Source organism: Arachis hypogaea, chromosome 5 (assembly GCF_003086295.3).
Source record: "Arachis hypogaea cultivar Tifrunner chromosome 5, arahy.Tifrunner.gnm2.J5K5, whole genome shotgun sequence".
In the NCBI taxonomy this organism is placed as follows: Eukaryota; Viridiplantae; Streptophyta; class Magnoliopsida; order Fabales; family Fabaceae; genus Arachis; species Arachis hypogaea.
In genome coordinates, this window is record NC_092040.1 from 55,018,503 (window position 1) to 55,090,591 (window position 72,089).

The 72,089-nt window shown below is 35.6% G+C and overlaps 2 protein-coding genes and 1 non-coding gene across 5 annotated transcripts; all 3 read right to left on the reverse strand.

Moving 5' to 3' along the window:
- Positions 1-36,674: 36,674 nt before the first annotated feature.
- On the reverse strand, positions 36,675-41,544 carry LOC112801598 (uncharacterized). 3 transcript variants are annotated; one of them, XM_072237268.1, is made up of 5 exons: positions 41,256-41,527; positions 40,377-40,630; positions 39,117-39,558; positions 38,955-39,009; positions 36,675-38,686 (listed from the first exon to the last, which is right to left on the reverse strand). In XM_072237268.1, exons 4-5 carry the CDS (start codon positions 38,964-38,966, stop codon positions 36,878-36,880), a joined length of 1,821 nt encoding a protein of 606 aa, XP_072093369.1. In that variant the 5' UTR covers positions 38,967-39,009; positions 39,117-39,558; positions 40,377-40,630; positions 41,256-41,527; the 3' UTR covers positions 36,675-36,877. The 3 variants fall into 3 exon arrangements, with proteins under 3 accessions (XP_072093369.1, XP_072093368.1, XP_025700204.1); XM_072237267.1 differs by having other exon boundaries at positions 36,675-39,009; XM_025844419.3 differs by having other exon boundaries at positions 36,675-39,558; positions 41,256-41,544.
- A 13,300-nt stretch (positions 41,545-54,844) lies between these two features.
- LOC112804905 (small nucleolar RNA R71) lies at positions 54,845-54,948 on the reverse strand. The gene has a single exon (XR_003203522.1). It is a non-coding gene; the product is annotated as a small nucleolar RNA R71 (small nucleolar RNA).
- A 6,949-nt stretch (positions 54,949-61,897) lies between these two features.
- Positions 61,898-62,484, reverse strand: LOC112799701 (vacuolar-processing enzyme-like). Its single transcript, XM_025841749.3, has 3 exons — positions 62,428-62,484; positions 62,125-62,340; positions 61,898-62,041 (listed from the first exon to the last, which is right to left on the reverse strand). Exons 1-3 carry the CDS (start codon positions 62,482-62,484, stop codon positions 61,898-61,900), a joined length of 417 nt encoding a protein of 138 aa, XP_025697534.1.
- Positions 62,485-72,089: the final 9,605 nt, after the last annotated feature.

Consider the following 72,089-nt stretch of genomic DNA (forward strand, 5'->3'; position numbering starts at 1 on the left):
AAATGACAAGGCTATACATTAAGATGTCGTGGTATGTTAGTCACTCCGATATCAACCCAACCCCAAAAGATTTGATAACCTAGGTTCTGAGTTAAAAACCGAAAAAATAGAAAAAGGGTTAGGGAAATTCAAACTAAAATTCTAACTACGTGATCCCAACCAAATGATTTAATTGGAAGTGAAGACCTAGATAGTTAGAAAAGGAAGTTGCACGCTCTTGGAAATTATCTCGACAAGATTAGAATCGGGTTTTGAACATGTTCTTTTGGGCTATTATTATGTATATAAATGTATGCATCTGTTCTCCGGCCAACCTTAGCTTCGCAGGTTGAGTTAGGAGGTTGTTATTTCGTATTATTGACCCTCTACTTGTGTCATCTGTATATATTTGTTATTGACCTCTAGTTTTCTTCTCACGTAAGTAACCACATTTTCTGAAGGTTGCGTTTTTTTATTTTGCTCTTTTGTTTTACCTATTTTTCAAGGCTCTTAGTATACTATCTCATTTTCATCATCATCATCATCATCATCATCATCATCATCATCATCATCATCATCATCATCATCATCATCATTATTATTATTATTATTATTATTATTATTATTATTACTACTACTACTACTTTTAGAGGTCGTAATACCTTGCCACCTCATCTTTATGACTTAAGCATAAGACTTTATGTGGTAGGGTGTTACATAACACATTGGGATTTATCACTTATGATTTGCTAAGAGATTAATGATTGCATGATTGAAGAAGAGATGAAAAGCTATTTGATCCAGAGAATTCAATATCTATGTACCCTAATGATCTTCCCTTATTTTCTTATTCCCTATCTTTATTTTATTGCTTTCAATTAATGCTCATTTACATTGCTTTCTTTACATTCTTGCACTTACTTTTCTTGCAATCTACTTTCCGGTATTTACATTCTAGCAATATAAATTTCCAACGATTTACATTTGTGCTCTGTATTTTCAAGTCTTTTATTGCTTTCATTTACTTATTGCTTAAGTCATTTATATTTCATGTTTCTATTATCAGCTGTTCCTAATCAAATTATGAATTGCCTGACTAGAATATTCAATCAACCATTGCTTGCTTAATTCCTTAATCATCATGGGATCTACACTCATTTACTATGAGTTTATTAATTGGTACGACCCAGTGCACTTGCTGTTAGTTATACGAGATTGTAAAATCCCATATCAGAAATGTAAAAAACACAAAACCCTTGTCAATTCTTTAATTATATGAGGTTAGGTATTAAATTTGTGAATATATGTACAATGAAGTGAAATTAGGTGGTACACATGTGAATTGTAACCAAATTAATGAAGTTAGAGGCTTGAATTGAGTATTGGGAGCTAGAAATCTATTTGGTGGAGGCTTGGAGCTTGTGAATTGTAGATAATTGAGGTGTTCCAGGGTTAGGGAGGAATTGGCCAAGGTATGATTTTAGTTTCTCGTAGATAATGTGTAATGTAATGTGAAAATTTAGGCTAGTTGACCATAGGATAGGTTAAATTATGTGAACTTGTTAAGTTTAGTTATTTTGGTAAAAATGTTAAGTTTATTGGAGCTTCGGATAATGATTGATGTGGATGATGACTATGAGTTGTGATGTTGATATATTGTGGAATTGTGTTGTTTGATTATGGATTGTTTGGAATAAACTTGATAGAGTTGAGTATTGGTATGTTGTGCTTGAGATTGAATGGATATAGACATGTTTTGAGCATAATTGGTGTTGTGTTGGGTGTGAAACATTGGTTTGAATTAAGGTTTGTGGAAAAGATAGAGGTTTGGTACTTTCGATAAAACTTTCTTTTTGACCAACTTTCTTTTTAACTTGGCTTCCGGACCCTCAAATTTTGTCAAACTAGGTTGTTTCAAATAAAAATTAGGTATGTGAAGTTTATGCCATTTGAAGAACGGACTAAAAATGAGAGTTAACGAAAAATTTATGCACGTTCGAAGTTGGGTGTGAGAAATTGGTTTTTCTGACTTATCAGCTTTTTGCTACTTTTGCTAGGCACGCTGATAAACCACTATTTCATGGTTTATATTGTATTTAATTGAGTGGTTTTATCAAGCTTTTCACCCACTTATTCATAAGATTTGCATGATTTTACAATTCCTTCCTAGTTTAGTTCTATGATTGAAAACATGCTTCTTTGGTCTTAATTTAGCTAATCTTAATCCTCTCCTATTACCATTCGATGCCTTGATCTGTGTGTTAAGTGTTTCAGGCTTTATAGGGTAGGAATGACTTAGAGAATAAAGAGGAAGCGTGCAAAAATGGAAGGAACACAAGGAATTGAGGAGATGACAAGCGAGAAGTCACGCGGTCGCATGGCTCACGCGACCGCGCGAAATGGAAGAAATCAAAGTGACGCGTTCGCGTGCCTGACGCGACCACGGGATTGGAAGCTGCACGAACGACACGAAAGCGTGGATGACGCGCACGCATGGTACGAGAAATGCTAAGTGACGCGAACGCATGGACGACGTGGACGCGTGACGTGCGCGATCTGCAGAATTACAAAAGTCGCTGGCAGAGATTATGGGCCGCATTTCAACCCAGTTTTCGGCCCAAAAACACAGATTAAAGTCAGAGAACTTGCAGAGACTCGATATGCTTTCATAATTCACAACTTTTAGTTTAGATGTAGTTTTTAGAGAGAGAGGTTCTCTCTCTCTCTTAAGATTAGGATTAGGATTAGAATTTATTTTAGGATTAGAATTTCTTTTCACTTCAAGATTATTTCATCTTCATATCAGGTTCAATGTTCCTTTTATTTATTTCCTTAATTTAGTTAATGGATTCATATGTTTAACTCAACTTCATTATTTGGCTACAACTGCCCATGTTACTTTTGATATTTTTATTAATTCAATTTGAGGAATTTCATATCTAAGATTCTTATTTAGCTTTTTATGTTATTGGCTTTAATTGATTAACTGGAAGCTCTTGAGTTATCAACTATTCACGATTGATTGTTATGCCGGCTAATTAACTGGAATTCCACTAACTCTAGTCTTTCCTTAGGAGTTGGCTAGGACTTGGGAATTCTAACCAATTGGTTCACTGGACTTTCCCTTGCTTACGCAAGGGTTAACTAAGTGGGATTAACTTCCATTCTTATAGGAGTAACTAGGATAGGACTTCCGAAATTTCATATCTTGCCAAGAGTTTATTTTATAGTTATTTATTTATTTTAATTGTCATTTTAATTACTTGTCATACTTCTTCCTTATTTCCAAAACCCCCAATTTTACCTTTTTCATAGCCAATAATAAGAACATACCTCCCTGCAATTCCTTGAGAAGACGACCCGAGGATTAAATACTTCAGTTATCAATTTATTTAGGGGTTTGTTACTTATGACAACCAAAACGTTTGTAAGAAAGGTTGATTGCTTGGTTTAGTAACTATACTTACAATGAGAGTTTACTATAACTTCTAAACCATCAATCTTTAGTTCTTCAAAATGGCGCCATTGCCGGAGGAATTACAAATGTGTGCCTTGTTATTGGTTATTATAAATATTTTTCAAAAAAGATATTTTTCTTTTACTTGTTTATTTGTTTTCTCTCTTCCCTCTTATTTCTGATATCTATTATGAATTCTCACCCCTCTCGCTTTGAGTTTGGTTCTAATTTTGTTGCAAGGAATGGAAGCTATAACAGGACTATGCATCAAGGTCTAAGCAATCAAAGATGGATAGAGCCACGAGGATCTGATCACCCCTTTAGGCAACAACATCCTCCTAGATATCATGGACAAAGACCATTCTACAATGCATATCCAACTGATAAATTCGGTTGACCGCCTTGTAGCTACCAACAAGCCCCACCCTGTGCTCAGAGACCATCCTCTCGACATAACTTCAAACCACCACACTCACAAGCTTCTTTTCACCATTCACTACCACATGATCCTTATCCACCCCAAACCTCCATGGAAAGCAAACTTGCCTATATCACTAGTCTCATCTCCACTCTTCAAGCACTTATATCCCACTTGGGCCAACCCTCTACACCCAATATTCAACCCTCTACACCCAATATTCAACCCTCAAGCTCCACTGTACTTCCATCCCAACCACATAATGATCCACCCATCCCATCACCACCATCCATGGAAGAGCACCAACATCCATCAACCCAAGAGCAACATGATTCCAGTGATACTATTGACATGGAACAAGAGACAAAAGATCATCTTCGCAAATCTATACTTCATAAGGAGCTAGAGGAGGCACTAAAGGAAAAGGTAGTAGAGACCTTTGCAGATGAAAGAGTAGTTGAAGGGAGTTATCATAGAAAAGAAGCCATCAAGGAGGATTTTGTACTTGAAGGTGAAGAAATAGTTGAAAAGAAAATCATCGAGGATGAATACGATTACATACTTAAATACCTGGATCAAGCAAGAAATCGATTATCTTCCAGACGTTTAGACACTCAACAGACTCCCAAGGCTTCATGTGGAGAATCTAATGAAGAACGTAGTGCGAAGAAGACACTAGAAACTCCAGTGGACAGCATAGAGCATAACTTCGTGCTAGAACAAGTAGAGGACGCTGTCATTGTAGAAGAAGAAGAGTTTGTTGAAGATTTAGGAGATGCCAAACCGCCACCTGAATCTAGAATTGTGGAGAATTCCATCAAGAACGCTACAATTAATGCTAAGGAGGATAGTGCACAACCCCCAAGGCAGGTATCTTATGAGGAACTAGACGGAATTACCCAAGACACATGTTTCCTTGATGATGATGATCACGAGTCGAGTTCTCTTAGTAACAAACTTGCATCCGCAAGTGAATTCATTGAGATGCAAGATAATGTGTGGAAAACGATCCAACACAAAACTCACCGGCAAGTGTACCGGGTCGCATAAAGTAATAAAACTCACGAGAGTGAGGTCGATCCCACAGGGATTGAAGGATTGAGCAATTTTAGTTTAGTGGTTGATTTAGTCAAGCGAATCAAGTATTGGTTGAGTGGTTTATCATTAACAGAAACTAAATTGCTTGGAATGTAAAGGGAGATGGGAGAATTGTGTCAATCATGTTGCTTGTATGCGAAGTTTGTATTCGTAGGTTTTGATGAATGACAAACCAACAAACGACATGAAAGGCAAACCAACAAACAACTTGAATGAACAAGCATGTTGAAAGATCAACCAGCATTCAACATTGAGGAATGAAGAGTTGAAAGCAACACAACAACAACAAGAAACTCAAGTCCACAACATTTGAAGACAAGTATAGTGTCTTAGGACTTAGGTAACTTCTTGTTAAGAACCAATTGCTAAATCTCTCAACACACACTCACAAAATGTTTTGATTATCATATCATATGCACATCTTGCAATTCGATGCTAGCCAAATGGTTTAAAACTTGTTTTCAAAGGTACAAAAGCATAGGAATTGACTCCAACAAGTTTGAGATCAATCCTAAGTATTTTGAAGTGATTTTAAGCCATTCTTTAAGGTTTGCATCGATGCACACTCATCTTGCATCGATGCAAAGCATGCAACGACTTGTTGCATCGATGCAAAGATGTTTGCATCGATGCAACCTAGCTGAAAATTCAAATTTCAGCGTCAAAGACACATTTGCATCGATGCAAAGTGTTATGCATCGATGCAAATAATTCAAAAACATAAAAAACGGCTAGTTTTGACATAAAGGCTCCATCCCATTAATTCCCCAACGTTTCTAAGGTTTGGGGAATCTATAAATAGATGGATTGAAGCCTTATTTCACAGACTTGAATTTTTGAAAACTATCTTGTTCATATTCTTTCATTCTACACTTTTTTAAGGTGTTATAATACACAATTTGAGAGAGCAATATCAATTGGTTCAATAGTGCTAAACTTGTAATCATACACTCTTCTAGAGAGTACTCATTTCATCTCAACAATTCTTTGAGAATTGTTTTCTTGTACACCTTGTAAATTGGAGTGTGATCTCCAAGGTTGAGTCAAGAGTTATAAACACTATAGTCGGTGAGGATACCAAAGAGGTATACTAAGTACTTAAGGCAAATCTTAGAGAAGGTATCTCTAAGTGGAGTGGGTTAGTATACGAGTGGTGATCATATACCGTGAGGTGTTAGAAACTAAGAACTCGGATTGTAAAAGGTTTTGCGCGAGCACCTTGAAGCTTGGCAATAGTGGAACTTCTCAATTGCGATTGAGAAAGAAAGTGGACGTAGGACAAGGATTGTGCCGAACCACTCTAAATAGCGTTTGCATCTCTTCAAACTCATCTCTTCAATATTATTGTCTTTTACCTTTGAGCAAATAAATTGTGATCGAAAAGTAGCTTCGTAAGTACTTAAGGAGTAGCTTAAGTCTGATTGGTGAAAAGCTTGATCAATTTATTTGAGTTGGTGTCTATTGGAAAGTAAAAGCTCCTTATAAATGCTTAGCAATTGTGTTAAGCTCTTGGAAAAATACTAGTACAATAACACTTTTGTATATTGTCTTTAACTTTCGCAAAAAGATTCATTGTTGTTGCAATACTCAATTCACCCCCCCCCCTCTTGAGTAATTGTGCATAGGTTCTACAAGTGGTATCAGAGCTTAACCCTTTGAAAGACTTAACCGTTTAAGGGAAAAGATCATGGCAAGCACAGGCTTTAACAACAACAACACTAGTGAAGGTAACTCAACCGCTAGACCTCCTCTTTTTAGCGGAACAAATTACTCTTATTGGAAAAATAAGATGAGAATTTGGATCCGTTCTCAAGATGTGAGAATTTGGAAAGTGATTGAGAATGGAAATCACATTCCAACAAAGACAACAAGCGCTAAAGAAGGAGAAGTCTCCGTCTCAAAGCAAGTACCGAAAAGAGAAGATGAATATAGTGACGATGATTGGAAGAAAGTGGCAATGAATGATAAAGCCATCAACTTCATTCATTGTGCACTTAACGAGCATGATTATATGAAGATCTCTACATGTGAAACCGCTAAAGAGATTTGGGATAAACTCCAAATCACTTACGAAGGAACCGACCACGTTAAAGAATCAAAGGTATTTATGTTGGTTCATGAATGGGAAAATTTTAAAATGAAAGATGAAGAGAGCATTGAAGAAGCTCTTGAAAGACTCTCCAAGATCTTCAACAATCTAAGCATGCTTGGCACAAAATACAATGATAAACAAATTGTGACCAAGGTGTTTACAAGCCTTACACCAAAATGGAACTCCAAAGTGAACGCCATTGTGGAAGGAAGGCTCTATGATCAACTTACATTTGATCAACTACGAGGTAATCTTCTCACCTATGAAATGACTATGCTAAATAGACAAAAAGGTGAAGAAAGCAAGAAGAAAAGTCTCGCCCTTAAAACAACATCACTGCAAGAAGAGAGTGATGATAATGAAGAAGAAGGAGATGAAGAATTTGCACTCTTATTAAAAAGATTCAATAAGTTTGCAATGAAGAAAAACTTCAAGAGCAAAACAAAGGTACCAAAATGCTATGAGTGTGGAGAAGTTGGACACATCAAACCCAATTGTCCAAAACTTCAAAAGGAGGACAAAAACAAGAAATTTAAGAAGAAGGAGAAAGCCTACATATCATGGGAGAACGAGGATGAATCCGACTCCGATGACGACGAGGTTGCAAATCTTTGCTTAATGGCAAGCGAAGAAAAGGTTAGTGATGACAACTCCACTTTTTTTAATTTACAAGATGAATATGATGCCTTACTTGAGGTGTACACAAAACTTACCCAAGATTATTCTCTCCTAAAGAAAAAGAATATGGATCTTTTAAAACAAAATGAGATGTTGAAAAACGAGAATATCAATCTTGGAAAAGATAAGTGTAGCACAAGTAGTGATCCATACAAATCTTGCAAAATGCATGAAAATGAAATTACAAATCTTAAGAACACTTTAGCTAAGTTCAATGAATCTTCAAAGAACCTAGATAAAATGTTGAAAAACCAAAAACATGTTCATAATAAGGAAGGTTTAGGTTTTGAAAAAGGAAAATTTAAAAATGCTAAAACTCCTATTAGGCAACCGCAAGCTCAAAAGGCAAGCATGCCTAAAAGGAATGAAGCCTTCAAACATCTTCCTCAACATGCTTCATTTAGAAATTATAATCACAATGCATATAGATCAAAAGATGTTGCATTTACGAAACAACCTAGGCAACCATTTAGAAACATGCATAGGATGCATAATCCAAATGTCATATGTCATTATTGTAATAAAGTAGGTCATATAGCACCCGTATGCTTTACTAGAATTAAACATATAAACTTTCGTAGTCAAGATACGAGATGGGCACCTTATGGGCATTATGCTCATACTAACCATCAAGGACCCAAATTCACTTGGGTACCTAAATCCCAATTTTAATTATTTTGTAGGTACGTGTTGGAGCTAAGGATACAAATTGGTATGTTGATAGTGGATGCTCCAAACACATGACCGGCGATGAATCAAAGTTCACCGCAATAGAGCCTACAAACGGAGGAAACGTGATCTATGGAGACAACAACACCGGCAAAGTAATCGGCGTTGGAAAAGTTGGTAAAAATCCTTCTACCTCCATAGATAATGTTATACTTGTCAAAGGTCTCAAACATAATCTCATTAGTGTTAGCCAACTTTGTGACAAAGGAAACTTAGTCACCTTTGATTCAAAATGTTGTTTGATAAAAAGGCAAGACACTAATGAAATTGTGCTAATTGGGCACCGTGTTGACAATGTATACATGATAAATCTAAATGAAGTTTCCTCAAATGATGTGAAATGCCTTGTTAGTAAAAATGATGAAACTTGGTTATGGCATCGTAGAGTAGCTCATGCTAACATGGACCATCTTAACAAGTTGGTCTCTAAAGAGTTAGTAATTGGCTTACCAAAGCTACGTTTAGAAAAATACGTCCTTTGCGACGCATGTCAAAAGGGAAAACAAGTAAAGGCCTCTTTTAAATCCAAAAATATTGTTTCAACAACAAGGCCATTACAACTTTTGCACATGGATCTATTTGGTCCTTCTAGGACTATGAGCTTTGGTGGCAATTACTATGCTTTAGTTATTGTTGATGATTACTCTCGATTTACATGGACCTTGTTCCTAGCAAACAAGAGTGATGCATTTCGAGCATTCAAAAGATTAGCCAAAGTTATTCAAAATGAAAAGAATTTGCATATATCATCTATTAGAAGTGATCATGGTGGAGAATTTGAAAACAATCTTTTTGAAACTTTTTGTGAAGAAAATGGCATTGAGCATAATTTTTCCTCTCCTAGAACACCACAACAAAATGGTGTGGTTGAAAGGAAAAATCGTCATTTAGAAGAAATGGCGAGAACTATGCTCAATGAGGCTAATATTCCTAAGTACTTTTGGGCGGATGCGGTTAGTACCGCGTGTTATGTTATGAATAGGATTATCATTCGACCTATTCTTAAGAAAACATCGTACGAATTGTACAAAGGAAGAAAGCCAAATATTTCCCACCTTCACGTCTTTGGTTGTAAATGCTTTATTCTAAATAATGGAAAAGATAACTTAGGCAAATTTGATGCTAAAGCTGATGAAGGAATCTTCTTAGGCTACTCTTTAACTAGCAAAGCTTTTAGAGTATATAATAAACGCATCATGACTATGGAAGAAAGTATTCATGTCGCCTTTGATGAAACTAACCGTTGTTGTGCTAGAAAAGATTTTGATGAAAATGTAGAAAACTTTGATTCACTAAATTTGAATCGTGAAGACAAAGAAAAAGATTTAAATGAAGCCTCTACAAGCTCAACAAAGGATAGTGTTCAAGTTGAAGAAATTGAACCATCACAAGCACAAATAAATGCACTTCCAAAGGATTGGCGTACTTCAAAGAATCATCCTCTAGACAACGTCATTGGTGATATTTCGAAAGGGGTAACAACTCGATCCACTTTTAGAAATTTATTTGCATATAGTGCTTTTGTTTCTCAAATTGAACCATCTACCATTGAGTCCGCAATTGATGATGAACATTGGGCTATGGCAATGCAAGAGGAGCTTAACCAATTCAAACGAAATGACGTTTGGGAATTGGTGCCTAAACCAAGTAATCAAACAATTGTAGGAACAAAATGGGTTTTTAGAAATAAACTCGATGAAAATGGTACAATTGTTAGAAACAAAGCTAGATTAGTAGCTAAAGGTTATAATCAAGAGGAAGGCATTGATTATGACGAAACTTATGCTCCCGTAGCTAGATTAGAAGCAATTAGGATGTTACTTGCTTTTGAATCCTCTTATAACTTCAAACTTTATCAAATGGATGTTAAGAGTGCCTTTCTTAATGGTTTCATTAAAGAAGAAGTATATGTTGAACAACCTCCCGGTTTTGAGGATTATGAAAATCCTAATCATGTTTTTAAACTCAAGAAAGCTCTTTATGGTCTTAAACAAGCTCCAAGAGCTTGGTATGAACGTTTGAGCAAGTTTTTAATAGAAAAGGGTTTTAGAAGAGGGAAGGTTGATACAACTTTATTTATCTTGATTGAAAACAAAAATATCCTTTTGGTACAAGTTTATGTCGATGACATAATATTTGGTTCAACTAACGAATCACTTTGCAAGTTTTTCTCAAACCTCATGCAAAGTGAATTTGAAATGTCCATGATGGGCGAACTCAACTTCTTCCTTGGTCTGCAAATCAAACAAGGAAAAGAAGGAACTTTCGTTAGCCAAACCAAATATTGCAAGGAACTGCTCAAAAGATTTGGAATGGACAATGCTAAGGCAATGGACACACCAATGAGCACTACTTGCTACCTTGACAAAGATGAACAAGGTAAAAGCATAGATGTAAAGAAGTATAGAGGCATGATAGGATCATTACTTTATCTAACGGCAACTAGGCCGGATATCATGTTTAGTGTATGCATGTATGCGAGATACCAAGCTAATCCTAAGGAATCTCACTTAAGTGCGGTAAAAAGGATTATGAAGTATCTCATAGGAACATTAAATGTTGGATTGTGGTATCCGAAAGGATCCACTTGTGATTTGATTGGTTATTCCGATTCCGATTTTGCCGGTTGCAAATTGGATAGGAAAAGCACTAGCGGCACTTGTCACTTGCTAGGAAACTCTCTTGTTTCATGGCATAGTAAGAAACAAGTAAGTGTAGCCTTGTCTACCGCCGAAGCCGAGTATGTAGCCGCCGGTAGTTGTTGCGCCCAAATTTTATGGATGAAACAACAACTTATGGACTATGGACTCATGCTTGATCACATTCCTATCAAATGTGATAATACTAGTGCAATAAATTTAACCAATAATCCGGTTCAACATTCAAGAACCAAGCATATTGAGATTAGACATCACTTCATAAGAGACCATGTTGAAAAGGGTGATGTGGTTATTGAATTTGTCGAAACTAGTAAACAACTAGCGGACATCTTCACTAAACCTTTATGTAAAGAAAGTTTTTTTAACATCCGAAAAATGAACTTGGTATCTTGGATTCTAATCTAATATGATTTGTTTGAATTCATTGTATTTATATTGCTATTTTTGTATCTCTTACTAACTTAAGCATTGGAGATATCCAATTAGCCATTGTTTTGTAGGTTTATGAGTTGATGAATGAATGATTAATCTTGAGGTAGATTGAAGAATTTGAAGATTATAAACAATGGAGGATCAACAAATTGAAGTTTATAATGGTTTAAGTGAGTATATACATGATGGAACTCAAAGGATTGAAGAAAGAACCACCAAAGGATGAAAATTTGGTGACTTTGGGCAAAATGATGCATGTTGCATCGATGCAACCAATCTTTGCATCGATGCAAAGCACACGACGTGCTATGTGCATCGATGCAAAGCCTATTGCATCGATGCAAACACGACCAAATTGTACAAAAACACGTGAATTTGGCATTTTTGAGCCACAAAACCCCACTTTTTCATCATCTTCAACCTCACAACTCACTTTTTATTGCTTTATGTTTATTTGATTATATGAATTGTTAAACTAACTCCTAGTAAGCTAAAGATTTCTATTATGGTTTAAATACTTTGATATTTCCTTCATAATTTTGTTTAATGATTAATGCTTGTATGCTTATTTGGTGAATAACTCAAAATAGGCTTGGTACCCCTATTTTAAGTTATGTGCATGCTTTGATATATTTCACTTCTTTAGGGGGAATTATGCATGCTTATTATATATAAAAAGAGGAAATCAAATTCTTTTTGAAAGGGGGAATATCTCATCCTTGAGATTAATAGAGACATTGAACTTAAAAAAAAAAATTTATGCATGCTTCTATGACACATTTCAAACTCCCTTCTTTTTGATAATGTCAAAAGGGGGAAGAAAAGTTTGAGGATATTTGAAGTTTTGAGGATTTGAAAAAATAAGTTTGCGAAACAATGATTTCAAAAAGACTTCCGCTAAGCAAAAACCTTGATATCTAAATCGTTTTCTTTGATAAACGCCCTTTAAAGATTGATATGCACATATTTAGGGGGAACTCCTGCAAAAATCTTTTTAAAGTCTTCTCCAAAGCTTTCTATAAAACAAAGTGCATTATTGTTGCTTTCAAAATCATTTATAAATGCATATCCTCAAATTTGGTTTGTCATTATCAAAAAGGGGGAAATTGTAAATCATGTTGCTTGTATGCGAAGTTTGTATTCGTAGGTTTTGATGAATGACAAACCAACAAACGACATGAAAGACAAACCAACAAACAACTTGAATGAACAAGCATGTTGAAAGATCAACCAACATTCAACGTTGAGGAATGAAGAGTTGAAAGCAACACAACAACAACAAGAAACTCAAGTCCACAACATTTGAAGACAAGTATAGTGTCTTAGGACTTAGGTAACTTCTTGTTAAGAACCAATTGCTAAATCTCTCAACACACACTCACAAAATGTTTTGATTATCATATCATATGCACATCTTGCAATTCGATGCTAGCCAAATGGTTTAAAACTTGTTTTCAAAGGTACAAAAGCATAGGAATTGACTCCAACAAGTTTGAGATCAATCCTAAGTATTTTGAAGTGATTTTAAGCCATTCTTTAAGGTTTGCATCGATGCACACTCATCTTGCATCGATGCAAAGCATGCAACGACTTGTTGCATCGATGCAAAGATGTTTGCATCGATGCAACCTAGCTGAAAATTCAAATTTCAGCGTCAAAGACACATTTGCATCGATGCAAAGTGTTATGCATCGATGCAAATAATTCAAAAACATAAAAAACGGCTAGTTTTGACATAAAGGCTCCATCCCATTAATTCCCCAACGTTTCTAAGGTTTGGGGAATCTATAAATAGATGGATTGAAGCCTTATTTCACAGACTTGAATTTTTGAAAACTATCTTGTTCATATTCTTTCATTCTACACTTTTTTAAGGTGTTATAATACACAATTTGAGAGAGCAATATCAATTGGTTCAATAGTGCTAAACTTGTAATCATACACTCTTCTAGAGAGTACTCATTTCATCTCAACAATTCTTTGAGAATTGTTTTCTTGTACACCTTGTAAATTGGAGTGTGATCTCCAAGGTTGAGTCAAGAGTTATAAACACTATAGTCCGTGAGGATACCAAAGAGGTATACTAAGTACTCAAGGCAAATCTTAGAAAAGGTATCTCTAAGTGGAGTGGGTTAGTATACGAGTGGTGATCATATACCGTAAGGTGTTAGAAACTAAGAACTCGGATTGTAAAAGGTTTTGCGCGAGCACCTTGAAGCTTGGCAATAGTGGAACTTCTCAATTGCGATTGAGAAAGAAAGTGGACGTAGGACAAGGATTGTGCCGAACCACTCTAAATAGCGTTTGCATCTCTTCAAACTCATCTCTTCAATATTATTTTCTTTTACCTTTGAGCAAATAAATTGTGATCGAAAAGTAGCTTCGTAAGTACTTAAGGAGTAGCTTAAGTCCGATTGGTGAAAAGGTTGATCAATTTATTTGAGTTGGTGTCTATTGGAAAGTAAAAGCTCCTTATAAATGCTTAACAATTGAGTTAAGCTCTTGGAAAAATACTAGTACAATAACACTTTTGTATATTGTCTTTAACTTTCGCAAAAAGATTCATTGTTGTTGCAATACTCAATTCACCCCCCCTCTTGAGTAATTGTGCAAAGGTTCTACAAATTGCAGCAAATTAAAGAGCAGGAAAGTAAAAGATGCTGAATCTTAAAGAACAAGAAATTAAATGACTGAAACTTAAAGTGCAAGAAATGTAAATTGCAGTAACTTAAATTGCAAGAAATGTAAATTGCTTGAATGGAAAGGGGAGTTGAGGATTGAAAATTTAGAATTTCAGCAAGGAAGATTAAATTGCAACGATTAATACAGCAGAAGATGAGCTGAAAGCAACTAGAATTCAAACAGGAAATGAAATTAAATTGCAGTAGGGGTTCACAGAAGAACAAAAAGGAAAAATGAGATCTCAGGGCTCTAGAGACTAGATAGCAGAGTCTAGATCTCAATTCCCTTCCCAGATCCAAGTTCACAAAGCAATTTACAAGAAATTAAAGATGAAGCAGTAAAGGAAATGAAATTGAACTCAATTATGCAGAAGAGAAATTAAAGAGATCTTGAATGGAGATTGAGACAGAAATTCCTCAATTCTTCACACCCAAGACTCAAACAAGAAAAGTAAAAATGCTCAAGCAAGAACGAGGAAGAAGAGAGATCAATTCTCCTCCCCAATTCTCTGAAATCTTAGTGCCTAGCTCTCAGTGAAGTCTCCGAATTCAAAACTCAAAAGAAGGTTCCAAATCTCAAAGTAAAGTAGAAATTCAAAAGCTCAAAAGAAAGGTCCTAATTACATCAAACTATCTCCTATTTATACACTTTCTATTCTTGGATCTTGGGATTTGGATGGGCTTTTGATTTGGTGAAGAATTGAATTAAATTGGATTTTTAATCCAATTTTCAGCCCAAGAAAATTTGCTTCCAGGAGGCTGCCCTGCCCTTGTGGAGGGCAGGGCAGAAAATGGTGTGTGCGTCCTTGGTGCGTGCGTGTGGTGCGTGCTGGTGCTGCAGGATGCTGCCCTGCCCTTGTGGAGGGCAGGGCAGAAATTTTTGGTGCGCCAAATTCTGCCCGTGCGTGCGTGATGTTGCTGCCGAAGCTCCCTTGGTGCGCCAATCTGGTGCGCTGGCCGTGCACCACAAAATGCTGCCCTGCCCTCGCGGAGGGCAGGGCAGTGTTTCCAAAAGTGAAGCCCCGTGTTCGAAGCTCGTTGGAAGCACACGCTACTTCTTTTCCTTGGTTTTCTTGGCACCAAAATAAGGCCTAGTTCCTTGCTTCCTCATGGTGCCGTGTTCGATCCTTGTGGCAAGCATTGGTGAGCTTTTTCTTTGAATTTATTCCTTTGATGAGCCCGATATTGCCCTTGAGGAGGGCAGGGCAGAGTTTTTGCTATCCTTGATCCATGGCACCAATTTGTGCTCCGCCCTTGAGGAGAGCAGGGCAGTGTTGCCTCTCAAAGCTTGCTTCCTTATGTTGCCCTCCTAGAGGGCAGTGTGCCCTTGTGGAGGGCAATGTTTGCTTCCTCCCTTCCATGCGCCACGCTCTTTTTTCTCTTGAGCTACGCTTTCTTAAGCCACGCTTTTCCTCTTTTTTTTTTCTTTTCTTCACCTTCAAATAATCAAAACAACCACTCAAAGTATCACTAAATTCACAAGGCTTATAAATCAATTAAAAATCAATTAAATTTAGCTCAAACCTCATGAGTTAGCATCAATTTAATGGTAGTTGCTTGATTTAAAGAAGTTATGCATTTTCATTCCAAATCACTTACTTAGGATGCAAGAAAGTGCATAAAGACTAATAAAACAAGTGAAATTAGCTTGAAAAATGGGTATATGATGACTTGTCATCAGAAGAATCTTCCCCAAGTGAATATGAAGATGATGCAGAGGTCGACATTTCTCAACCTCCTGTTTATGACTCAAGTGACGAGGAAGATATCAATGACTTTAATCAAGACATGGATGAAGTTAAAGAAATTTGCAAAGAGGTAGAGGAATTCATTGAAGACCACAAGGGAGTAGAGCTTGCAGAACCACTAAAAACACTGATCCCAAGGCCACTACCAACCAACACAGAATTCAAGTGGGTAAAATCCTTGACTCTTATCTTTATTTTTCCACTTGAATACGGTTTACTTGAAACAGATGGCCAGCTTAGAGTTCTCTGCGGCTTTAAGAGTAAAAGAGAAATGACTCGCACTCAGAGATGGTATGCAAGATTCAATGAGGTTTCGCACTTCAATTTGAGGTGCAAGGATTGGTGTCAAGCTCAATTGAAAGGATCTCGAAAGCTGTTTGGTCACTGCAGTGACAATTCAGACTACTCACCACCCGGATGGAAAGATGTAGATCAAGACAAAGACGGGTGTAGAAGAAAAGTTTGGGATCCTGGAGTCTGTTCTAACATTCAACACCCCGGGAGCCTGGAACCCTGTTTGAAACTGCTCAATGGTTTTAAGTGCCTTATTTGGGACCCCGGAGGCTATTGGAATTCCAAACATTGGTAGAGATTCCTGGATCAGTACAAGCATAAGCCACCATGACAGGAAGCTCATCAAATGTCCAACTTAAGGACTTTAACAAAAAGTGCTAGGTGGGAGACAACCCACCATGGTATGATCGTTCTCTTTTTAGTTTTAATTTTAGTCTATTTTTGAATTTTTATTGAACCTGCAATTTTTGCATGACATTCATTGCATTTTTCATTCTGCATACTGCATAAAAAAAATAGCACGCATGCGACGCGGCAGCATCGCTGACGCGTCCGCATCACTAGTGCGTTTTGAAGAAAAAAGATTTGAACAGAGAGTCACGCGAGAGCGTGGCTGGAGGCGTGCCTTTGGCACAAACTGACCCACTCGACCGCGTCACTGACGCGTCCGCATCATGTGGGAAAAATTCCTCCCACGCGTCCGCATCACCCACGCGAACGCGTGCCCTCAAAATCGACGTAAAAAGGGGTGTATGGCCGAAAGTCGCGCTAAACCAGGGCTGGCGCCGTGCTAGAAGCACAAGCCCTACCACGCGAATGCGTGCCCCACGCGTCCGTGCCGTTTTCAAATTTAGGCCATCCACGCGATCGCGTCAACCACGCGACCGCGTCACCCTCAATTTTTGGCAACAATGCATTTAAACAAAGAGTTGTGCGTGCGCGAGGCTACTCTCGCGCCACTAGCACAATTTGAGTCACGCGTCCGCGTGCCCCACGCGTCCGCGTCACTTGAATTCATCACACCCCACGCGATCGCGTGCACCACGCGTCCGCGTCACCTGCGCCGCAAAACTTATCCAGATCAGCGCTAATTATCTTATTTTTTCTTCTCTAATCATAATCTCTTCTATCTCTTCTTCTTTCTTCCTCCTTTCTTACTTTCTTCTTCTTCATCTATTTCACTTCTCATCTCTCTTCACTTCCATTCTATTTCATTCAATTTATTTGCATACCCTCATTCATTGCATTATCTTCATTGGTGTTGGAAATTTATTTGGGTCATTGTGGATTGTTGCAAAATTGTTTGGCAATTATCTTTTAATTTTTAAAGGGTTGCTTGCATGTTCAATTTATTATTTTCATTAGATTATTTACCATGCATGCTAAGTGTTTGTGAAAACGCCCGTATGGCATTATGCACTGTTTTTCTGTATCTTTTATCCTACTACTCTGAATGCCTGCTTTTCACGAAACCCTTTTTCATATCATATTCATTATATATAATTGTCATTACAAACATGTTGTTAGTTTGAAAGACTTGGTAATCTACCTTGGACATTGAATGCTTGATCTATGCTACTCATGCATTTGCCAGCATGCCAATAAACATCTTGCATTTAATTGTTATTACATGCACTTGCTATATTTCCATTGATGAACTTTTCACATGTAGTCATGACCATGTGGTAACGTCATTCCTCTTTATTGTGCATTGATTACCACATTTTCCACTATCTTCCTTGCTCTAACCCTTAGCTTTCAAAGTTACTTTCTTTTTCCCTTTTCAGGATGGCCACCAAGAAGAGTAAAGAGAAAGCTACTTACAAACCACCGGCAAGGAAAGGAACCAAAAGAGCCCCAGCTGAGGAACCACAACCCCCATCCACCTGCACATCTCAGCATGCACCGAAGACGGTGCAATCTTTAAGTGTGGGGAGGTCGATACCGATCTCCACGGGTTAGTTAGTCCCTTCTCAACACCAATGTTAATTTGTTAATTATTGCATTTGCATGTTTGTTTGATTTATGCATTTAGCCACAACTTGGTTGAAGTAATATTTTCTTTTTCAAGAAATTTTTATAGTATTTCACTAATTTAAATTAAAAAAATTTGTGTTAAATTTGTTTGAAGTTGTATTTGGAACATGGTTTTTGAGCCAAAGAATACACAACCTGTGAGATTTTGAGCTTAATTGCATGGTTACATTATTTAACCATAATATTTTATTCTTGTGCGTTTTCTTCTCTATAATTGCAATCTTTACTTTGTTCCATTCTATATGTCCATTATTTAGTATATTTACATGCTTGCATATGATTGAGGCCATTGTTTGATTATAGCTCACCATTCCCAAATTAGCCTACCTTTTACATCACCCTTGTTAGCCCCCTTGAGCCTTTAAATCCCCTCTTGTTTTATAACCACATTACTAGCCTTAAGCAGAAAAACAAAATAAAAATCCCAAGTTGAATCCTTGGTTAGCTTAAGATAGAAATTGTGTAATTGTTTAAGTGTGGAGAAACTTTATGGGAACACAGATGATAGAAACAAGGTAGAAAGTTAAAAAGAATAAAGATATTTCAAAATAAAAAATTTTTTGGGAAGCATGCTCATGTGAAATCAAAGTAATTAAATTACCATGTGCATATAAAAAAAATTCAGTATTTAAATAAAGGGGATACAAAAGAATTCCCCAAATGCAAAATAAAGCAATGCACATGGGACAAAATTCAAAAATAAGTTTGATACATGAGCATGTAATACAAAAGTGGGAAAATTTGGGTAGCTACGTAAAGAATTTTAAATTTTATAAAGTATGCATATGTTAGGTGAGATCTTAGACTAATCAAGGATTCACTCTGTTAGCTCACTTAGCCTTATATATACATCCCCACCTTTACCTCAGCCCCATTACAACCTTGAAAAGACCTCATGATGTTTGCAATAGTATACTAAATATTTGTTAATTGGTTAGCTGAAGAACAAAGTTTAGAAAGTATGATTAGAGAAGATTAGAGTAAAGAACCCTATACACTTGAGAGATTAGAGTTATATACACTACCAGTGAGGGTTCAATGCTTGATTCTCTGTTCCCTGCTTTTATGTGCTATCTTCTTACAAGTTTACTTATTTTCACTGTATGATTTGAATTAGTGAAATCCAGTTCATATTTATTTTTGAAGGATTTATTTACTTTTTTTACCAAGTAGAAACATTTTGCATGTAGTTGCATTCACATTCATAGGCTGCATTGCATGAGTCTTGCCTTTCCCTATTCATTTATTTGGCCTCCTTGAGTTTAGCATGAGGACATGCTAATGATTAAGTGTGGGGAGGTTGATAAACCATTATTTCATGGTTTATATTGTATTTAATTGAGTGGTTTTATCAAGCTTTTCACCCACTTATTCATAAGATTTGCATGATTTTACAATTCCTTCCTAGTTTAGTTTTATGATTGAAAACATGCTTCTTTGGTATTAATTTAGCTAATCTTAATCCTCTCCTATTACCATTCGATGCCTTGATCTATGTGTTAAGTGTTTCAGGCTTCATAGGGCAGGAATGGCTTATAGAATAAAGAGGAAGCGTGCAAAAATGAAAGGAACACAAGGAATTGAGGAGATGACCAGTGAGAAGTCACGCGGTCGCATGGCTCATGCAACAGCGCGAAATAGAAGAAATCAGAGTGACATGTTCGCGTGCCTGACGCGACCGCGCGGATTGGAAGCTGCACGAACGACGCGAAAGCGTGGACGACGCGCACGCGTGGTACGAGAAATGCTAAGTGACGCGGATGCATGACGTGCGCGATCTGCAGAATTACAAAAGTTGCTGGCAGAGATTCTGGGCCGCATTTCAACCCAGTTTTTGGCCTAGAAACACAGATTAAAGTCAGGGAACTTGCAGAGACTCAATATGCTTTCATAATTCACAACTTTTAGTTTAGATGTAGTTTTTAGAGAGAGAGGTTCTCTCCTCTCTCTTAGGATTAGGATTAGGATTAGAATTTATTTTAGGATTAGGATTTCTTTTCACTTCAAGATTATTTCATCTTCATATCAGGTTCAATGTTCCTTTTATTTATTTCCTCAATTTAGTTTATGGATTCCTATGTTTAACTCAACTTCTTTATTTTGTTACAACTGCCCATGTTACTTTTGATATTTTTATTAATTCAATTTGAGGTATTTCAGATCTAAGATTCTTATTTAGCTTTTTATGTTATTGGCTTTAATTGATTAATTGGAAGCTCTTGAGTTATCAACTATTCACGATTGATTGTTATGCTGGCTAATTAACTGGAATTCCACTAACTCTAGTCTTTCCTTAGAAGTTGGCTAGGACTTGGGAATTCTAACCAATTGGTTCACTGGACTTTCCCTTGCTTACGCAAGGGTTAACTAAGTGGGATTAACTTTCATTCTTATAGGAATAACTAGGATAGGACTTCCGAAATTTCATATCTTGCCAAGAGTTTATTTTATAGTTATTTATTTATTTTATTATCATTTGAATTACTTGTCATACTTCTTCCTTATTTCTAAAACCCCGAATTTTACCTTTTTCATAGCTAATAATAAGAACATACCTCCCTGCAATTCTTTGAGAAGACGACCCGAGGTTTAAATACTTCGGTTATCAATTTATTTAGGGGTTTGTTACTTATGACAACCAAAACGTTTGTAAGAAAGGTTGATTGCTTGGTTTAGTAATTATACTAACAACGAGAGTTTACTATAACTTCTAAACCGTCAATCTTCAATTCTTCACATTCGTACGCGAACACACACGTGACATGGACCCTAGGTTCTGCCCAGATGTCATGTGTTCGAGGGTGTGTGCATGCGTACGCGAAATGGTAAGATTTACAGGCTTGTATACGCGAGTAGTACCACGCGACGCGAGAAAGCTTCCTTGTCCAAGGGGCTCACATATACCAACAAGGGTCGCGTACGCGAGATGGCCAAATTCACACCTCCGCGTACACAAAACTTGGCATGCGTACACGAAACCCCTGTGTTTGGAGAAGTTGTATTTTTGTGAATTAAACATATTTTCTAGGTTTTAAACCTCTATATTTACCTCCTAAACTCCTATATCTAGTTCCTAATCATAAGGAGAGCGGTGAACCTAAAAAAGGAGTTAACATGGCAGTGAAGGAAGATTTTGAAGTGATGATTTATGTTTGAGGAGTGCGGATATACTGAATATGTGATGAATGAAGGCTATAATGATAATGATTAATTGAATTTGAATGATTATGGCATATGCACTTCTATTTATCTGAGATACGATTTTTCCTCAGTAGATGCAGTGGCTTGCTACCACTTGCTCTAGGTTGAGACTCGATACTCTATTAACCATACGTCGCATGATGTGGCCGGGCACTTTAACTCCCCGGAAATTCCCCCAATGAGATGAAAATTGAATGATTGAGATTATATGCATAGACTCTTGGGAATTCGTGCACGGAGGGATTGTCCAGGGTTAGCTACCAGACATGTTGGGTTTTGCTATATAACCAACAGATGAGACTCATCAGCCATAGGATAGAGATACATCATATGCATTTGTATGTTTTTTTTAGAGTGCATTACTTTGGTTTGCTTATTTGAGTTTCCATGCTTATTTGCTATTTGTTCTACTTGTTGTAATTGCATTCTATCTGTGTTTTCTTTGTTTTTGTCTTGTTTGTCCTGTTTGTCCTTGCAACTGAGAGATCCTTTGTCTTGCAGAGGTGTGACGAGGGTAGTTCCATTAATGTTTTGGAGGGTTGGAGGAGACAAATAGTGAAATGTAAGGTTAGAGTTAGACATACAACTTGAACACCTTAGATAATTCACCTAATTTCTAGTTTAGTTTACTTCTTTAAGTTTATTTCTGAGTGTCTAAGTTCCCTATGCCTCTCCCAGGGCCTTATCTATTACCTATGTTGGCACCATTACCATGTTGGAAAATCCCGGTTCTCATTCCATACATATATTATTGTTTTTCAGATGCAAGTCGAGAGCCACCTCACTGAGGATTCTAGAGGCCTTCTTGGAAGCGAAGAACTACATGTTTTGGGAGCTTTGTATTTTGATCCTATAAATATATGTATAAATATTCTCCTTTGTATATATACGTTTGTCCCTCTTAGAGGTGACTCGGAGAAACAGGTTGTTGGTTTTCTGTCTTAGGATACTTTGGGATTATATATATATGTATTTATATTTCGGCCGACCTTGGTTTCGCAGGTTGAGTCCGAAGCAAAATATTCTGTATATTTTGGCACTCTATTCTTTACGTGCATATGCTTTACCCTTCCTTTTCATCTGGTTATCCGTTTACGTGAGCATGGTGCTTTTCTTTTTATGGTTTTTGTTTAAGCTTTTCTTTAAGGCTCCTAGTTATGCATTTCTTTTAATTATTTATATGTATATATTTTATTTTAGAGTTCGTAATAACTTACCACCTCTGTTTTACAACTTAAGCGTAAAGCTCTGTGTGGTTGGGTGTTACAGTTTTCTACACCATAAGCAACTAAGCCTCTATTGTTAAGGTTAGGAGCTCTGTTTACTTGAATGGATTAATAAATATTTATTGTATATCCTTGATTAATGCATTTATTATTGTTTAAGTATTGGTTTCGTTCTTCATCCTAAGGATTAGTGATTGTTGGAAAATAACTCTAATTCTACTTGAATTCTATTTGAGTCTTGGAAAAGTTATATCATTAGAATTACAGCTTGAAATCAATTTCTCATAACTTCTAATTATCTAGACTTAATGTGATACATAACATATAACTGCATTATGCTTTCTGATTCTTAAGGTTGTGTGGCTTATAAATCGGAAATTGAACGTAACCCTCTAATGTAATTAAGTGATCAAGGAATTGACGGTCGGTTATATTAGAAGAGATTGGAATGCCTAGGAATAGGAATTTAATCACCTGGAGTTTGACATAAACATAATCATTGCATGATCAAGGTAGTTGACATTGAATATTAATCCAGACATTCAAACATCTCTGAAATCCTAACTCCATTCTCATCTTATTCTCTCAACCATTTACTCTTTGCTTTCTTTAGTTTATTGCTTCTTATGCTATTTGACAATCAAAACTCTTATTTCAACTTGTCTAACTAGAATATCTAATCAACCATTACTTGCTTAGTCTATTTAATCCTCTGAGGATCGACACTCACTCACCGTGAGTTATTACTTGGTACGACTCGGAGCACTTGTCGATAAGTTGTGGTGTGAATTTCCGCTACCACACATATCACATTAAATCCAGACAATTAAGATGCGTACGCATGAGGTCCCTTGTTGCGCCAGTGATGCATACACATGCATGATGCGTATGCATGAGTTCTCCTTTGCTTCTTTATGAATTTTTCACCAAATCTTCATCCGAATGCTACCTAAAATAAAAAAAGGACCATAAAAACTCAAAGTAGCATCCACTAGGGTATAATCCACTAAAATTATGTAACATATCAATAGAATACCATATAATTTATATAGAAAAGACACTAATGATACTCACGCATCACTAATCAAGCAAGTTCCAACATACTCATTCCAATTTCATAAGTTTTCTATCAATAATCACATTAACAATCCATTCACACAATCAAAACCTCATTATTCCCATCAACAATTCACTCATGGTAAATTCTTCACTTACTGTGACTTACCATATAGGGTATATCTCACCCTATCTCGGTTTCCGGCCTAAATTTCCATATCAATTACCAATATAGGCAATCATACCACACCAAATCAATTACACATATTCAATTTTATTCATACTATTGCATAGCACTCATCAAACACCCAATTCACATATCAACTAAATCACAATCCATCATCAACCTTTTCATTCAATGTTAACCTAGGGCAATTAACCTAGGTTTTCACATAGTTTTACACAATGCCTATCCGAAATTAAGGTCCATACCTTCGTTGATGGCGGTCTCAACCTCGAAAACTCTTCTTTGGAAATTTCCACCTTTACTGGCATAAACTCCACCAATTCCACACCAAATATTGTTGGGCTAGCTCCGTTTCACCCTAAAATCAATCCATACAAGCTCACTTCCAGGTAATCACAAGCTTTTCACATAATTTATACTAAGTTCATAACTCAAACTTGGAAAAAACAATGGAAAAAGGTTCCCTTACCTTATTTTTCGTAGCCTTAGATCAAAACTCTGGTAGAACTCAAGATTAAGCCTCCTCTAAACATTGAAAAATCAAATTTTCCTCAATACCCAAACCAAAATGCAAAATTGAAAGTGAAATGGAGAATGGGGCAAGAAATTTAAGTTCCTTACTACAATGGTTATATAGAATCAAAGAGTACAACGAGTGCGACGCACGACTACAAACGGGTCTTTGGCTACAATTTGGAAGTTATGGGCAAAGGAAGATGATGACGAATAGTATTTTTAGGGCATTTGTTCCCCTTCTCTTCGTCTATTTGTGGAGTTCAATGAACAAAAGGAGAATGCTGAATCTTTGCTAAGTTAGGGGAGTTAAGTATGTGGGCTTGGACCCAACATAGACCCGGTTCAATTATTTTAGCATGTTGGTCCAACTTTGGGCCAAAATTTCTCAATCTCTTCTCCCTTTAATTTCAAAATTTAAGTTAATGGATATTGAAGATTTTGGTATTTTGATATTTTAGGATTGAACTAGCTTGAGGAAATTGTTGGATTTTGTCAAATTAATCCGTGGATGAGGTAAGAAACTGTTGAACCCTCGTGAATCATTAAAATTTTGTAACCTTGTATTGATTATGTTAAAATTGTGTGGTATTAGATTAAACTGTATGAATTAGAATCAAATTGGTGGATGTTGGATACTTGATTTGAGCTTTGGAAGCTGAAAATTCAATTGGTGAGGAGTTGGAGGCTTGGGGGTTGTGGAAGGAGGGCATTTTGAGGTGTTCTGAGCTTATGGAGGAATCGGCCAAAGTATGGTTTTGGTTTCTCATAGTTAATATATAATGTAACGTGAAAACTTTAGGTTAATAAACTTTAAGATAGGAATGAACTAAATGAATTATTGGTTGAATTGTGTATATGGTATGTGAATTGGGAATGAGGATTTAATGAGTGTGCATGTGTTGGAGTATGATTTTGATGATTATAAAATGATGATTATTGTTGATTTTTAGTGAGGATTGATGAGAAGTGTTGTTTGATTTTGTATGGTGGATTTTGGAGTGGAAAGTGTTGAATAAATTGATTAAGGAATGTTTTTTGTATTGTTAAGGCTTGGTTGAGTTCTGTGAGAAGCTATGGCATGTGTGTGTGTGTGTGTGTGTGTGTGTGTGCGTGTGTGTGTGTGTATAGATAGAGAGAAAAGAAGAAGAAGAAGAAGAAGAAGAAAAAGGTTGTTGATTTGTTGTTGAATTTGGTGGAAAATTTATGATGAATTTGTTGAATGGATTGTATGGTTGTGAATGTTGGTATGTTGTAGAGTTAATGGAAGTATGTGATATTGTGTAGGTATATTTTATGTTGAATTGGTTAGGAATTTGGTTGGTTTTGGATTTGGAAAGTTTGGAAAACTTGAGATTTGAGTTTTTGGTAAAAACATGACTTTTGACCAACTTCGGCGGGCCATAACTTGACTTCCGGACCCCTAAATTTTGTGAAAATTATTTTGGGGTCGTGAAGTTTATTATGTTCAAAGAATAAACTAAAAATGATTTTTAACAAAAAATTTATGCGCTTTTGAAATTTGAGTTTAAAAACACAATTTTGCAGAAAACTATGATTTTTTATGTGCGTGTGTACACACACAACAAAGACCAGAGCATGGTGAGACTCGTGTGTACCACTACAAGAAAAATCACTTTTAGCAGCCATTTATTTTGCTTTTAGCGGCAATAAAAATAGTCGTTAATACATTTACCGGCAATTAAACATTAGCCGTCTTATGCGATGTCGCTAAAAGGTTTTAACGGCAATTATAACATTTGCCGGTAAAAGCCTTTTTAATGCCCGCAAAAAGTATATAACTTTTAGTGGCCATTTTCTTGGCAATTTATATGGCCACTAAAAGTAATTCTAAAAATGCAATGTTATTTATTTTTAGCGGCCATTACTATTGCTGCCAAAACTCATTTTACCGGCAATTTATATGGCCACTAAAAATAATTCTAAAATTGTAATGTTATACACTTTTATCAACCATTATTATTGCCGCTAAAATCTTAAGACTTTTTTTAATTATATTATACTCATTTTCTTAGAAATAACGAACTATTTGTTTTTTTTTTTTAAATCTCGATTATTTTTGCCAACAATTATTATTGTTATACATAATATAAATATACTGAAATTAATTACTACAAAATGAGATATTTTATTAAACTCAAAATATTGATACACAAATTTATCTTGAAAAGTAATAAATTATGTTACAAATCTAAACAACAAAAAATACTACAAGCCTATAACTATGTTACATCAATATAGCAATACAAGTGTTAGCAATGATCTAATTGTACCTTTAAAAGTAGCCTAATTTTCGTTTTTAGCGATTGATCTAAGAAAAACTATATATAGAGTTGCATCTTCAAACAACTCTGATCCTACAGTAGTCAATTTAAGTGTAGAGATCATAAGTGTTGGCATTGGTTTGGAATGTAACATGCCAACTCTATTCAAAAGATCTTTAACATATTTTTGTTAAGATACATGAAGTTCTGAATCAGATAACTTGTGTATTTTGATATTTTCAGTCCAAGAAAATAATGCAATGTGCCTATATCTTTCAAATTATTTTCTCAAAAAAATTTTTACAAGTTTAACAGTTCACTCAAATTTTGCCAATCATTGACCATAACAAAGCCAATCAAAAAGCAAATGCAGATTGTATCTTAATTATGCCAATCAAAAAGCAAATGTTTCATGGATGAAAGCTGTAAAGAGCACCTCTCCAAGGATTGTATCTTTCTTAAATCCACAGAAATGTTTCATGGATAAGAAAAGTATAATATGAAAAAGGTACAAATTTAGGGATCAAAGGTTATAAACAGGAGCTTATTTGGTGTTAAAAGAATGCTTGTGCAATTAGGATTGGTTACTACTTTGTAAAAAAAGAACAAAAAACTTGATTACATGTTCAATACATAATGATCCTTGTTAAATAAATCTTCAACGACCACTTACCCTCTTAATATATGAAATTGCTACAGGTGTATTTCTTTACCCACCCTTCAATGACTTTCAACTTTCTATGACAGCTCAAATGTAGTCAATGCGAATTTTCTGTAAATTCCTGTCCAATTCTAGTTTACAATGGAATTAACTTTATAGTAAAGACTATATTACAGAATTTTGTGAATCCATTATAATTAAGTGTCAAAATAAATATTTCTTTCATTTTCCCCTCTCACTTGATAGTACTCTTAGAAAATAGTTACATTAAAAGTAGAGATCAATTAGCCTAACTTGTATACTTAATAAGAGGTGTTTCATTTCAGTAATTGTGTTAATTGTTAACTCAAAAATTCATGAGCATATTCAAGTTAAGGCTACCTGTTGATGATGTGGCAAAGATTGTGTACAGAATCCACCACTGGTGATCTATGTGTCTTTGACAAAGCACGAGCCATATGATCAATCCTTACCTGCATTTTAATTATGATTGTAGGCCTTTGTATTAACTATTCTAGTAAGATTGAATAAAATTATATTAAATAAAATTCCTTATAAATAAATCTAATGTATAGCAATTTTGCACATCATTTAAGTCCTAATATACTCAAATTAATACATTGTATTATAAAGATTGATGATATACGAAACTTGCACTCATTCCATCTATTTACTTTTCTAAAGTGCTTTCACATTGTCTTTAGTATAAACCTATTTTATAATCTTCAATTGTCATAACTATAAATCGAAACCAATTTTTTCTCTTACAATATCAAATTCTTGTTTCTTCATGGGATCAGAAACTGCAGCCATATTTTTTTTAGAGGATGATTTCTCTTACAATGGAGTATTCAAATTGCATACAAATTCTCTAACTTCTGCATCTAGCATCACTATCGCTCTCCTGAAAGAAAATAAATAGTAAAAATAATTTTGCTTGAATTTTCACAACCTAAATTGTCAAGGTAGTCCTTTACGTAACAAATCACCTCTGCATCATCAAAGATGCCTCATGTTCCAATGGCAATTTCTAAATTCTAAATTATGCCAATCAAAAAGCAAATGCAAATTAAGGATGAAAGCATCATAAACTTTTCAGAATTAGAATGGTCGTTTGTTTCAAAATATTTATTTTAATTATCTAGCTCATGGAATACTTGGCTTCACTACACATCTCGTAATAACAATGAATAATAAAATTTATACAGTTGTGTCGCAGCTCCAGTACTTAAAATCTCATCTTAACAATAATAGTAATAACTAACTGATTAATGTTACTTCCACATTTGTATTTCATGTATGTTATCTCGGTTTCACATTTGTTAAAGAGGAATAGACGTATATGATCTATCATCAAAATTATAGTATATAGAGCACATATGAAGTCATTTGCCACAGAACATATGCATGCATCTGAATCAAAGGTCACTATAATAAACTTTTAACAGAACACAAATCACAAAACACATGCATTGTATGATACCAGTTGAAAAATCATAAAACCTGCTACTCTTCTCAAAGGTTTCAACAGCTATCCAAAAAAACCACAAGGTTGAAAAGCTATTATCCATCTACTCCTCATCTCTTTCCTTCTTTATACCCTTAACCAAGATAAATTAAGATATCATTCGTACCTTTTTGGTCGGAAATTTGTTGCTTGAGAATAGAATGAGAGTCCAAACCCAAATCTTGGCGGGAAATATCCCCTGGATCGAGTGTCAATTTTTGTGCTACTAAGGAATTGATGTTTGGACCTAAATTTTTCTTTAGCAATCTAAACAAGTCCTTGCCTATGATCTACAACAATTAATAGTATTATTTGGAAAAGCAATCAAGTGTAACAGACTAAGTAAGTATTAATAGTACCTCATTTTGGAAGCGGTAAGTAGTAGACTTAGTTGAATTTGGTTGAAATAGCTTCTTAACATTTGGTTGGTTATCTTCTCCACTAAAACTGTTTTTATGTTACAAAACCAAACACATAAATACATTTAGTAATATGAATGAATTATACATTGAAAGAGAGAATAATATATGTACTTTTGGCAAGGAAGTCAGTGGCTCCAGTGATGAGAAAAGTCTTATCCTCAACAAAGTGGAGTATTCTTCCCAACTCCATTATTGAAAAAAAACAGAGAGATAGTGAGAAAAATGTATAACATGGCATGAAATTATGACATTGTTTTCCTTGTTATATGCATTTATGTTTGATTAAACAGCTTTTAACCTCAAATTTAAACATGAAAATTAAAAATGCAGTTCATAATCTTCTACTAATTGAAAATGCAGTTCATAATTTGAATCCATCAATATATTCTTACCCAAGATAGTTAGTTGAGTAATTTAAAGACAATAAAACTAGCAGTGATGATATTCTAAAAACCACAAAATTAGAAAATGCAGCATCAACATCTCACTCTTTATCAACAATCATCACTGCAAATAGACACTCAAACATTTTTATATTTTGAGCAACAATGCAAATATAATCTTAATGAAACTCTGCAGAAAGCATTTCAAACACTTAAACCAAAATCCAAATAAGATTTATTACTAAAAAATACTTCGATTTCAACTTAATCTGCCAGATTCATTAGGATCAAGCAAACAAACAAAGCAAAAAGTAAGAACACACAGAGAGAATCTCAGGCTTCTGAATATTCAAACCAAAATCGAAAAATTATAGGGAGAAGACGTACCGGCGGTGACAATCTTGTGCATCTACGCGCAAGAACGACGGCGGTGCAAGCGGCGGAGGTGCGGATCTAAGGCTGGAAGACTTTGGCGACGTAGATCTGAGATGAACAAATGATGATAGCGATGCGGATCTGAGGCGGATCGGATGGAATACGAGGTCCAAAGAGTAGGATGATGGATGGCGGCTGTCGGCGAAGGCAACGGTTACAGCGGTGGTGATCGGCGATGGAGGGATTGCACGAATTAACCCAGTGGCTCTTTCTTTCTTTTTCATTTTTTCTCTCTCTTTCATTTTTAATTTGATTTAGGAGATAAAAATAAAAGAAAAAATTGATAATAAAAGTTTAGCAGCAATTATTGTAATGGCCACTATAATAAATTATAAAAAATAAAACTAAAAGCAAAAAAAGATAATAATTTTCTGGCAATAGTAATAATGGCCACTATAACATATAGTAATAATGGTAAATATATAATTGTCGCAAAAATATGAGTTAAATTAAAGAATTAGTAGCCATTAAACTATTGCCACTAAAAGTTTGTCGCTAAAATATATTTTTTTTGTAGTGGTACGCACACCCTGGGGATTTCGCAATTTGTGTGTACGCCCACTATGATGCGTACGCACACGAAGCAAAGTTCATCTGGTACGCGTGTACACACATTACCATGCGTACGCACGATGCCCTGTTTTGCACTAAAACTTTGTTTTTAACTGTTTGACCTTCCCGGCAAGCTTGTGACCCTCCGAAACCACTGTTTTGTTGAAAATTTACAATTTTTGGACTATCAACCATTCCTCTAATTTTTTCAAACTTCTGAAAACTCTGTTTAAGGTCCTTTAGCTAGGTGTTGATGGAGCTAGTTTTGGTATCAAAGGAGATTTAAAAAGTGAATAATTGAATTAATGAGATATTATAAATTATGAATGAGATATGATGAGAATGATTATGATATTATGAGATGATGATGAATGAGTTTGATTGAGATATGATGATGATGATGATGATGATGATGATGATGATGATGATGATGATGATGATGATGAGGATCAATTTTAATTATGATTTTTGAATGACTTGAAATGATATTGAGAATGAATTTTTGAATGAGATACCTGAGCAGTAATAGCAGTAGTGGTTCGTTTCACTTGCTCTGGGTTGAGTTCTAAACACCCACCTGGGTAGTAGCAGTAGTAGTGGTTTATTCCACTTGTTCTGGGTTAAACGGGAAGTAGCAAGGGGTTGTGGCTCAGACCCACTTGGTGTTTTTGTCCAAGGTTAGCTACCAGGACATGTCGAGTTTGAGCATCATTGGCCATAGGAAAGACATGCATCATATGCACTTGTATGCTTTGTTTGAGTATGCTTTATTTTGGCTTGCCTAATTGTTTATCTTTAATTAACTGCTATTTGACATATCTGTTGTACTTGCTATCCATATATGTGTTTTCCTTGATTGAATTATATGTGTTTTCATCTGAGAGAACCCTCATATAGTGGAGGCGTGAAGGTGATTCATAGGTTTGAAGGAGACAGGACGTGAAGAGTTAGTTTAGAAATGGGAATTCTTTGGGTAAATTACCAAACTTTATGGCTTAATATTAATTTCAAGTTCGAAATCTAAGTGTCGGAGTTCTAGGAATTCCTCGGACTTTCCCGAGATCTTATATATTAAATATGCGGGCACCTTTACCATGCTGAGAACCCCCGATTCTCATTCCATGCATATTCTGTTGTTTTCAAATGCAGGTCACGAGGCACCTCGCAGATCATACTAGAGGCTCTGCTGAAGCGAAGATCTTCTTTAGGCTTTGTGTTTTGTACCATGTATATGTGTACATAGATTATCCTCCTTGTATATTTGTATTTCGTCCCTCCTTGAGGTTGACTTGGAGATATAGGATTTATATTATGAAGTTTGGTAAACACTTTTTGTGTTATATGTATGTATATGTTTATACTCTGGCTGGCCTTAGCTTCACATGTCGAGTCTGGAGCTTGATATTTGTTTCTTTTGGATCTCTAATCTTTATATATATGTTTTTAACCGTCTTATCGATCTTTTTTATCCATTTCATGTTTATCCAAACGAGTGTGATACGATTTTCGGTTACGCTTTTGCTTAGCTTCTTCTTCAAAGCTTATAGCTACAATTTCCTTCAACTATATATATGTATATATATCTTTTTCTTTTAGAGGTCGTAGCACCTCGCCACCTCTGATTTACGTCCTACGCGTAAAGCTCTGTGTAGTAAGGTGTTACACATACAAAATGTTTTACTATCTGACACAACAACAAAAGTGATTAACATGACTAATTAGCATGACTCTACTAAGAACTTCCCCGTTCTTACCCCTTTTCTTCTCCTTCAGATGAAAGCAAGAGTACCCTTCTGTAATCTGTTGATGATCGTTCCGCAAAGAGGATTTCACTCTATGTAGTCTTTTGAGTCTAAGGTTTCGTTCTCTGTTTATATGTAAATACTGAGAGACCAGCCAACGTCTGTACCCCTTTTGAATACGAACTTTAGCCTAAATCCTTTGTATGAGACGCCTGTTTTGTGGCTACTTGATAGAGTACCAGTGAGACGCCCTATGACAACGTATGATCGTGCAAAGGAGTAGTAGATGATGTTCTTCCTTTTCATGACGTTTAATATGACCCGAGTTTTGAAGACCTAGAATGTACTTTCCCTCGCTTTTGTAGTTTAGAGGGATTAGGTAAGTATAGAGTCTAGGCTATCTTGGGTGCCAGCTTAGGGACTTTTTGAACAGGTCAGGGCCTGGGATGTTGTATGTATATATATGTATATAGTTAATATCTAGCTATTTCTAGGGGTGTTCTAACTAAGATCTATGCTCTAATAAAGGCTGGATTACTGAATGTTGTTAACTGCTTGAGATGTATATAAGTGTGGTTGTTTATAATTATTTTATCTGTTATTATTTGTGAATTGATTATGAATGATTCCGTTTATTAATCCAATTTTTTTCAAAAAAAAAAGTACCTCGCAAAATAACTACGCTTTTAACAACGAATCAAGCTTAAATAATAAATAATAGATAATAATTAGGAAGACAAGTTGGTAGCGCTCAACTTCTGGTATGATCTAGACATACTGAAAATTGGGTCATTACAGGGATTAGCTTGAAACTCATTCTCATAATTTTTGAAACTGACTAAGGATAGTATTCGGAAGGTTGTGCGACGTTACATCAGAATTGTACTTAACCTCTTTTTCGTAGTTAATTGACCAAGGAATTGCCGATTAAATAAGATAAAAAAAATTAAATTATCAAGGAATTGGAGTTTGATTATATATGATTTGTCGTGAACGTATCTTGCATGAATCAAAGTAAATAAACATGAACGTTTTCATTTCTGAAATTAAACATATCTAAAACTTTAACGTTTCCATTCATTGTTTATTTCCCTAATCATTCATAAGCATCCATTCACACTTACATTACTCTTTTAAGATCTCATCCACTATAAAAGTTCGTTAATCTAATTAGAGGTTTGATTAGAAGTTACTTGCTCAATCCTTTAATTATCGTGGAATGATATCCACTCACCATGGTATTACTTGACGCAATTTGGTGTACTTGCCAATTTAAGTACATCAAGTTTTTGGCTAGGTAAGGTATACTTGTATTTGGAGAGAAAAGATGATTTTGGAACACTTGAATTGGATTAATAGTGCTTGTGTTAGAATTGGTTTTCGAATGTGCAAGAAGCTGTGTTGAATGCTATACTGTTATAAGAGTTATCAACCACAAAATGAGATGCGGATGGAGGAGGGAAAAACCTGCCTGATGAAGAATCGAAGTTCTTAATTACTCTTCAGGCGAGGGGAAGTCCCTCCATCATGAAAATATGCAGGAGAAAGGAGTTTTTTTTTCTGGTCATGGAGAAGGGAGTTTGAAATAAAGTCTCTGAGTAGCGCTACTCACTCTTCGAAGGCTTGTAAGTTCAGTGGGGTGGGTTGGAACTGTTCGAACCCACGTTCAAATCCAAAAGAAAACATTGCAATAAGGAACAATCATAGTAAGATTATAATGCCATCCTTAACCTCAATTTACCAAATAAGATTAAATCAAAACCATGAGGAAACTAATACGCTCGTAAACCAAATTATCATATTCACAACCAAAAAAAATCCCAAAAAAATATTCAAATTGGACACTTTGTCTCCTGACAAATTTTTATTCGATAGATATTGTCGACAATTATTCTTATAAGATAAAATAGTTATTCCATCATTTTAAAAGAATAAGAATTTATTTAATTATCTTATAATGATATATTTTTTAACTAAAATATTGTCTTATTATAAAATTTATTAGGACTTATTTGTCTAATATATATATTAAAAATTTGATTAAAAATAACAAAAATCCAAGAAAATAGTGAATTTTTAAAGAATAAAAATTTGTTAAATACCAAACGATACGATCTAAAATTTGTTGAACCAATTTAAGTGTTTCCGAACCTATTGAAGTGTTTTCTCAATATTCACTACTACCAAACCTATTTGCAGCCACCATAAATTTCACACCACTTACATGGCTCTTAGATGATTCTGCATTTAATCCCGCCCTTACAAGATACATAGGATTATCACCAGTTCCAAAAGAGCACCAATTTTCATGCATTTCACAATTTCAATAAGCACCTCTACAACTATTAGATGGTATTGTCTTGTACGGAAAGAGCCAGCTGTCTCCATTCTTCGAAATTCGAATCCATCATATTTAATCTTTCTTTTAGACTTTCAGCTACTTCAATCCCAAGAATCACTGACAAATCTCACTTCCCAATCAGTGTCCACTTTTCCTTATAATGCCAGAAACACAGCTGAAAGAATGAACCTTAATTAGTGTTCACCCGTTTCGATCTCCTCCCACGTTTCTCAATCATTCCAGTGTTTTTTCCCTTCTTTGTTCTATTTTGAGTGGGAGGAGCCCCTAAAAAGGAAAAAGAAAGTTCTCAAAGCTTTAGATAAATTATTCTTGTAGAAAGGCCTCCATGTATTGATTTGAACAGTGCTTCCTATTCTTCCCTTTACTGCAAATAAAGCTTGTTTCAATACCAATTCTTTTGAAGACTCTCTTCCAAATTAATTGTCTATACAACTATACCCAAAGTAACTTTTAACAAAATGGAGCTAGATACTGTTAATTTTTGTGTTGGTTACTTCCCTATAAGTTGATTCACTATAGAAAACGGTGAAATATTGCATAAATAAGACTCAAAATACTTTACCTGAACAAAGACACTGCAACTGATGTGTTTGGTTGCTTCACTTGTCTAAGAACTCACATCATATTCACCGCCCTTTCTTTGGTCCAGTTATTTGGAATTTTGGATTTAGCTCTATAGGCTAATGTCCATCCTGATAACTGAACTCCGTGCTCTGAGTAGTCAAACATCACTTTCTCGTAAATCCATGCTATGCATAATCTATATGGAAGAAAATTGGAATCAACATATAATGAACATTTGATTTTAGAATTTCAATTCTAATGAAATTTGTTTCAATTTAAAAATGAAATTTGTTTCCAATTATAAAAGAGATAACATGAGTGACAAGGTATAATAAAACATGCAGCGAAAAAAATTGTTTGTGTTTACTCATTCTTTCCAGTATCAAATCAAACTGTAAAAGGGTAATCTACTCAATTCGGGCGCCAATGGAATTCAGCTGCTGGTGTTAAATATCACCGACAAACAAATTTACATCTCGTACATCTCTACCATGGAACAATCAGTAGATCTTCATGTTCTAACCAAAGGATTATTATCCAAGAAGAATTTTGATAGCATAAAAAGCAAGCTGTCAGTGAAGAATATCTTAAAATCAGCTTGAGGGAGAGTGTTGATTGGATGTCAAGAAAGACATCAAATCTAATTAAATTCCCTAATTTCTTTCATGAACCTTTTCTCTAAATACAAATAGGATTACTTGTGATATTCTTTCCTTGTTAGTTTAGCTAATTTTTAGAAAGTTCTATGATTAGAAATATTTCTTTTATTTTAGGCTAATATTTTTTATTTTCTAGTTGTTCGTATTTCTATAATCCCTCTATAGAGAGGATGATTTTCTGTAGATTTGACATAACACAATATCAGAACACTTCAAAGTTTAATAATAAATAAATAAATATAATAAATAATATAAAATAAAGCATCATCGTTTCATAACCAATGGCAATGGTAAAATTAATAGCAACAACAAAGCCTTATCCTTATCCAACTAGGTAGGATTGGCTATATAGACCAAATATCATTGAGACTGTTTACATGTACATTTCTTTTGACTAAAAAGGTAAGTTGTCTATAATCCATAAATGTAACTAAAATAACATTAAGATCACACCTGAATAGTGTAAAATTTTCCACTGATAATAGCTACTGAAAATTCTTTTTCCTAGAGTACTTAACTATCTGCAGAATATCTGGTCACCGATATTTTTATGCTGTGAGACCAACATAGAATTGCATGTAGTTCGTATTGGATATGAGAAGAAGGAAACCCATAATTAATTAGAAAGAATTACGATTTGTGTGAGAAAAATAAGCATTGAGATTGGAAAGTAAGTTGGTCCATGTTTCTTGGTCCAAATAAAAAAAAATAAAAAAGAGAACGGTGACCAATTTCCAATCATTCTACAACTTTCACACTAAAATCAATTAGTTTGAAACCCATTATTGCAATTTACATCCTCAACCCATTTTATGCAAGTCAAGCCCTGGCATGAGCATAGGATTTGTTGAGCTTTCCATTTACAAGAATATCATACGTTGTGTCATCAGGCATAAGACCTTTATCAAGCATCTCATTATGTAGTCGAAAGGCCTCTTGCGGATTCCCCTCCCTAAAGTATCCAGCAATTAAAGTGTTATAAATAAGAACAGTAGGAGTTATATTATTCCCATCCATTTCCTTTAGGATCTTGCTACCTTTCTCTAGTTGTCCTTGGTTACAAAGTCCACTTACCAGAACATTATACATGAAAGTATCAGGTATAATACCCTTGGAAAGCATCTCTGAGTAAAGATCTGAAGCAAAATTCAATTTACCCTCCTTTAAAAGCCCATTGATCAACGTTGTATATGTTTGCAAATCACATGGGACATTGTTTTCTACCATTTTCTTGTGAAAGTTAAGTGCAGCTTCCATATTATTCACATTTACAAAGCCACTAATCATGCTGTTGTACACGACTGAGTTTGGAACCAAACCAACCTCCAGAAGTTCAGAGAAGAATTTGCATGCACCTTCCATGTCTTGTACTTTGCAGAAACCATCGATGAGAACACTATATGCAGTAATATCCAACTCTAATCCCATGATTTTCATGTCATTATACATTCTCAAAGCAACATCAATCTTTCTGCTTCTGCAAAGTCCATTAATCAAACTAGTACAAGTGATAACATTTGGTGAAATTCCACTTTCACACATCTCCCTGTAAGTAGACTGTGCTAAATCAATTGCTCCCTGCTTGACAAATCCGTCAATGATGCTATTATATGTCACAGAAGAAGGAATAAAGCCCTGCTTCAGAAAATTGTTCAACATATCCTTTGTTTCCGACACCCGGCCAACTTTGCACAAGCCGCTTATAACAACATTAAATGTGAAGTCTGAAGGTGCAATATTTGCAGCCACCATTTGATCAAACATACCAAAGGCACGGTTAGCATCACCTTTTTTGAAAAAACCATCTATCAAAAGTGTGTATGTAAAAGCATTCGGTTTTAAACCGCTGTTAAGTATATCATTCTTCACACTACAGGCATCATCCATGCAGCCCCTTTTACAGTGACAAAGTATCATGTTGTTGTAAGAAATTAGTGAAGGTGTAATTCCCGTACTTATCATCTTGTCCCACAAATGACGGGCCTCATTAACCATTCCCTGCTCACCAAGCCAGCATAAAAGGATGTTATATGTAACAACAGTAGCAATACCATGTTCAATAGCCTCATCAAGCACCATATACGCACTTTCTAGAAAATGCTGTTTCCGAAATCCCTTTAACAGAGAATTTACAATATAAACATTTGGTTGAATGGCCATGAGTTTCATTTGGGAGTAAAGTTCAAATGCCTTCTCCACATTCCCAGTCTTAGAGCACCAATCTATCAAAACCGAGAAAGTAACCATATCAGGAGTAACACCAACCTTAACAGCCTCCTCAAACAATTGTAATGCACTATCAACATTCCCTTGCTCACAATGTCCTTTAATTAACTTTGTCACAACAATTATATTCAATGGAACACCACTACTCACCATCTCATCCTTAAGCCTCAATGCATCTACAAGATTTCCCTGTTTAGCACAAGCAGCAATCACAGAATTATATGTACCCTCAGATGGCACCCAACCCAATTTTTTCATCTCCTTCAACAGCTCACATGCTGAATTCGAGTTCGGCCTCCTACAAGTAGCCTGAATAACAATGCTGTAAGCAGCTGCATCGAGTTCTAACCCTCTACCCTTTGCCCGACTGAAATACATCTCAGCTTCCTCAATCTTCCCTTCCTTCAAACATGCACGCATTAGGACATGCAAAGTAAAGCAATTACCATACATTTTTCTTTGAACCATTTCATCATACAGGCTATATGCATCACTAATCATGTTCCTCCTGACTAATGCAGTTAAAAGGATGTTCATAAATGAAACCCAAGGAACCACATCATGTTTTAATATCAATCTAAAACACTCGACAGCATCTGTGATCTTATTAGCTCTAACATAAGCATTCAAAAGATAATTGAAAACCCGCGAATCAGATTCAAAATTGTACCTTACTGCACATGCTACCAACTCTTCCACAAGTACCCTAACAGTAGGACTAGAATCTGCAAAAACATAGTTGTTTAGCAAATTCCGTAGAACCCCATAAGTATCAGGGCTCGAAGCCAGAATATGCACCAACAAACACAAAACATCAACAGTTTTCACAAACCCTCGTCTTCTCTCCACTCCTTTGAAAAACTTCAGAGCCGATTTGGGGTCAAGCTTATGGCTCAAAAGGGTGTCCAAGACACCCTCTTTCGAAATAACCTCGAGGTGTGATTGAGCTTCAGCTGAAATTTTCATGGGAAAATCATCGATTTTCTTGGAGAAGTGGCTGCTAGGGCCATTTGCGGGATCCTGTGATTGAGAGTGTGGAAGGGGATCGGATGGAAGGAGTGTTTTTGTGCAGAGATGGTTAAATTGTGAGAGAAATCGAAGATTCTTCAGAGGGATCAATGAAAGGTTGTTGGAAAACATGGTTTGCATTGGTGGGAGAGAAGGAACAAAACTGAAATACTTTGGTCCCTCTTCTGTTTGGGGAAATGTTTGACACTCTCGTGGCTGCTCACAAAGCATACAACTCCATACTCCAATTTATGTCTTCAGGAACTCTGAGGAAACAAAATGAAAATGCAAACTTCACTGAACTGTTAAGTCTTATATAGTTTCTAATTGCCTTCTCAGCATGATAAATATATCACAATAGATATTTTATATTTGACAGCTCGAAATGACAACAGTCCATAGTTTGACAAATCTAAGTAAGATTCAAAAGGAAGCCAATTTTTCTCATATGTTAACTATCTTTCCCTAACAAAACCCTCAAACTTACTCCAGGCAGATCAGTCACAAAATAGTCTCAGGTGTCAAATACACCAAGTTACCAACAGCAAGTCAGCAACAATGTGCAAAGCTGGTATCAAGAATAATAAGTTTTTTCCATTACTGCAGGAAGCAGAGGCTAAAACATAGATGTCGTAAATCATTTGATTAATTTTCGAGTCATGAATCATAAATCGTTCCATATCTCATGATTCAATGAACATTAATAATAATAGTAAAGGACCAAATTAACAATATGACAAACTAAAGAAATTATTTAAACAGTTGCAGATAAATATTTATAAAAGATATAAAAAAATTATTTCACAACAAATAAAATTAGAAGACATAAAAAACTTTGTGGGTTTTGACATATACATGCAACGAGGAATAAAAAAATGATCTGCATGGTTTAATACTAGCACTCACCCCCCAAAAGTAAAATGGTAACACCCAACCCAAAACCACTTTCACTTTTCACTAACCTAAGCTAAAGGTGGTCCATCAGATTGAACAGGGATCAACCCAATTATAATAATATAAGATTATGATAATATAATAAATTAAGAATCTTAAATAACAGAAAATGTTGAAATATCAAAGTCACCTATTGAAATTGGTCACATTATAAGAAGCTCCCACATTTTGGAGTTAGATATACTGTTCCCTCTCAAGAATTTATATGTGATGTAACTCATTTCACTGCAGTGTTTTCTCAAATCCTGACAAATAACTTTTGCTCACTTCTCCCACTTTGGCATGTCCATTCTCTATCAACTTGGCAAACTACAATGTTTGGCATCATGAGAAATATGTATCTCAACCACATAATTCACGTCATCTTCTATTTCTTCAAGCAATCTGGTAAGAGTACATACAGATGATTAGGGCACAAATATGCTACTCAAAATTCAAAAATCATGTGTTGCAAAAGCTAAAAGCAAAAAATTTATTCCATGAACATCCCAGTTAAAAATACAAGTACAGTTATAAAACTATGTGCCTCTTACCTTCCACAATGAATAGATATATCTTTTGCTTATCTATCAAGAGAAGAATGAACTGCCTGTTCAGAAATCTTTTCATTCTTAGTGATAAATGGATATCACAAGAAGAACATCTCACGAAACATGATTCTCGAATACTAGATGGATCGAATTAAATTACAGCTATCTTTCTGATTTTAAGAGACAAAGCGACGGATTCCAATTATGATATATGTATACGCTACTTCACATGTGAATTATTTGGGGGAAAAAACCACAATAATTCTGGACCTAAGGAATGCAGCAGCAATAACAATTATAATATAGTTTATACAAGCAACAAACCAATACCACGTTGCAAAATTTCAGTTGCAGCAGCAACAATACACGTATATAGCAACAACACCACCACCACATTGATCAACAATAAAAATTAACAACTAAGTGCGAAAAAACAAAAGATTCAGAGGCAATTCGCAGAGAAGAGAGGCGGAACACACCAGTGAAGCAGAGTATAGCGGCCCAGGTAGCGGAACAAAGCAGCAAAGATGACTGGGGAGTTGCCACGAATGAGAATCAGAACAGCAGAAACAAAACCACAGGAGAGGCGTCGGTCACGACAACGACAGCGGAGCAGCCGCGCAGCTAGTAATTAGAGGTGAACGATCGGTCTTGTTTCACACTCAGGCTAGGTTTTCTTCATTATTACTGTACTTGGAGGTTTTTGTATTTTCTGTTTTAAGAAAAGAAAAAATAAATAAACTATGGTTCCGTCCAAAATGTTTGGATAATTATAATAATGGGAATTTCTTTGATAAAATTAGGTAAAAATTAAAATAAAAAATTTAACTAAATTTATAAAAAGATATGTCTCATCACAGAAATTATTTTTAATAGGTAGATGAAGATGGTGTTTTGGTTGAAGATGGATATTTAAAATGTATTATAATATTATGGATATATAAAAAAAGTATTTGAAATGTGTTTTGTTAAGATGATGATATTTGTTCAACACACACCCTGCGTATAGGATGTGGATATGTGTCCAACACGCATTCTGTGTGTTAATTTTTTATCAAAAATCTACCTACCTGTTACATCAAATAATCCTATTTTTAACAAAAACACTAATATTTTTTCATATAAAAAAATTTAACCTCATCATTATATTATTCATAATAATGAGAATTTTTATTTTGAGTAAACTACCAAAAATATATTTAAATTATTTTGTTATTAATAAAAATATTTTTATATTTTATTATCAACAAAAATATTCTTAAATTATTTAAAAATATAAAAAAAATATATATATACTTATGAACTAAGACATTCTACGTTAATAAAAAAAGAGAATTCTGGTAAAATAATTTTTTTATGTAGTTAGACTCTATCAATAACAAATGAGCTAAGTGCACACTTTTTTATTATAGGAATAGATCTCTCATTATAATAGAATAGTTTTTACACATTTTAAAATTATTTAAAAATAATTTTATCATTAATAAAATTTAAAAATATTTTTATTAATATCAAGATAATTTAAATATATTTTTTGTAATTTACTCTTTTATTTTTATTATTGCATTATTCATAATAACATATCAAAATGAATATGTCATTTTCGACATATCAATAATTAGTTGCCAAATTAGTTATTAAGTATTTATATAAGTGTGAATTCAACATAAAAGTGCAAATTCAATATAAATCATATCGATCACTTAATAAATCTTTCAAATGCCAAATATTAAGTAACTTGCCATTTCACGGTTTTCACTTTCAGATATGGACAGCGTTAGGGATTTCTGAATTGAAGAAGAGTCATGCAAATGAGGATTAGGAGTTTTGAGTTTCTATATGTATATATGTGTGCGCGCGCGCGTGCGTGCGTGCGTGTGTGTAAAATGACTAAAAAACATATATGAGAAATAAACTATTAAAGATAATTCGGTAAATTTATGAACTTCAGGGATTAGCGGGGATGGGACGGGGATCCCCGCTCGAGTCCCCGCACCTGCCTTGGGAGAATTTTGTCCCCCGTTCCCATCCCCACGGAGAAAATTCCCCAAAGTCGGATCTCCATTCGGGGTAGTCCCCGCAGGGATCCCCGCGTCTCGGGGAGTTTTGCCATCCCTAATAAACCCAACCAAATAAAAAAATAGACTACACTTGTTATATCATCTTTTCTTTCATCTCATCTTGTTTTTTTCTTTTCGCCACGTTTTACTCGATGATTCTTCTCCTTATCAACAGTGTGAGATATTTTCATCAATCTACTTAATTTTTTCTATTGCAATTCTCTTTTTCTTTTTTTTTTCCCAAAGGTAGAATATAATATTATTGATTGGAAGATTAAGCAACATATAGAATTTGTCCAACTTTGGACAGCACAACAAAAGAAAACCAAAATAGGGTACTCCCACTTAACTTACTTTAAAATAACCGAGACTAAGGTACTCCCACTTAATTTACTTTACTAAGGTACTCCCACTTAACTTACTTTAAAACAACCGAGATTAAGAACTCAATAGTTACTTCATTCATGTAATGTCCTTGTAGCAAATTTCTCTTCCATCTTATCTGCTATGGAGAAAACTTCAAAGGTGAGAAGTTTTTGTCTTCGAAGATCTTCATGTTACGCACTTTCCATATTTGCCAGAGGGTGAAAGCCATCTTTGCTATTTTTCTGTTTCCTCCATCTTTTTCCATCATCCTTCCACTCACATGCACCCACCATTTTTAGAATATGTCGTCGTCTCCAGCCATTTCAGATGGTTGGATCTTTGTCAAACACCATATCTGTCTTGAGTGAGAGCAAGAAGCCAAGCAGTGGGTCTCCGATTCTGAAGGATGTGGGCATCTATGGCATTGTGGCAAAACTGTTGGAAATCGGTGGTTCAAATTCCACCACACTAGAAGACCATTGTGAAGAGCACGCTAGAGGAAATTTTTTACTTTGGGAGGGCATTGGATCCTCCAAAGAGCTCGCCACATTTGTTTCTGCTGACAATTTTCAGGTAGTAGTTCCGGTGGATCGTGGAGCATTCTAAAGGCATAGGTGTAACCAGATTGAACAGTGTACTGTCCATTTCGCTCTGCTGGCCAGGTTAGCAAGTCTTCTCCTTCGTTTATTAGAGTTTGTAGAATAATCTGTGCAATATTTGGTTGAAATGTTGCTTCTATAATGTCTCTTCGCCATTGTTTGTTATGATCTATTAGCTTTGAGACCCATTCAATTTGGTTGTTGGCAGTAGTATTGTTGTGAATTGAGCTAGGATCCACTTGTTTTAACCATCTATCCTCAAAGACCCTGACTTTTTCACCTCGTCCTATCCTCCATAGACAGCCTTCTTCGAGAATTTTTCGCCCTTCCAAAATACTGCGCCAACCCCATGACAGATTGTAGCCTGTTTCTGCCCTTAGAAAGGAAGTGTATTTAAAGTATCTGCTTTTTAGAACTTTGCTCAATAGAGAGTGAGGTCGAGAAATGATTCTCCAGCCTTGTTCTCCTAACATAGCTAGATTAGAGGCTTTTAAATCCTTGAAATTCAATCCCCCTTGAGTATGAGGTCTACAGATTATATCCCAACCAATCCAGTGTTGTCTTCTTTCATTCTCCTGTTGTCCCCACCATAATCTCATTATCATACGCTGTATTTCCTCAATAAGAGTCTCAGGCAACTTGAAACACCCCAACGTATATATCAGAATGGCAGTGGCTACGGCTTTTATCAATGTTTCTCTGCCGCTGGCTGATAAGAGGGATTTTTTCCAATGCTGTAATTTATTCGCCACCTGATCCTTAATATAATTGAGGGTTGCTTTCTTTGATCTCTGTATCACTGAGGGCAGACCCAAATATTTATCTTGGTTCCCAACATGGGGAATGTTGAGAATATCAGATAAAGTCTTTCGAGTTTCAGGATTGGTATTTTTGTTGAAAAATAAGGATGACTTTTGTAGAATAACTACTTGTCCACTCACCTCACTATAAGATTGTAGGATCTTGGTTATGTTAACACATACTTGGGGTGTTGCCTTACCGAATATAATTGAGTCATCTGCAAAGAATAGATGAGTAATGTAAGGACATCTGTAGTTCAAACGAATTTCAGTGATCTCATTCCTCTGATTTTCTCTGTGGAGCAGATGGGAGAGTCCCTCTGCACAGAATAAGAATAGATAGGGGAAAGGGGGTTGCCTTGTCGCAATCCCCTACATGGCTTAAAATAACTATGAGGTTGTCCTTCCACAGCAACAGAGTAGGAAACGGTCGTTACACATTCCTTCATCCACTCCACCCACCTTCTACAAAAACCCAATTTCTCCATAATAGCCTAAATGAATTTCTATTCAACCTGGTCGTAGGCTTTGCTCATATCTACTTTCAACGCTAGTTGTTCATCCCCAAACCTCTTATTCTTCAAGAAGTGCATAAATTCGTGAGCAATCAATACATTATCACTAATGAGCCGACACTTTATAAACGCACTTTGATTATCGCTAATAATTCTATTCATAGTATGTTGTAATCTATGCACAAGAATTTTAGAGATAATTTTATAAAAAACATTACTAAGATTGATTGGCCTCACCTGGTTCATTTTGCTAATGTTGGGGTCTTTAGGAATTAAGCATATGTGTGTATGATTGAAGGCTCTGAGCATCTTCCCTCCCTCAAAGAAGCTATGAACAGCATTAAGAACATCCCTTTTCATAGTGTCCCAGAAAAACTGATAGAATTTTGCAGTAAATCCATCATCTCCAAGTGCTGCGAGAGGATTAATAGAGAAAACTGCATCTTTGATTTTTTTTATCCGAGACTGGTCTAGTTAGTCTTCGATTGGTATTGTTATCTACCCTTCTAGTCAACCCCTCCAGCTCCTCAATCGGTTTCTTTGGTTTAGAAGTAGTAAATAGGTTTTCAAAATATTATTGCATAATACTAGTTATTTGTTCTGGATTAGTACCAATCTCACCCGAATCACTTTCCAGCCTGTGCAACTTGTTTTTGCTGCTCCGCATACGGAATTTGGCATGAAAGAATTTTGTGTTCTTATCACCCCATTGCAACCACTGCACCTTGGCTTTTTCTTTCCAGAATCTTTCCTCCCTCTCATATTCATCTTCTAGTTTCTCCTTTAAGACCCGAATCATAGTAGTGTCAGCCTCTGCACCTTTATCCTTCTCTGCATTTAGCTTTGAGTTCAATTCAGCAATATTTTTCTTCGAGTTAGTAGACAAATTTTTCTGCCATGCCACCAAATTGTGTCTACATTGTTTAAGCTTGCTGAATAATACAAATATTGGAGATCCTGCAACCTCCATATGCCATGAATTTGCCACCACATGCCTAGCTTCTTCGCTATCACACCATCATTCCTGAAATCGAAACCTTCTCTTTGTTTTAAAACCTCCTCTATCCGAGAAAATCAGAAGCGGTCTATGGTCAGATCCTGTGTCATCTAAGTGCACCACCGAGCCATTTGGGTAATTCTATTTCCACTGCATAGAGGCCAAACATCTATCCAATCTTTCTCGAATAAGGTTAACTCCTACCTGTTTATTACTCCAAGTGAACATACTACCTTCATATCCAAGATCAACCAGACTGCCTCCATTAATAAAGTCTCAAAAAGCTTGAATAGAAGATATAGTTTTCATTATTCCTCCTTCTTTTTCACTAAAGGCTGAGATAGCATTAAAATCACCAGTAATCAAAATATTTTCTCCAGCTATATCCAATATACTTAAGATCTGATTATATTGAACGTTTCGTTGGGTCTCCTCATTATGCAAATGTACTCCAAAAATCTCCCAAATTATGTTCTGCACATTGTCTCTCCAGGTGAAATGAATAAAAAAATTATCATGTTGAATAATATTAATATTTTCACCTTCCTTCCATATTAATACTAGCCCTCCTGCTATTCCTCTTGGTTCAACACAATAGAACCTCTGAAAACCTACTTTTCTGCCTTGTTTCTCCACAAACGAAGTAGTATTTTTGGTCTCGCATAAAAATACTACTTCGGGGGAATGGGTTCTACATAACACTTTGATGCTGTGAATTGTTAGGGGTTTCTCCAAACCCCGACAATTCCACATGATCATCTTCATGAATCTTGGGGTGCCGCTTTTGGGATGGCACCCTGAAGCCCTTCAGAATAAAATTCAGTGGATGAAATAGAGTCTTCTCCGATCAAGGACTCATCTTGTTGCTCTGAATTCCGGTTAACACCAACAATCTTGCTCCCTACCTCCGTCACCTCCATATTTCTCGCCAAATGTTTGATTTTTGGTCGTTTACTACTTCTTTTAATACCTCTCTCCGTGCTGCCTACGTGAAACTCCCCTACTTCTTCTATCCATATTGAACCTTCCATACCTCCTGGCACTGGTTCTGTTCTAGTGTATGGAAACATGTTTTGGTTTTCCTGCGGATTTGAGATATGATACGGAGCTAATGGTTTTAGAATGTTGGTTTAATTTAGGTGTATTTGAGAATATAGTGGATTATGGATACGGTTGGGGTTATGGTCATTGAATGATAGGTTAGAAAGGTTTTTTAGAAGGCTTACTGGTATAGGTTTATTATGAGGTTGAGAGAATCCAGTTTTCTTTCCACGTGGGTTTGGGTGTGAGTTCTCCTTTTGCTCTTCCACTCTCCACCCGATCTGGTCTGCTTTCAACACTCTATTCCATCTCTCTTTAATCTTCTGCTGATTGGCAGACAATTCCAGGTACTCTTCGCAGTTTCTTGTTTCATGCCCGATGTGACCATAGAAACTACAATAGATCCCCAATTTTTCATACTTAAGCATAATTTCAAAAACTGTATTATCCGGACTAGCAACTTTTATTGATTGACATAGTGTCTTGGTCACATCCAAATTAACCCTTATTTTCATAATCCGGTCCTCCTTGTCTCTCATGGCAAATTTATCAGCCTCTATTACCTCCCCTAGTTTTTGACCTATCCTCCGGGCCGCCATTATTGTTTTGCAAAATTCAGGCATTCCCCACATTTGGATCCATACTAGAATTCGAGTAAAGTCCTCCTATTTCACTTTCATACCTGGCTGCCATCTTCTAAGGTGGATCATATAATTCTTAAACAGCCATGGAGATCCCCTTTCCACCCGTGTCACATCTGCTTCCTTAGAAAAGAAAAATTGGAATATATTTTCTTCATGTACTTTGACTCTAAATCCCTCAGGTTGATTCTAGATAGCTCTGAATCCACCCTCCATTGTCCCGCCACTAACCCCTCTATCCGCCATTAGTCTCCCTATTAAGCTTTTAAAGCATATTTTGACTCCTTCCTTCACATTCTTCACCTCTAATGCTACAATCTCCTTCTCTTCTGTTTGAGGTAGTTCTGAATTCTGCGTACCTCTCACCTCAGGTGATGCCATAGGATGGGTTATGAAAGAGAATTATAACATTAAAAAAGGACCAAATCTCACTGTTCACTCAGATTATTTGGAGAAAGTCTGAGCTCTTAGTAATTAAGATTAACAAGAAAAAGAATAGAATAGCATTAGCAATTAGGATTTACAAGAAACCCTATCAGAGGCACAAAAAAAACCCTAGGCACAAAAAATTCTAGGCACAAAAAGAATACGTACTCAATGAACGAAAAAAGATGATTGCAATTCTCTTTCTCTTATCAATGCAATAATTTTATTCCTTATTTTTTTATTATTTTTTGGTTTTTTTTATTTTTGGATTTTGATTCTTTTTCATTGTGTAATTTGTAGCGAAAATTGGAAATGCGCTCTTGTTCATTTAACTAGAAATCAAAATCCAATAGAATCATCGAGCTCAAATGTTGAGATTGTGACTAAAATTGATACATTTTATCTTTTTTGCAAAGCTTATTTAGTTCATACGTAGTTAGTTGATGATTTTGTAGAATTAATAAATTGATAAACTGAATCCTTTTAAGTGATATACTATTGATGTGCTCCTAGTTATAGACTTTTCTTTGAAGATTTTAAATTTGAAGATGTATTAATTTTGACAAAATTTTAGATACTTGAAAGTTGAAATATCATAATAATTTGTGTTTGTTAATGAACTTATTATTAGGGTTCATGTGTTTTACAATTACTAGAAGGATTTAGTTATGTTAACTTTTAACTTCTAACACTGATTTGGTTTAATTAAATTTTGAAAAATTCAATTTAGAATATAGTAAGCTCTAGCACTACAATATAACCAAATTCCAAGCCCTAATTCTTAGAAGCAATTAAACAAAACCGCCAGCAATGCAAATCAATGGCTTTTAGGGGTGTGTGTGATTGGGAAAGTTATAAATAATTTTTGGAAATTTTAGGATGAGAATATATTCTCATATTTGGTTCAAAATTTAAAAAATTATTTTCAAACAAGTTTGATTCTAGGGAATCAAAATATCATCATTTTAATTTCTATATTTTTCTTGAGTATATTTGATTCTCATAAAAATAAAATCTAAATAACAAAATAATACTTAAACCACACACACTCTAAAGGAAAAGCTATTGACGATTCCTTCTTATTCCACGGTTTCAAATAATACATTATATTCGCATCATTACTATCCATCTTCCTAATTTTTTCACTTATTTTTTGTTCACACCTTTTTTTCTTATTATCCTAATAATTCAACTATGTATCCTTCAAAAATTATACAATATTAAACTTTTTTACAATCACTAAAAAAAAGGTAAAAAAAATACATCTAAAAATTATGAATAGATTTAGTGTCTTTTTAAAATTAAATACACATCCAAAATATAAACTAAATAAAACTGAAATTTAAAATTTAAATTTTAAATTTCTGTTTCAGATTTAATATATTTAATTATTAATATATTACAATTTAAATACACATCCAAACCTTAAATTAATTAAAATTCAAATTTTTGATTTTAAAATTTTAAAATAAACCTCAAACCATCTAATTATTAACTAATACCTTACAAAACCCTGAAGGAAGCAGAGCAGTCACATTCACTGCATATCATAAACCCAGAGGCGCATGCCGTCCGTGGTTCATCATCCTCCACCACCGTTCATTTGCGCCACCTTCCTCCTCGACGCTCATCCTTGACGCCTCCTCCTCCGCGGTCATCCACAATGCCGCCTTCCTGATCCTCGGCGCTCATCCTCCTCGCCGCCTAATCCTCCTCGTCGCCATTCGTCTGTGCCGAAAACATACCTAAGGTTTGGATGGATCTCTGTTCATAGAGTTTTTCTTTGCGCATTCTTTGACACCATTGCTTTTCTTATTATTCTGTATAATATTCTTTTTTGTAATTAAAAATTGATTAAAATGGCCGGAAGAGATTCTCATATATATTTCAATGTTAAATTATTTTTGCATGTGTAATTTCTGTATTTTGGAAGTGTTTACGTACTTTACTGAGTTTTGAATGTGTTTACGTGAGTTTTAGTTGTCTGTAAGAAAATATTATGTGAGTTTTACTGCTGCATGATTGTTCTATTCTCATACTTGTGTTAAGGATTAATTTATTTTTATTGGTGATTTTTATTTACTATTAGTTATATGGTATGCAAGCTTGTGATTTAGGTTGTGTAAACGTATAATTTTGTATGTGTAATATTATAAATTTTGGGATGTATAATAAGAATAAATTTGAAGCATCGTCTTCAAGTTTTTAAGTTCGAGTTATTACTACGATTATTAATCGGTAAGTAATTTATACAATGTAATTGGTTATTCTATATACAGTATTTTTACTTGTTTGTATAGTGTGTCCAACTTGTTAATTGTTCATTCATTGTGCATAAATTATACTTGGTTATAGTAGGTAAAACTTTTTTCAAACGCTAACTAGATTGACTTGCAACCCATCCAAAATAATATTCCATCTTTTAAATTGGTTCTTGTTCTTGCACACATCTAAAACTCATTCATTTGAATCAATAAACCTAGCTTTTACAACTGATGAGCGGATAGTTTATACGCCTTTTGGCATTGTTTTTAGATAGTTTTTGTATAATCTAGCTACTTTTAGGGATGTTTTCATTAGTTTTTATGCTAAATTCATATTTCTAGACTTTACTATGAGTTTGTGTGTTTTTCTGTGATTTTAGGTAATTTCTGGCTGAAATTGAGGGACCTGAGCAAAACTCTGATAAGGAGGCTGACAAAGGACTGCTGATGCTGTTGGAATCTGACCTTCCTGCACTCGAATTAAATTTTATAGATCTACGGAACTCCAAATGGCGCGTTCTCAACAGCGTTAGAAAGTAGACATCCAGAGCTTTCCAGCAATATATAATAGTCCATACTTTATTCGTGATTAGATGACGTAAACTGGCGCTCAACGCCAGTTCCACGTCACGAACCAGAGTTGAACGCCAAAAATACGTTACAACTTGGCGTTCAACTCCAAAAGATGCCTCTGCACGTGTAAAGCTCAAGCTCAGCCCAAGCACACACCAAGTGGGCCCCGGAAGTGGATTTCTGCATCAATTACTTACTCTTGTAAACCCTAGTAGCTAGTCTAGTATAAATAGGACATTTTACTATTATATTCAGTGTCTTTTGACCATGTTACATCTTTGGTCTCAGTTTTATTCTATCATTCATCTTAGGAGGCTATTGATCATGTTTATGGGGGCTGGCCATTTGGCCATGCCTAAACCTTTATCACTTATGTATTTTCAACGGTGGAGTTTCTACACACCATAGATTAAGGGTGTGGAGCTCTATTGTACCTCGAGTTTTAATGCAATTACTAATATCTTTTATTCGAATTCAATCTTAATTTTGTTCTAAGATGCTACTCGTACTTCAACCTGATGGATGTGATGATCCGTGACACTCATCATCATCCGTCCCTATGAACGCGTGCCTGACAACCACTTCCGTTCTACAAGCGAAAGCTAGAGTGTATATCTCTTGGATTCCTGATGCACGACGCATGGTTGCCCTCGCCTGACAACCGAGCCTTCCATTCTGTGAGATCAGAGTCTTCGTGGTATAAGCTAGAATTGATGGCGGCATTCATGAGAATCCGGAAAGTCTAAACCTTGTCTGTGGTATTCCGAGTAGGATTCTGGGATTGAATGACTATGACGAGCTTCAAACTCGCGATTGTTGGGCGTGATGACAAACGCAAAAGAATCAAGGGATTCTATTCCAACATGATCGAGAACCGACAGATGATTAGCCGTGCCGTGACAGAGCATTTGGACCTTTTTCACTGAGAGGATGGGATGTAGCCATTGAGAATGGTGATGACCTACATACAGCTTGCCATGGAAAGGAGTAAGAAGGATTGGATGAAGGCAGTAAGAAAGCAGAGATTCAGAAGGAGCACAACATCTTTATACGCCTATTTGAAATTCCCATCGATGATCTACATAAGTATTTCTATCTTTATTTTCAGTTTATTTATTATTATTATTCGAAAACTCCATAACAATTTATTATCTGCCTGACTGAGATTTACAAGATGACCATAGCTTGCTTCATACCAACAATCCCTGTGGGATCGACCCTTACTCACGTAAGGTTTATTACTTGGACGACCCAGTACACTTGCTGATTAGTTGAGCGAAGTTGTGAAATTATGTTTAGGCCATGGTATTGAGCACCAAGTTTTTGGGGCCATTACCTAGGAATCAATTTCGAACAACAATTTAAGTATGAATCACAATTTCGTCCACCAAGTTTTTGGCTCCGTTGCCGGGGATTGTTCGAGTTTAGACAACTGACGGTTCATTTTGTTGCTCAGATTAGGTAATTTTCTTTTCCAAAATTTTTCAAAAATCTTTCAAAATTTTTTTTATCTGTTTTCGTTTTTCAAAAAAAATATACAAAAATTTATCCCTATTTTCAAAAAATTTTTTGAAAATAAATCATTCTATGGCTTCAGAATTTTAAGAATGAATTCTAGAGTTTCATGAAGCATGTTGAATCCTAGCTGGCTGTAAAGCCATACCCAAATTCTTTTGAACTGAGGCTTCCTCTTCACATGCTTGAACTATGTATGCTAAAGCTTGGCTGGCTATTAAGCCATGTCCAATCTTTGGATTGGAGCTTTAGACTAAACATTGAAAGATTCCTGGAATTCTTCTTAAAAATTTTGAATTTCTTATTTTCTTTTTCCTATAAGTTTTTTGAAAAATATAAAATAAAATCCAAAAAAAATTCATAAAATCATAAAAAATCAAAAATATTTTGTGATTCTTGTTTGAGTCTTATGTCATGTTTTAAGTTTGGTGTCAATTGCATATTCATCTTGTTCTTGTATTTTTTGAAAATTCATGCATTCATAGTGTTCTTCATGATCTTCAAGTTGTTCTTGGTAAGTCTTCTTGTTTGATCTTGATGTTTTCTTGTTTTGTGTCTTTTATTGTTTTTCATGTGCATCTTTGTATTCATAGTGTCTAAGCATTAAAGATTTCTAAGTTTGGTGTCTTGCATGTTTTCTTTGCATCAAATTTTTTTTCAAAAATATGTTCTTGATGTTCATCATGATCTTCAAAGTATTCTTGGTATTCATCTTGACATTCATAGTGTTCTTGCATGCATCATGTGTTTTGATCCAAAATTTTCATGTTTTGGGTCATAATTGTGTTTTTCTCACTCATCATTAAAAATTTAAAAATAAAAAAAATTATCTTTTCCTTTTTTCTCTCAAAATTTCGAAAATTTGAGTTGACTTAGTCAAAAAAATTTTAAAATTAGTTAGTTCTTGTAAGTCAAGTCAAATTTTCAAATTTTAAAAATCTTATCTTTTCAAAACTTTTTCAAAAATTAAATCTTTTTCATTTTTCTTATTAATTTACGAAAATCCTTTAAAATATTTTTCAAAAATCTTTTTCTTAGTTTTATCTTTATTTTCAAAAATTATGCTGACAATTAATATGATTGATTCAAAAATTTGAAGTTTGTTACTTTCTTGTTAAGAAAGGTTTAATCTTTAAACTCTAGAATCTTATCTTTTAGTTTTTTGTTAGTAAAGTAATCAATTTTAATTTTAATCATATCTTTTTATCTTATCTTTTAACATATCTTTTTCAAAATTTTATCTTTTTCAAATATTTGATTTCAAAATATCTTCTTATCTTCTTATTTTTTCAAATTTGATTTTTAAATCATTTTCAAACTAACCAATTAACTTTTGTTTGTTTCTTATCTTTTTCAAAACTACCTAACTAATTTTCTCTCTCTAATTTTCGACAATACCTCACCTCGTTTTCAAAATTCTTTTTAATTGATTAATTGTTTTACATTTTAATTTTAATTTTAATTCTTATCTTAATTTTCAAAAATAATTAACTCCTTTTCAAAAATTATTTTCGAAAATTTCTCCCTCTCTCATCTTATTCTATTTATTTATTCATTTACTAACACCTCTCTTCACCTCTCTTCATCTCAAATCACTACCCCTATCCTCACCCTTGTGTTTGGATTATTCATTCTTCTTCACTTTTATTCCCTTTCTTCTTCTACTAACATAAAGGAATCTCTATACTGTGACATAGAGGATTCTTCTTCCTTTTCTGTTCTCTTCTTTCTCATATGAGCAGGAACAAGGAAAAAGGCATTCTTGTTGAAGTTGATCCAGAACTTGAAAGGACTCTGAAGAGGAAACTAAGAGAAATTAAATTACAACAATCCAGAGACAACCTTGCTGAAATTTTTGAACAAGAAAAGGAGATGGCAGCCGAACCCAACAACAATAATGCAAGAAGGATGCTTGGTGATTATACTGCACCTACGTCCAAGTTTAATGGAAGAAGCATCTCAATTCCTGCCATTGGAGCAAACAATTTTGAGCTGAAACCTCAATTAGTTGCTCTAATGCAACAAAACTGCAAGTTTCATGGACTTTCATCAGAAGATCCCTACCAGTTTTTAACTGAGTTCTTGCAGATCTGTGAGATTGTTAAAACTAATGGAGTACATTCTGAAGTCTACAGGCTCATGCTTTTCCCTTTTGCTGTAAGAGACAGAGCTAGAGCATGGTTGGACTCTCAACCTAAAGATAGCCTGGACTCCTGGGATAAGCTGGTCACGGCCTTCTTGGCTAAGTTCTTTCCTCCTCAAAAGTTGAGCAAGCTTAGAGTGGATGTTCAGACCTTCAAACAAAAAGATGGTGAATTCCTCTATGAAGCTTGGGAAAGATACAAGCAAATGACCAAAAGATGTCCTTCTGACATGTTTTTAGAATGGACCATGATAGATATATTCTATTATGGTCTATCTGAGTTCTCTAAGATGTCACTGGACTATTCTGCAGGTGGATCCATTCACCTAAAGAAAATGCATGTAGAGGCTCAAGAACTTATTGACATGGCTGTAAATAACCAGTTCATGTACACTTCTGAGAGGAATTCCGTGAATAATGGGATGCTTCAAAGGAAGGGAGTTCTTGAAATTGATGCTCTGAATGTCATTTTGGCTCAGAACAAAATGTTGACTCAGCAAGTCAACATGATTTCTCAAAGTCTGAATGGATGGCAAAATGCATCCAACAGTACTAAAGAGGCATCTTCTGAAGAAGAAGCTTATGATCCTGAGAACCCTGCAATAGCAGAGGTAAATTATATGGGTGAACCTTATGGAAACACCTATAATTCATCATGGAGAAATCATTCAAATTTCTCATGGAAGGATCAACAAAATCCTCAACAAGGCTTTAATAATGGTGGAAGAAACAGGTTTAGCAATGGTAAGCCTTTTCCATTATCTTCTCAGCAACAGACAGAGAATTCTGAGCAGAGCACCTCTAATTGGCAAATATAGTCTCTAATCTGTCTAAGGCTACTTTAAGCTTTATGAGTGAAACAAGGTCCTCTATTAGAAATTTGGAGGCACAAGCGGGCCAGCTGAGTAAGAAAGTCACTGAAACCCCTCCTAATACTCTCCCAAGTAATACTGAAGAGAATCCAAAAAGAGAGTGCAAGGCCATTGATATAATCAACATGGCCAAACCTAGAGAGGAAGGAGAGGATGTGAATCCCAATGAAGAAGACCTCATGGGACGTCTCTCAAGCAAGAAGGAGTTCCCTATCGAGGATCCAAGGGAATCTGAGGCTCATATAGAGACCATAGAGATGGCATTAAACATCCTTCTGCCATTCATGAGCTCTGAAGACTATTCTTCCTCTGAAGAGGATGAAGAGGTAACTGGAGAGCAAGTTGCTCAATATCTAGGAGCTATCATGAAGCTGAATGCCAAGTTATTTGGTAATGAGACTTGGGAAGGTGAACCTCCCATGCTCATTAATGAACTAGATACATGGGTTCAGCAAACTTTACCTCAAAAGAGACAAGATCCTGGCAAATTCGTTATACCCTACACCATAGGCACCATGATCTTTGAAAAAGCTCTGTGTGACCTGGGGTCAGGTATAAATCTTATGCCACTCTCTGTAATGGAGAAGCTGGGGATCATTGAGGTACAACCTATCATATTCTCATTACAAATGGCAGACAAGTCAGTAAGACAAGCTTATGGATTAGTAGAAGACGTGTTAGTGAAGGTTAAAGGCATTTACATCCCTGCTGATTTTATAATCTTAGACACTAGGAAGGAGGAGGATGAATGCATCATCCTTGGAAGACCTTTCCTAGCCACAGCAGGAGCTGTGATTGATGTTGACAGAGGAGAACTAGTCCTTCAATTAAATGGGGACTACCTTGTGTTTAAAGCTCAAGGATCTTCTTCTGTAACCATGGAGAGGAAGCATGAAAAGCTTCTCTCAGTACAAAGTCAAACAAAGCCCCCACAATCAAGCTCTAAGTTTGGTGTTGGAAGGTCACAACCAAACTCTAAGTTTGGTGTTGAATCCTCACATCCAAACTCTAAGTTTGGTGTTGGAAGTCTACAACATTGACCTTATCACCTGTGAGCCTCCATGAGAGCCCACTGTCAAGCTAGTGACATTAAAAAAGCACTTATTGGGAGGCAACCCAATTTTTATTTATTTAATTTTATTTTATTTTTATTGTTCTTTTATGTTTTATTAGGTTCATGATCATGTGGAGTCACAAAATAAATACTAAAATTAAAAACAGAATCAAAAACAGCAGAAGAAAAAGCACACCCTGGAGGAAGGACTTACTGCCGTTTAAACACCAGTAAGGAACATCTGGCTGGCGTTCAACGCCAGAACAGAGCATGGATTTGGCGTTGAACGCCAGAAACAAGCAACATCTTGGCGTCTAAATGCCAGGAATACACCTTGAGGAAAGCTGGCACTGAACGCTAGAAACAAGCATGGAACTGGCGTTCAACGCCAGAAACATGCTGCAGATGGGCGTTGAACGCCCAAAACAAGCATGAAGTTGGCGTTCAACGCCAGAAACAAGCATCAATCTGGCGTTGAATGCCAGGATTGCATGCAGAGGGCGTTTTACAAGCCTCATTGGTGCAGGGATGTTAAATCCTTGACACCTCAGGATTTGTGGACCCCACAGGATTCCCACCTACCTCAACTCACCTTCTCTCTTCTTCACCAAGCACCTCAATCTCTCTTCCCCATTACCTCTTCACTACTCACATCCATCATCTCTTTCCCACCCAAATCCACCCTACATAGCCGAATACACACCTCTCTTCCTCTCCTCCAAATCTTCTTCTTCTTCTTCTATTCGTTCTTCTTTTGCTCGAGGGCGAGCAACATTCTAAGTTTGGTGTGATAAAAGCATAGCTTTTTGCTTTTTTATAACCATTGATGGCACATAAGGCCAGAGAAACCTCAAAAAAAGAAAGAAGAAGAAAAAGGGGAAGACAATTGCTTCCAGATTTGAGTCATGGGAGATGGAGAGATTCATCTCAAGAATCCATAGCTCAATAGTAGAGCATTTGACTGCAAATCAAGAGATTCCTGAGATACCTTAGGGGATACATGTTCCTCCACATAATTATTGGGAGCAACTAAGGATAGGAGCACCAAAATCACTAGGGATCAAGCAACAAAGGCAAGGAAGAGATATAGAGGAGCTCAAAAAGCACCATTGGTCCTTCAAGAAGGTGCCACCCTCACTAAGGTGGACTCATTCCTTAACTTCCTTGTTCTTAATTCTCTGTTTTTCGATTTTTAAGCTTTATGTTATCTATGTTTGTGTCTTTATTACATGATCATTAGTATGTAGTAACTATGTCTTAAAGCTATGAATAATTCCATGAATACTTCACCTTTCTTAAATGAAACATGTTTTTAATACAAAAGAACAAGAAGTAAATGAGTTTTGAATTTATCCTTGAATTTAGTTTAATTATATTGATGTGGTGACAATACTTTTTGTTTTCTGAATGAATGCTTGAACAGTGCATATTTTTTATCTTGTTGTTTATGAATGTTAAAATTGTTGGCTCTTAAAAGAATGATGAACAAAGAGAAATGCTATTGATAATCTGAAAAATCATGAAATTGATTCTTGAAGCAAGAAAAAGCAGTGAATAGCAAAAGCTTGCGAAAAAAAGTGGCAAAAAAAAAGAATAATAGAAAGAAAAAGAAAAAGCAAGCAGAAAAAGCCAATAGCCCTTAAAACCAAAAGGCAAGGGTAAAAAGGATCCAAGGCTTTGAGTATCAATGGATAGGAGGGCCCAAGGAAATAAAATCCAGGCCTAAGCGGCTAAATCAAGCTGTCCCTAACCATGTGCTTGTGGCATGCAGGTCCAAGTGAAAAGCTTGAGACTGAGTGGTTAACGTCGTGATCCAAAGTAAAAAGAGTGTGCTTAAGAGCTCTAGACACCTCTAACTGGGGACTTTAGCAAAGCTGAGTCACAATCTGAAAAGGTTCACCCAGTCATGTGTCTGTGGCATTTATGTATCCGGTGGTAATACTGGAAAACAAAGTGCTTAGGGCCACGGCCAAGACTCATTAAAGTAGCTGTGTTCAAGAATCAACAAACTTAACTAGGAGAATCAATAACACTATCTGAAATTTTGAGTTCCTAGAGATGCCAATCATTCTAAACTTCAAAGGATAAAGTAAGATGCCAAAACTGTTCAGAAGCAAAAAGCTACAAGTCCCGCTCATCTAATTAGAATTAATATTCATTGATATTCTGAGCTTTATAGTATATTCTCTTCTTTTTATCCTAATTGATTTTCAGTTGCTTGGGGACAAGAAACAATTTAAGTTTGGTGTTGTGATGAGCGGATAATTTATACGCTTTTTGGCATTGTTTTTAGATAGTTTTTAGTATAATCTAGCTACTTTTAGGGATGTTTTCATTAGTTTTTATGCTAAATTCATATTTCTGGACTTTACTATGAGTTTGTGTGTTTTTCTGTGATTTCAGATAATTTCTGGCTGAAATTGAGGGACCTGAGCAAAACTTTGATAAGGAGGCTGACAAAGGACTGCTGATGCTGTTGGAATCTGACCTCCCTGCACTCGAAATATATTTACTGGAGCTAGAGAACTCCAAATGGCGCGCTCTCAATGGAGTTAGAAAGTAGACATCCAGAGCTTTCCAGCAATATATAAAAGTCCATACTTTATTCGTGATTAGACGATGTAAACTGGCGCTCAACGCCAGTTCCATGCTGCATTCTGGAGTCAAACGCCAGAAACACGTCACGAACCAGAGTTGAACGCCAAAAACATGTTAGAACTTGGCGTTCAACTCCAAAAGAAGCCTCTGCACATGTAAAGCTCAAGCTCAGCCCAAGCACACACCAAGTGGGCCCCGAAAGTAGATTTCTGTATCAATTACTTACTCCTGTAAACCCTAGTAGCTAGTCTAGTATAAATAGGACATTTTACTATTGTATTCAGTGTCTTTTGACCACGTTACATCTTTGGTCTCAGTTTTATTCTATTATTCATCTTAGGAGGCTATTGATCACGTTTATGGGGGCTGGCCATTCGGCCATGCCTGAACCTTCATCACTTATGTATTTTCAACGGTGGAGTTTCTACACACCATAGATTAAGGGTGTGGAGCTCTGCTGTACCTCGAGTTTTAATGCAATTACTACTATCTTTTATTCAAATTCAATCTTAATTCTATTCTAAGATACTACTCGTACTTCAACCTGATGGATGTGATGATCCGTGACACTCATCATCATCCGTCCCTATGAACGCGTGCCTGACAACCACTTCTGTTCTACAAGCAAAAGCTAGAGTGTGTATCTCTTGGATTCCTGATGCACGACGCATGGTTTCCCTCGCCTGACAACCGAGCCTTCCATTCCGTGAGATCAGAGTCTTCGTGGTATAAGCTAGAATTGATGGCTGCATTCATGAGAATCCGGAAAGTCTAAACCTTGTCTGTGGTATTCCGAGTAGGATTCCGGGATTGAATGACTGTGATGAGCTTCAAACTCACGATTGTTGGGCGTGATGACAAACGCAAAAGAATCAAGGGATTCTATTCCAACATGATCAAGAACCGACAGATGATTAGCCGTGCCGTGACAGAGCTTTTGGACCTTTTTCACTGAGAGGATGGGATGTAGCCATTGACAACAGTGATGCCCTACATACAGCTTGCCATGAAAAGGAGTAAGAAGGATTGGATGAAGGCAGTAGGAAAGCAGAGATTCAGAAGGAGCACAGCATCTTCATACGCCTATCTGAAATTCCCATCGATGATCTACATAAGTATTTCTATCTTTATTTTCAGTTTATTTATTATTATTATTATTCGAAAACTCCATAACCATTTATTATCCGCCTTACTGAGATTTACAAGATGACCATAACTTGCTTCATACCAACAATCTCTGTGGGATCGACCCTTACTCACGTAAGGTTTATTACTTGGAAGATCTAGTATAGTTGCTGGTTAGTTGAGCGAAGTTGTGAAATTATGTTTAGACCATGGTATTGAGCACCAAGTTTTTGGGGCCATTACCTGGGAATCAATTTCGAATAACAATTTAAGTATGAATCACAATTTCGTCCACCAACAAGTACTAAGTAATGTAAAAGAAGCGGTCTTGTACAAGAGAACGAAATAAAAGAAAACCGTGTTATAGAGAGAGAATGAATGTAAAAAAAGGAAATAATAACTAACTATAATATGGGTAGGAAGTTAGAAAAATTTTAGTTCTTAAAATTTAAATTAATCTTAATTACCAATATATATCTAAAACATAGAAATATGTTTTAATTAAAAAATAATTAAGTAATATTAAAAACTTATCAAAGTCTAAATAATATTAAAACAATTAGCATGCTACCCTTGCATGGAAAAACCGAAAACCATGTGCATGTTTTAACATGAATTTTTTCTTGATTTTCAACATGTTTTTCAAATTTTTCGATAACCACTTTTATCATCTTTTAACATAAATTTTTTCTTGATTTTCAATATGTTTTTCAAGCTTTTTGGTAACCACTTTTTTTCTTGATGTTCATGTTTTAACATGAATTTTTTCTTGATTTTCAACATATTTTCCAACCATCATAATCACATTAAAAACACCTCAAACAAGCTTAAATTCAAGCCTCCTTGAAGCGTTAAAACACTACAAGATTTTTGTTTATTTGTGGCACTTTTTTTCTTATTTGTGGAGGTTTATAACCCCCACCAAATGGTTTGTGGGAGTTTCTAAAACTCCCAAAATTTGAGGTGCCACGAGGTCTTTTGTGGGGGTTTTTAAAAACCTCCATAATCTATTCAGTGGGGGTTTTGTGTGTGTTTAGTGGGGGTTTTATATTGGACTTTTGGGATGATTTTGAATCACTTTTGTGGCAGTTTAAAACCTCCACAAATTATTTTTTAATTTTTTAAAAAATAATTATTTTGTGAGATTTTTAAACCTCCACAAATTCTGTAATTATTTATTTATTTTTAATTTCAAATCATTCATTAATCTCATCTCATTTACATACTTTTAAATTAGAAATTTATTTTTTAATATAAAAAACAGTAGATACACTCAAAGAGAAGTCTTAAACACAAATTTAGTTCAGAAATTTCATAAAATCACCACAAAACAAGATAATCCAATTAAATTTAATACACAACTGTAAACTTCAAAATTAAGCCAATCCAATCAAAAACAGATTAACATAGCTTGCTACTCGTAAATGAATCACAATTCTCATGAAGGATATAAAAAAAATTCAAAAGGGTATTATTTACCAAATTCAAAAATAAGTGAAACTATGTTAAAAAGCAATCAATTGTTTACCAAATTATTGCTTAACTTCAGGAACACTAAATAATGAAGTACCAATCAATTTTACACTACCATCTATATGATTTCTGTGGTTCACCATCTCTGTAATCTCCTTCAAGGCTTGTGCCTTTTCTTCTGTTTCATGTTCCAAAATCTTGTACTGTAAACAGAACAAAAACCAACTCGCATTGTTAATCATAAGCTGAGTTGATAGAAAAAGGAGCATTATTTTATTTTATATACCCTTTGCCATATGAAGAAAAGATATGCATCTCTTTGGTTAACAACTTCAATAGAAGTCTGTGGTGGTAGGATGTTGTTGTTTGGAGAGAAGTTGGTGGATGCAGGATCGAAGCCTTCAAAGAGAGAGAGCTTGACAGCTTTGATTTTGGTATCACCATACTCTATCACACGAGAACCAATCGCATAGTTGTTATAATTAGAAGTCCGTTCCTCCACCTGTATAACAATACGAAGAAACCTTGCTGATTATCATGTATCAATATGAATATGATGTTATAATATTGTTAGATAGAAATATCTTACCGATTGATATTGTTGCTGCAAGGTTTCTTTTCTTAGATTGAGTCTGGCTTTATACATTACATATAAACATAATTAAAATTTGAAAAGAGAGGAAGAAATAATAGAGAAGAAGAGTACATGTCTTCCATCCAAGACATGTGTTCGGATCGGAAGGCAACTTGAACGACATTATTCTCTTCTTCCACACTTGCATTGCCGTATTGTAGTGTAGTAATTCATCCCAAATAAAGACTCCAAGTAAAAGATTGATACTTTATAGATTTAAAAAGTCATGATGCTTTTCAGAGTACAAAACTGGGTCTTTAAGGTTGAAAATGATGGTAAGAGTTGGAATACAAATGAATAGAAATTAAAACCACTAACCTTATTGATGCTGGGAACTAATTCCTACAAATTAAAAATAATATTCTTTGTTATACTCTATTATAAAATAACAGAATTTTTAAGTTAAAAAATATAAGATCAATTATTAATTTTAAAATATAAAAATTTATTTTTAAATTTGATAAAATTATATAGACTTTATTAATTCAACTATACTAAAATAGAAATAGTTGTAAGTGATCACACCTGAAAGATGATCATCTAAGTTTCCATTTGCCATATATTCATAGATGAATCCTATATTAGTTTCTTCATTGCAATAGCCAATAATAGAAATCAGATTTCGATGATATACTCTCATTAGAAGCTTAACCTGCCATTCAAAAGCCATTTTTTGTTTTTGCCAAATATAGCAACAATATAATTTAGATTGAGATTTCTTTCACTTATGGATATTTTGCACACTTGCCTCTGCAACAAATTGTTGATATCCATGCTCTGAAGATAGAGAAAGCATCTTGACAGCCACTTGAATGTCCTCAATAAAACCATGGTAAACTGTTCCAAATGCACATTTGCCCAGAATCCTATCAAAGGAAAAAAAAAGCATTATCTTATCTAGTATAACCTCAACTATTTAGCAGGAAGTTGGGAAGAAAGTGCATCCTTTTGGAAACACCATATTACTATATTTAAATAAGAGGACATAGTTCAATAGTTAGATTCATCAGCAAGACAAATCTTACATCTTTGAAAGAATTCCATTAGTAAAAGTCCCTATTTTACCAGGCTCATTATTTTTCCCTATAATCATGTTCAAACTGCATTACTTTAGCAAGAAGTACTAATTTGTAGAAAATAGTATAAAAGTTAATATATATAATTACTGTATTACTTCATTTAAACTATAACCCCGTTTCATTAAAAAAATGTAATATTGTTTTCTTAAGGTCAAAAAATTTGGTAATTAACCAGGTCAAGTTAATCTAATTACCGTTCAAATGAGTAAACTAATATCAAATTGTCCACTGTTATATGAAGAAGTTGGAGAGATAGTGAAGAACTGAAGATTGATGGTTTAGAATTTATAGCAAACTCTCGTTGTAAGTATAGTCACTAAACCAAGCAATCAACCTTTCTTACAAACGTTTGGTTGTCACAAGTAACAAACCCATAAATAAATTGATAACCGAAGTATTTAAACCTCGGGTCGTCTTCTCAAGGAATTGCAGGGAGGTATGTTCTTATTATTGGTTGTGGGTTTTGTAAATTGGGATTTTGAAAGTGGGGAACAAGTAAATTAAAGGACAAATAAAATAAATAATTAACTATAAAATAAATTCTTGATAAGATATGAAAATTCGGAAGTCCTATCCTAGTTACTCCTATAAGAATGAAAGTTAATCCCACTTAGTTAACCTTTGCGTAAGCAAGGGAAAGTCAAGTGAATCCAATTGGTTAGATTTCCCAAGTCCTAGCCAACTCCTAAGGAAAGACTAGAGTTAGTGGAATTTCAGTTAATTAGCCGACATAACAATCAATCATGAATAGTTAATAACTCAAGAGCTTCCAGTTAATCAATTAAATCCAATAATATAAAAAGCTAAATAAGAATCATAAATATCTGGAATACCTCAAGTAACATTCATTCAAAGCAGTAAAATCTAACATGGGAAATATTCATAAGCCAATTGGGCAGCATAAATCAAACATAAATAAAGCTTCAGAATAAACAAAAATAGAAGAGAAACATAAATTATTGAACCTGATGAAGAGTTGAAATAAATCCTAATTTCTAAATCCTAAGAGAGAGGAGAGAGCCTCTCTCTCTAAAAAATACATTTAAACTGTAAAAAGTGTATTCTGAATGTATGTTGAGTCTCTGCATGTTCCCTGACTTTAATCTGTGTTTCTGGGCCGAAAATTGGGTTGAATTGTGGCCCAGAATCTTTGCCAGCGACTTTTGTAATTCTGCAGATTGCGCGCGTCACGCGTCTGTGTCGTCCACGCGATCGCGTCACTCAGCGTTTTTCGTACCACGCGTGCGCGTCGTTCATGCATTCGCGTCATTCGTGCAGCTTCTAATCCGCGCGGTCGCATCAGGCACGTGAACGCGTCACTCTGATTTCTTCCATTTCGCGCGGTCACGTGTGCCATGCGACCGCGTGACTTCTCGCTGGTCATCTCCTCAATTCCTTGTGTTCCTTCCATTTTTGCACGCTTCCTCTTAATTCTCTAAGCCATTCCTGCCCTATGAAGCCTGAAACACTTAATGCACAGATCTAGGCATCGAATGGTAATAAGAGAGAATTAAGATTAGCTAAATTAAGACCAAAGAAGCATGTTTTCAATCATAGAACTAAACTAGGAAGGAATTGTAAAAATCATGCAAATCCTATGAATAAGTGGGTGAAAAGCTTGATAAAACCACTCTATTAAATACAATATAAACCATAAAATAGTGGTTTATCAACCTCCCCACACTTAAACATTAGCATGTCCTCATGCTAAACTCAAGGAGACTAAATAAATAAGTAGGGAAAGGCAAGACTCATGCAATGCAACCTATGAATGTGAATGCAACTACATGCTAAAATGATTCTACCTACTTGGTGAAAAAGTAAATAAATCCTTCAAGAATAAATATGAACTGGACTTCACTAATTCAAATCACAAAATACAATATAAATAACTTGCAAGAAGAAGATAGCTCATGAAAGCAGGGAACATAGAATTAAGCACTGAACCCTTACTGGTAGTGTATATCACTCTAACTCTCAAGTGTCTAGGGTCAATTCTCTCAATTCTCTACTAATCTTGCTTTCTATAGCTTGCTCTTCATCTAACAATCAACAAAAAATTTAACGCACCAATACACAAATCAAGAGGTCTTTAAGGGTTGTAATAGGGTTAGGGTCAAGGTAGGATTGTATTTGGCCAAGTAGACTAAAATTTGAATCCTTAATTAACATAAACTTTCCACCTAACTTAAGACAATCCATTTAATTAAAATGCAAAATCTAACTTCCCATTAACTGTGCTTTCCACATGTTCATGCATCCTAAAATTGAGTTTAGTACATATGCATTGATACCACTTACTTTGGGACATTTTATCCCCTTTTATTAATTGCTCTTTTCTTTTTCTTTTTCACTTTTTTCTTTTTTTTTTATTTTTTATTTTTCTTTTTATTTTTCTCAATGCATATGATTAAAGTATTGAATGCAATAATATGTGCTCAACTATTATTTTGCACATTTTCACTAAAATATACAACACCCAATTATTCAAACCAAATATTTTCAAATCCAACTTCCCCACACTTAAATCATGAGCACTTTTACTAGTCTAAGCTAACTAAGGATTCAAATTAAGGACATTATTGTTTGTCGCTTAGAGTTAGTAATGAGATAAAGTAAAGAACAAATGGGTAAAATAGGCTTAAATTGGTTTGCAAAGGATAATGGAAAGGATAAGGCCATATGGGTATGTAAGCTTAGTGAAACAAGGCCTCAATCATATAAGTGCATGCATACATCAAATAATGGAAATATAGAATTAAGCAAGACAAAGATCACAAATTTAGAGAGAAAAACACACCAAAAATAAAATATTGGTTGATAAAATGCAACCAATCAAATAGGCTCAAAATCTCACTAGTTTTGTGTGTTCGAGCTTTAAACCATGTTCCAAAATAAGATTTCTTCAAACAAGTTTTTCAAAAAGTTTTATTCAAATTAGTAAAATACTATAAAAATTTCTTGAAAAAGAAAATATTACTTTAACCAAGTGGTAAAATATGCCAAAAAATAAACATGCAATCAAACATGCAAATGCAACAATGAAAAACAAAAATTGGTGTTGAGAAGGGACTAACTAACCCGTGGAGATCGGTATCTACCTCCCCACACTTAAAAATTACACCGTCTTCGGTGCATGCAAAGATGTGTAGGTGGCGGGGGATGTGGTTCCTCAGCTGTTGTTCGTTGTAGAGGCATTCTCTTTACCCGTTCAGGTGGCTAGTCTGAAAAAGGGAGAAGAGAAAAGGACGTAAAGTCAAAGGGATAGAGCAAAGAGGAGGGCAGTACGAGTGATAATCATGCCAAGTAAGGAAAATAGTGAATGGAAGACATGGTCGCAATTCCATGTGATCAGTTCATCAATGGAAATATAGCAAGGCATGGGGAGTATTGGATGCAAGATGTTTATTAGCATGCCGGCAAGGGCATGAGTAGCATAGATCAAGCATCAAAAGCTTTAATGTATTGTTAGTCGTGAGAAACTAACAATAACGTTTGTATTGACAATTATATTTAATGAATAAAATAGTAAAGGGAATTTGTGAAAAGCAAGCATTAAATAGTAGAATAGAATAATGTAGAAAAGCGCATGATACCATACGGGCTTTTTCACAAACACATAGCAAGCATGGTAAATAAGTCATTGAAAGTATTAAATTGAACATGCAAGCAACCCTTTTAAAAAGTTATATAATTGTCAAACAATTCTTTGAATAATCCACAAGCAAAATAAATAAATTTCTAACACCAATGAAGATAATGCAATGAATGAAACTATGCAAATAAATTAAATGGAAGTGAAGAGGGATGAGAAGAAGAAAGTAAGAAAAGGAAGAAGAAAGAAGAAAAGAAATAAGAAGGGAAGAAAAGAAGTAGATATAGGGAAGAAAAGATAAGATATTTGGCTGCCCTGGATAAGTTGTGCGGCGCAAGCGACGCTGACGCGTGGGGGACGCGGTCGCGCGACTTGCGCTTAAAGTTAATCGACGCGGTCGCGTCGGTCACGCGGATGCGTGACTCATTTTATGCGACTGGCGCGAGGGCAGCCTCGCGCTCGCACAACTCTCTGTTCAAAAATTTTATATTGCCAAAATATGGGTGACGCGATCGCGTGGGTCATACGATCGCGTGAGTGGCCAATATTGGAATATGACGCGGACGTGTGAGGCACGTGTTTGCGTGGTAGGGATTGTGTGTCTAGCACTAATCCAGCACCACTCCAGCATAACTTTCGACTATGCACCCTTTTCACGTCGATTACCAGGTCACGCGGCCGCGTGGAGGATGCAGACGCGTGGGAGGCATGGTTCCCATGTGACGCGGACGCGTCAGCGACGCGGTCGCGTGGGGCGATTTGTGCCACGGGCATGCCTCCAGCCACGCTCTTGCGTGACTCTCTATTTAATTTATTTTCTTCCTAATTCACTTGCGACGCGGGCGCGTCAGCGACGCTGCTGCGTCGCATGCGTGATTTTCTTTTTTTTTTTAATGCAAAATGCAGAATGCTGATGTAGATGTTATGAATGATTCCAGGTTCAATAAAAATTCAAAAGAAAACAGACTAAAATTAAAACTAAAAAGGGAACGATCATACCATGGTGGGTTGTCTCCCACCTAGCACTTTTAGTTAAAGTCCTTAAGTTGGACATTCTGGTGAGCTCCTTGTTATGGTGGCTTGTGCTTGTACTGATCCAGGAATCTCCACCAGTGTTTTGAATTCCAGTAGCCTCCAGGATCCCAAACTAGGCACAGAAAGCCTTCAAGTAAGTTAAAGCAAGTGACAAGGCCCCAAGAGTATTGATTTCTAGATTGAATTTCGGGGTCCCAAACCTTGCTTTTGCACCCGTCTTCTTGTTGATCATTAGTGTTCCAACCGGGTGGCAGGAAATCTGAATTCTCACTAAAGCGGCCAAACAACTTCCTAGACCCATTCAGTTGAGCTTTACACCAACCTTTGCGTTTAAATTTTGAGCACACAACCATGTTGAACCTTCCAGGATAAATCTTATCACTGACCATCTTCTTCTTACTCTTAATGCCACAGAGAGCTCTAAGTTGACCATCCGTCTCCAGTAGCCCATATTCAAGTGGAATTAGAAAGCTAAAGGATATGAATTTTACACACTTGAATGTTGTGAAGGATGATGGCAACTTAGGGGGAGGTGTTTCTAATGAACGTGCAGGCTCCACTTCTTTGTGCTCTTTTTCGACATCTTCCACCTCTTTGCAATCTTCTTCAATGTCAACCTCTTCCTCTTGGTGGATTTCTTCCGATTCAATTTTTGCTTCATTTTGCACCAAGGGCATGGGAGGTTGTGCTTCTTCTTCTTTAATCTCCATGTCAAGTCCAATGGGAGAGGATTCAAATGTAGATAAGAATTCATTAATGATTGAATCCATCTCTTGATCATCTCCTTCAAAGTTTTCAACTATGATATGCTTTGGAGGTTGTGCACCCTCCTCAACATCAGCTTCAAACGTCTTTGAAGGAAGCTCTATAATGTGACTTTCCCATAGAGGTTCAGCATCTCCTAAGTCTTCAACTACTGCCTCCTCTTCTTTTTCAATAATTTCGGCTTCCTCCACTTGTTCCGATATCAAATCGTGCTGCTCACTATCTACCGGAGTGCCCAATTTCTCCTTCCTGCTATGTTCTTCAGTAGATTTCCCACATGAAGCTATGGGGGTTCTTTGAATGTCTGAACGTCGGAAAGGTAATTGATTTCTTGCTTGATCCAGGTATTTAAGTATGAAATCGTATTCATCCTTGATGATTTCCTGTTCAACCATTTCTTCACCTTCAAGTACAAAATCCTCCTTGTTGTTTTCCTTCACTAGTTCTTCAACCGCGCTATCAACTTCAAGGGTCTCTACTACCTTCACCTTTAGTGCCTCCTCTAGCTCTTTATGAAGTATGGATTCGCGAAGATGATCCTTTCTCTCTTGTTCTATGTCAATAGTATCAGTGGGATCATGTTACTCTTGGATTGATGGATGTTGGCGCTCTTCCATGGATGGTGGTGATGGGATGGGTGGATCATTATGTGGTTGAGATGGAAGTGCAGTGGAGCTTGAGGGTTGAATATTGGGTGTAGAAGGTTGGCCCATGCAAGATATAAGTGCTTGAAGAGTAGAGGTGAGACTAGTGATAGAGGCAAGTTTGCTTTTCATGGAGGTTTGGGGTGGATAGGAGGGTTCATTTGTTGGGAGAAAAGGTTCACAACACGGAAGTGGTTCCTCTTGACAAGGATATGGAGATGGTGTATATTGAGGTGATGGTTCTGGGTATGGTTCATATGGTGGTTGGTGTGGTGAATGAGGATTGGGGTCATATGGAGGTGAATGGCGAAAAGGGGCTTGTGAGTGTGGTGGTTCAAAGTTATGTTGTGATTATGGTCTCTGAGCATACGGTGGGGCTTGTTGGTAGCTACTAGGCAGTCCACCATATCTATCAGCTTGGTATGCATTGTAGGATGGTCTTTGTCTGTGATATCTAGGAGGGTGTTGTTGCCTAAAGGGTTGATCGGATCCTTGTGGCTCCATCCATCTTTGATTGCTTAGACCTTGATGCATAGTCCTGTTATAGCTTCCATTCCTTGCAACAAAATTAAAAACAAACTCAAAGCGAGAGGGGTGAGAATTCATAATAGATATCAGAAATAAAGGGGGAAGAGAGAAAACAAATAAACAAGTAAAAGAAAAATATTTTTTTTTGAAAAATATTTACAATAACCAATAATAAGGCACACGTTTGCAATTCCCCGGCAACGGCGCCATTTTGAAGAACTGAAGATTGATGGTTTAGAAGTTATAGCAAACTCTCGTTGTAAGTATAGTCACTAAACCAAGCAATCAACCGTTCTTACAAATGTTTGGTTGTCACAAGTAACAAACCCCTAAATAAATTGATAACCGAAGTATTTAAACCTCGGGTCGTCTTCTCAAGGAATTGCAGGGAGGTATGTTCTTATTATTGGTTATGGGTTTTGTAAATTGGGGTTTTGAAAGTGGGGAACAAGTAAATTAAAGGACAAATAAAATAAATAATTAACTATAAAATATACTCTTGACAAGATATGAAAATTTGGAAGTCCTATCCTAGATACTCCTATAAGAATGGAAGTTAATCCCACTTAGTTAACCTTTGCGTAAGCAAGGGAAAGTCAAGTGAATCCAATTGGTTAGATTTCCCAAGTCCTAGCCAACTCCTAAGGAAAGACTAGAGTTAGTGGAATTCCAGTTAATTAGCCGACATAACAATCAATCATGAATAGTTAATAACTCAAGAGCTTCCAGTTAATCAATGAAAGCCAATAATATAAAAAGCTAAATAAGACTCATAAATATCTGGAATACCTCAAGTAACATTCATTCAAAGCAGTAAAATCTAACATGGGAAATATTCATAAGCTAATTGGGCAGCATAAATCAAACATAAATAAAAGCTTCAGAATAAACAAAAATAGAAGAGAAACATAAATTATTGAACCTGATGAAGAGTTGAAATAAATCCTAATTTCTAAAAATCCTAATTTCTAAATCCTAAGAGAGAGGAGAGAGCCTCACTCTCTAAAGACTACATCTAAACTGTAAAAAGTGTATTCTGAATGTATGTTGAGTCTCTGCATGTTCCCTGACTTTAATCTGTGTTTCTGGGCCGAAAATTGGGTTGAATTGCGGCCCAGAATCTCTGCCAGTGACTTTTGTAATTCTGCAGATCGCGCACGTCACGCGTCCGCGTCGTCCACGCGATTGCGTCACTCAGCGTTTTTCGTACCACGCGTGCGCATCGTCCACGCGTGCGCGTCGTCCATGCATTCGCGTCGTTCATGCTGCTTCCAATCCACGCGGTCGCGTCAGGCACGCGAACGCGTCACTCTGATTTCTTCCATTTCGCGCGGTCGCGTGAGCCATGCGACCGCGTGACTTCTCGCTGGTCATCTCCTCAATTCCTTGTGTTCCTTCCATTTTTGCGCGCTTCCTCTTCATTCTCTAAGTCATTCCTGCCCTATGAAGCCTGAAACACTTAACGCACAGATCAAGGCATCGAATGGTAATAAGAGAGAATTAAGATTAGCTAAATTAAGACCAAAGAAGCATGTTTTCAATCATAGAACTAAACTAGGAAGGAATTGTAAAAATCATGCAAATCCTATGAATAAGTGGGTGAAAAGCTTGATAAAACCACTCAATTAAATACAATATAAACCATAAAATAGTGGTTTATCAGATAGCTACCCCAATTGCAATTTTATTGTTAACTTGAACAAAGCCAGAGCAAATTAAAGTAATGTGCATAAGAGGAATCAAGGTTTCCTGATGAAGGACTTGCCACAAAAGAAGATTCAACATATTCAATGTGTGATCCAATTAAATCAGAAGTTCATACCAAAGAGTATATAATAACACTTCAATAAAGCAATTATTCCTACTTTGCCTAAATAACAAATAGTAGAACTTCAATATCAGTTACCTTCCCTCATCAATCTTGACAAAATTGATTGCTACATGTGAAAGCCAGTATAGTGCTGCCCTTTC

What these genes read in the sequence shown, in the direction of transcription:
- LOC112801598 (XM_025844419.3), bottom strand. Translation starts at nt 39,523, where the DNA reads ATGCTTTGTGAGCAGCCACGAGAGTGTCAAACATTTCCCCAAACAGAA.
- LOC112799701 (XM_025841749.3), bottom strand. Translation starts at nt 62,484, where the DNA reads ATGTATAAAGCCAGACTCAATCTAAGAAAAGAAACCTTGCAGCAACAA. An exon ending in TGCAGCAACAATATCAATCG is followed by an intron (nt 62,341 to 62,427) that starts GTAAGATATTTC and finishes ATTGTTATACAG; the next exon opens with GTGGAGGAACGGACTTCTAA. An exon ending in TTTTCTTCATATGGCAAAGG is followed by an intron (nt 62,042 to 62,124) that starts GTATATAAAATA and finishes TTCTGTTTACAG; the next exon opens with TACAAGATTTTGGAACATGA.